Genomic DNA, 72,089 nt, shown 5'->3' on the forward strand with positions numbered 1-72,089 from the left:
CGAAAGTTCGTCAGCGAAGTTCGCTCCATGTGGGTCGCCCTTTGTGGTTTGGACACGCGTTCCCCGGTTCTCGTCTCGTTTACAGACACATTTTAGCGCATTGCAACAAGGAAGCAAAACAAAAATAGGGGGGGGGGGGGGGGCAAGGAATGAAAAGCAACGAGATGCTTTTAACTGGGCTTCTTGACTTTCCTTGCACTACACTTGGGGATGTGGAAAAGATGTTCGATGGAGTAGTGCCGCAGGAAACAAGGTGGCGCTTGGTGAGTATGTGAACCATTACGTAGGTATTTAGAGGCATTGATATCACAGAAAACATTTTTTCCGGCTACCGCTCACGCCAAATTATAACGGTTAAAGTATATTTTTCTGCACAACACGTGCTTACCATGCTCGCTAGAATCTGATGGTCCCCAATTGGAAAGCGAAATGAAAATGTCAACGATTTCACGTACCAAGGGTCCTTGCGTAGCATATTCTGGAACGTGCAAGAGCACCAGCAAAGCTCGGAATGGTATACGGAAAGACATGTAAAAATTGCGGACACACTGGAGACACGCAGACTTTTATTTCTCTGATGAACACATTATTTACTCGTTGAATTAGTTGGCAAGATAAAACTCCGGGAGCTCATGTGGTGGATCCAAACCGAAGGGAATACCTATCAACCGCTTAAAGATTGCCCCCAGAAGTGATGTGAATACCGAATAGTCGAAATCATGGAAAGATGAATCAGACAACTGTAGCGAGTTACATGACCTGGGGCATTGTTAGTTGGTGTGTTGGGTTTTTTTATCTGTTTTAGGCGACAACACCGTGAAACACAACGTACTGCTGCCCAAATACATGACGTCATCCAGAAATAACTACACAGGATGAAGACGGCAACTCAAGTTTCCCGTAAAAAGAACGCGTTTTCTAGCTTCCGACCAATGTGCTGCTCACGTCAACTTAAAGTACTGCCTTCAATCATGAAAGTGCCGATCTCCGTACTAAGCAATGCACTAAAATATTGCAAGAGAATTAGACATGGCTTGGCAATTGGGCCTCACTGGCTTGGTTACTTGTAAACACCACAAAAAGATGGTTTAAAGTACAGATCAGTTACGTCAGTGGCGTCCTAAACTAAAAGGAAGCTGGCGTCCACCCCAGACATGTGCTTTCCAGTTGTGCGCAATATGACAAGAGGCGAGTAGCAGACCGCCCCCCCCCTCCCTTCATGTTCAACAACTACTAATGCGGCGATTCCGTATCTGCACAAAGCCCCTCTAAATATAAAAGAAACGCAACGCAATAAGAAATTCAGTTTCATTCGGTGGCGAAATATCTAAAGCAACAACAAAATGGAGCGTTCGCAGAGGCCGTCTTCAAAAGCTAGAATTATGACGAGTACCTCCTAGGGCAATGCAGACGCCGCATACTGATGGAGCACAAGATGGGAACAAAGGAAAACTCTACACCGCTCAGAAAAAGTATTACATTAATTTACCGTGACGTTTAACGCCCATTTCGCTGTGTATGCACGAGGCTGTGGTTGCCGCATAATTGATACGCCAGGGGTGCCTAGGTCAGCAAGTGCTTGGTGCGCCGTGATGTCAAAGAACTCAGCGCATTGGGGTAGGACCATTCCGTGCCTTGCCGTACTCGGTGTAACCGTCCGTGGAAAAGGCTATCACAGCGGTTGAGCACATGCCGAGGGTCGGGGCCTTTAAATGCCCCTCAGCAGAGGCACCATACGCTTTTGGCTTGGACTTAGCGTGTACCTAATTAATAATTAGTGAATTAATATTAATTGTTAATTTAGTAACAAAGTATTAATAAATCATTAAATTATGCAGTAAAATTATTGTTCATTACCAACATGTGATTCGTCGTGGTTATTCATGCGAAACACAGTTAGCCGGCTTTTTACGTGACCTACATTCATACCTAGACCTAGGGTTTCAAGATAATGCTGTCTTCCTAGATTTCTCAAAAACTTTCTATCACGTCGCTCACCATATACTAGTACTGAAGCTAATTAACCTTGACATACACCCAACCGTTATTGGATGAAATAAAGATTTCCTCTCATCCAGAGTACAATACAGGTCTGTTAACAACAGTAATTTCTGTTCTAGCAAAGTAACCTCCGGTTCTCCGCAGGGCAGCGTTCTTGGCCCTTTACTTTTCTTAATCTATAATAATGACCTGCCTAACTGTGTCTTCCCACATCAGACTTTTTGCCGATGACTGCATAATATATCGAATAATTTCATGCGACAATGACAAAGATATTCTTCAAACCGATCTTAACGCTAATAACACATGGTGTTCGACATGCTTGATGACTCTTAATACAGCTAAAACGAAGTTATTGTCGTTTACTAGGCGCAACCACCATATTCCGACATCGTACGTAATATATAACAACATACTTTAACTTACAACTTCATATAAGTACCTTGGTGTTCACTTACAGTCTGATCTAACGTAGCATCATCACATCCGCCTGACGTTTGCATCAGCTAACCGCTCATTAGGCCTCCTCAAACGCAACCTTAAGCATGCTCCAGCTAAACTACGCCGACTAGCATACATCACATTAATACGCCCCAAAATCGAGTATGCGTCAGCTATCCGGGATCCTTGTCAAACATATATCACCCAAGAAATCAAATTAATGCAAAATCGCGCGGCTCGTTTTATTTTTTCTGATTTTTCACCCTATACTAGCATTTCACCACTAAAAGCTCGCTCTCAGCTTGACGACTTATCTCATCGCCGCAGAATTGCCCGCCTCTCGCTGCTGCACAAACTTTATCATCATCCGCACCTTCACCTCGTCTTCGAACCAGCGACAGCCTTCTTTCCACGCACAGACCATATCTTGAAGATAAAACGCATAAGTGGTCGCTCAGCTAAATATGCTAACTCCTTCGTTCCCCGAGCAATTGTTGCATGGAATAACCTACCATCACACACTGCTACTCAAACCAATTTCGCAACCTTTCAGGAACTTTTACGCAATAGTTACGTGTAAATATCCCTCATGTACTTTTTTAACGTTTCTTCATACGTTGTTCAGTGTATATAATGTTTGATCATTTGTCTTATCGTTCTGCGTGTAGATTGTACAAGTGTATTCAGGTCTCATTAATTGGTTAAGGTGTCAAATGACGCAGTTTCAAGCAACACCTCGTTTTACTTTTTTGACATTGTGCCTATTTAATACCCTTAATTTGGTTTCTCAAAGAGTTTTGTATTTTCTGTCTGATTTTCACTTCACTAGTGTATTTCGTATATTGTTTTACTTGTGTATTTTGCTAGGCTTCGTACTTTTGTATAACTTTTGTGTTTTTTGTAAAACGTTCCTATAACTTTTGTGTACCTTAGTTCTTTTCTTTCGTAACGCGCAAAGCTCGCATTTTTTCATGTATCCGTTCCTAAGAGCTCCCCTAAGAGCTCCCGAAGGGGTATTACAAAGGGGGAACCCCTTTGTAATACCCCTTCGGGAGCTCTTAGGGGTATTACGAAATAAAATAAAGAAATAAATAAAACGCCAGACTGACCTATCGAGGAAAAATTGGCAGTTGCCTTTTCCTGTCTCCATCTTCGACCTTTTTTTTGTCGTCTTTCCTTTCTCTCCCTCTCACGTCCTGCCTTCCCACTTTTTTCCCGTCTTTCTCTGGTGGTTTCGGTTTACGCTTGTGAAGTGTACCCACTTTGGGATATAGTTATTCGGCTTATAGTAGCAATGTACAGTTCGAATGTGGATTCTTGCATGTCCTAAATGAGTACAACTGTGACCCCAAATTGGACTCCGCACTGGGAGGCCGAGGTATGAGAACCGCATCAAAGATACAAGAACCCCATCTTTTACTTCACAACCTGAGCACCACCCCCTAAAAGAAGGGGGACATAGCGATGATCTTAGCACCTTTTTCACTCGACCATTTCCATGCAGTAAACAGTGAGAATATGAAAACAAATCTAGTACAATTTCTCGTTTTGTTGCTGGCAGTTCTTTAACTGACACCCTAGGCGTGGGCTATAAGGTGATAAAAATGGTCAGCGGAGACCTCTCGCTGGAGGTTCGTGACAAACTAGCGTATGAGATGCTCACCAGTCTCGCGAAACTTGGATATATTCCGATCACCAGCATACAACACTGATGCATGAAAAGCGCGTGCGGATAAACATAGCTGCAGTGGCCAGCTCACCTGTGCAAAATGTGCGGTACGAAGCCACCCCTGAGACCGGTTTGCAGACACACCCCATTGCAAAGTGTGAACTGAGATGGTGACCACGCAGCATAATCAGGATCATGTGCAAAATGAAGAAAGAAAGGAAAAAGAGGCCGTCACTCTAAATGTCAAAGAGATTATGTCGCTTGAGTAAGAACATAAATGGTGCTCAGTTTCCCGCTACACAGCCTTTGCTAATGGGAAGGGTCAGGGGACAATGTCACACAGGCCAACGTTACTTGCCCGGTATCTGCACAGCGAGCCATTGGCGGCAATGGTTAAATCATCTTCGCCCAGTCTAGGAGAGAGCTGGGAGACTCCAGGACCGTCGGGCTACGGCGCCTCCCATCACAAGGCGACGCCCGAAACACACAGAAACAGCCCGCAAGCGTGGGTGTCCAGCGCCTCCCAGACAGAAAGGGACACCACTTTCGAGCCGTTGGTTCCTAAGAACTGGCATAGTTCACTTGATCGCGGCAAAAAAAAAATCATCGGCCAAGACAAAGGGAAGGGAACACAAACTTCAAATCTACCCTGGCGCATGGAACACTTTCCTTTTATTAGTACAATGTTGGCGTTTTGGATAATATATTGCAATGCGAGATGGCTAATTCGAAACCTTGATGACCTTACCAAACTATTATTTGAACATAAGCCTAAGGTATTTTTGAGCCTAGGAGAAGCATTTAACCTCCAATCAAACTTCCTCCGTTTATAGGCCATCTGAAAACACGTTGACGACGGCATTGCCTCATTGGGTGGTGTGGCAGTATTTGTGCGCACAAGTCTGTCACTTATCATCTACAATTCAAAACGCCCCTTGTGACAGCGTCCATGCAAGTAATTCTAAATAACGGATTGGCTACGATTCCTTCTCTTTAGCTTCAAGTTAAATGTGTAATAATTAAAATAGGATGTTATGGCTGGGGTGTTGAAAGCTCAACAGCTTGTAGGAAGACTCTCGGAGCGATGCGATAGGTAAGGGCACAGAGCAAGGTCTCCTAACCTCAGGTGAGTGGTTAATAAATAAAGAGGAGACCACCTATTGCAAAGAATCGCACAATTCAGATTCTTCTATTGATTCAGCGCTTAGTCCGAATGGACTTCTTCCCTACTTGTAAAGGAATGTTATAAAATCTTGTTCTGTAATGACCAATTCACAGTAGCGTCTACTCTAATGCAGCAACACCCCTCTTCTCCACATGTTATTATATTGAAGCTAGCTTGGGTCAATTGGTGGTATTTTAAACAGTCAACACGCCTAATTTGTTATTTCATAAGCGAACTCGGCATAGATAACGCATTGGCATACCTCAGTATTTTATTACTGACGAAGTAGAACAGTTCATTGTGCGAGCAAATGACAATGCATGCAAAAGTGAGGAAATGAGGATTGCGAAAAGGCGCGGAAAATACTAATCAAAGCATGGAGCACTTTTCATCGATACCCAAACACGTAAAACTTTATCGAATTGAAGGAGGTAAGTCAAAGTGTAGGCCGACGCAAGGGCAAGCTGGAGAACAAGCTGGCGCTGTTTCTCTCTGGCAAAAGTTCCTGCACACACGAGCTACAAGTCTGGCATGGCTTAACAAGCTCACAATAGCAGGAAACTCATCCGTAGTCCCTGCTGAATGGCTGAGGAGGGAGCCTAGAAGACCATGCATGTACTCTTGGTGAACACTTCGAGCATGTGTATAGCTCTATGCCGAAAATTCAACCATCTTTATCTTTTCCGTAAGATCTATTACAGTTTCTCTAATCTTCGAAGAACACTTCTGTTGTGTCCGACACCTTCATTTCGCCGCGTTTTCAACTGGCTTATTTGTGAACTATCAACTAAGGCTTCTAATCAATCATTCGGGCACCCTGCAATGTAATCATGGTGATAGAGAGAAAAAAACCTTTATTCAAGGTCCTTGCTTGAGTCATGAAGAGGGGGGGGAGCGGGAGACTAGCCCAAGAGGAACCTCCCTTCCTCAGCTTGGGTCTTGGTGGCGTCGTCGGCCAGCCGGACTAGCCAGATTTGATCCTTCGTGCATTCGCCGATCAACATGTCAGAGCTTATTTGCTTATTTCATCGTTTTATGTATCAGCTCACTTAACTAGTGCTGAGTGTGAAACATATTTTACGATTATGGCGTCATCACTCCCAAAGATAGCAACCTGTCTTCAGTGTCCGCGGTCTGGCATGTGCTCTTCATTCGTAGCGTATGACGTGACTAAACACAGAAACCGGACAAACGCGTCTCACATGTCTAGGAGCTGTAGCATAACTAAAATCACAGGCCAAGTGGGCATTCACCAAGCCTAAACCACATCGAAAGACAGTTCAGGGTGAGCCAATGCAAGTATGGTCTTTTTGCTTTTCAACTGAAGCTTTTTTGGCGCACTATGCCGGGCTTTGTTGCTAATTGAGGCTGCTGCTGTGTTACCGAATAGGTGCGTGTTCACGTCACTTCTCACGCATGCGTTCTGCAGTTTTCATTACGCCACAAGCTCACAGATGAACCGGAAAAAAAAACAGTCAGCCTTACACCTGTCATTGGAGTTTTACACTTCACCCTGCACACACCTGTCTTTACACAATGCCGACATCTGCACTGGCTGGACATAATTTTCTTTTCCTTTTATTTATCATTAACCGCGAGTAGGCACAACATTGCAGACTGCTTCCGATCAAGATTTCCTAACACCAAAAAATGTTTAGCGAAGATAACTTTTATGGCCCTCGACGCGTACGCGTGTGCGCGGCGCCAACTCCATTTTTGCAATTACAGCTGTTAGGAGGGCTTCTGCTTAGATTTTCAACACCGTAAATGTATCGGCGAAACATGAATCTAAATAAAGCGCCCATATCTCAGACACACACAATTGAAAAGAAAAGGAAAACTTAATTTGCCTTTATATACATCAGAGAGCGCATGCTTTGTCTGAAAGGTAAGCGCTTCCTGGAAAGGCCCCTCATTTGACAAGGAGGTGAAAGGCGTCATTCAAGCAGTAACCAGGAAGTTTACTGGAGGACTACGTTTGCCACTGGTATATTTTGTTGTTTTAGGTTTCTTACGATGGAATCAATTTCAATATAGAGCACCTTGCGATATGACCCGAGCAGGCTGCTTTTCTGAGCGAACATCAAAAGCCATATCCCCAAAGAGGGCGTTTACTAAGGCAATAGTTCGATTCTTCCACGAACGACCGCATTGAAGAATGCTCGCTAAATGTACCAGTTGATTCACTTCATGAGGCTAATCTGCAGAATTCTCGGGTGTAGTGAACTTCAATGATCTATCAGCTTTGTTGCTGAAAGAACTTCCTTGCCTTGTCGGCGATAGGCCATGCACTTATATTCAAATTTTTCTTTCTACGGCAGCTGCGTCTGTCAAACATTAAACTTGTACCACAAGATACCGTTCAGAAATGTGGTCCTGTCTGCATGGTTCTGACGTCAAGATTATGCAATTCCGTTCATGATTGTCCCTCTGATGATATGAAGAGATAATGATTGTCTCATAGAATAATGTGGTCATGCAGACAAGTGGGAAACGACCATTCCTTGAGCAGGATTTTTACAATTCTTGCAGCAGTGCCTCGCGGATCACGACGCGAATCGACGGCAGGGCCTTTCTTACCAGAAAAAGGAAGTTCTGGCAGCCACAACCAGTATCGCTTTCCGGAGCGAAAACGGTGACCGCTCCAACGTAGTGCCAGCTGGTCACGTGTGCAGCGGGAACTGTACGGTGGTTGTTGTAAATGAAATATTCTATTATATTGAAGTAACGCCGCTTGCACATTCGGGCCATCTATAAATTAATTATTATTAATTTTTATTCTAGAAGTGCAACACGGGTCTGTGGTGTCTGAGCCACATGCCGACTGCAGGCGGCCTCGGGGTGCTTACGCTTATGTTCCTCGAACTTGGTTGGGTCGAAAAAATTTTTGCGGTGAGACATATTGGCAAGAAAGAGTTCTTTAGCATTGCATGAAGACTCTATACACAAACCAATCCACACTGAAGCGAGAAGGAGCGATCCTGTGCTAACAGAAAGCACTGACGTCACTCATACGTCTTTTTCAACATCTGTGCATTGTGCGACCTATTTTAATCAGTGTGACAGTTAAAGAAGGCTTGCAGAGCATCGCAGCCATATTTTATGACGAGTTGTTAAACATGCCCTGCTAACTGTAAATGCACTCTTAGAAGCTTCAGCTACAGACGTATGTAAATATATGCATCGGATAGCCAGGCTCTTACAGAATAGTGCACTATTCACTGAAGCTTGAATCTATCACATCAAGACAAGAGCTTTCGCGGTATTCTTCAACCTTGAATGCAGTTTTTTCACTTGTCCTGTCGCCTTTTCCTTTGTACACGACTCGATCAGGCTGTCTACACGAATGGAATCAGCGGTAACGCTCCCAAAGCCTTGCATTAGTAGCAATGCTTCTTTTTGGAGCTGTTTATTAAAGTGCGTAATTGCATGATGAGTTGAATTCGGCTGCGGATCTAGTTGTTGACGGAAAAAAATAATACAATATAGCCGTAATAATTGGATGGAATGTAGAAACGGCAGACACGGACGAAGGCAACTGTGCACAATTGCATAACGCTGTTATTTAACGGAGATTCCGTCACAATATGGGTGCCACTCGGTAACGCCCATTGAGTGCCTCAGCAGAACCCAATAACTCCCTCGTAGAAATTCGTGTCAAATTGTTGCAGTATTCATTCGGTTGCTACCATTCGATCGGCTTTTATGTGGTTGTCTTGCCGCTTTCGTCACACACTCAACTACTCGATTTACGCCAACACATAAGGTTTCGCGCAACTCCAAACACTGCTAGGTGGCCAGGTTACGTGAGTTTGTGCAGTGCATGGTATTGAGACAATTTCTTCTGCACATAAAAAAGGATGTAAAAACCGGAGGCAATCGTGGATCCGTCCTCGACATGACCAGGTGTCCGAAGTGAAGCAGAATTTCTTCAAGGAATAATTGTCGTGCACCCGCGTATACCACAGGTCTACGGGAAAAAAAACAATGAGGGTTTCTGACAACGAAAGCTTTGCAGTTTACAAAAAATTATTTTTTTAACAGCATTTTGGATGAGGGCAAGTTTTTCTTGGCCTAGCGGATGACAATTTTCTCTTTCATGAACCTTTCTCTGCCTTTCGAGGTAAACACATATGTTATAAGGCAGATCTCGTGCGAGTGCTTTGGGGAAGCCAAAAAGATGGAGAGTATACTTTAAGTTCGCGTCTGCCTCAGCCACAGCCTATGATCTCTCCGAAAAGCTTTCCGATTTAGTGAGAGAAACTGAATATGAGCAGCCAATACGAGTCCAATAAATTACTATAGAAACATGCGGTTTTCCCGTCGTTAAACTTCAGTAACAGCCAACAGTAGTATGTAGCCATTGGTGCATACATGCATGTTGAATCTTGTGTGGCAAGCCAAAGCAATGGTCGACGCCTAGTAGCCTATCGCGGAGATAATTCTTTACCCAAACACCAGAAGCAAGCACACCAAGATCAGGCTTTGTAAGATCAGCCATGCTCTAGTCTAGGCATCAGAGACCAAGGAATCAAACATTTCACTCCCAATACGCGTACTTGTCTTTTTCTCAGCGTCACGTTGTGCCTTCCGGGTTTTCTTGCTTGCATTTAGAGAAGCACTCCAGACGGAAGCAGTGCTCTTAGGATTTATTAGCATCAAGACTCTACGAAAATTTATTGCTCCTACCACGTTCCTAACAGGGAATGTGACAGTGTAGATCCAGCACCTCTGATTTCAGGGTATACACGCAACACAGAAACCCCAAGCAGCGGTTTTGCACTTCCAGTCTGCAGCAGCAGCGGTGGCGGCAACCATGCAGTGGCCAGTACAAGCCACGCGGGCACGGAGGAAGCATCGGGCCTTCCTGAAAACAATCCTAGGTGAGCCAAACTTCTGTAAGAATTCAGTTCAATAGAGCAACTAAGTGAGACGACACGGAACGCCGTCTATGGCTCAGCTATGCTTGAACTAACCAACTTGTGCGAGGGATTGAAGCTTCAAGTATCAGCTGTTGCTCTCACAATGCGGCGCTGGCTTTAACAGGAAGCTTTATCTGGGGATCTGCTACCTAGGTCATAAATGCGAGAGAAGCAACCATTTTGCTCTGCAACCACCGCAACAACGTTCGTAAACCTTGTGGCGTTTCTTTTAATCGCGTAATATTGAAATAAAAGGAATTCCATTTTCGGTATTTAAAAAAAAAACAAACTCAAGTACGAAAATTATAACTTTCTTGAGCTTTAAAAAAAGTCATGATTTTCTAAACTGCGCCTAATGTCACATCTAAAGTGCCCAAAATTGATATATTATACAACTTACTAAAATAAACTATTTTATGAGTAGATACTTTGGAAATTCTCATATAAATGATTATTTTACGCGTATATTTTAGGATTGGCGGTTTCACAATTTTTTCAAGCTGAAAACTAAAACAAAATTTTGATTCATACTATTATTAGAATTTACTTATCAATCAAATGCAATAAATTTCAACTGAATTCATGCGGAAGATAATAAGGAGCTTAGTTCCTTAGCCTTGACGGGTTCTCTTAAAACGCCACTGCTGCTGTTGTAGCCAGTTCACTTTCCCAACATATTATTCGTTATATTTATTTATTCAGTTTATTTATATTTTAATATTTTCCCATGAAGTTCATATTAAGGACATAATCCACTCTAGATACCGGCCAAGATGGAATGACCGGGACAAGACCTACAATATGAGCCGCACCACATGAGCCGCATCATAAAATTGCATTAGCCATGTGAACAACAATAAACATAGGTAACCAATTAATAGCACATTACCCACACAACAGCGAAATAAGTTCACCTGCTGATTAGCGCAGATACTTCAAAAGAGCAACAGGCAGTAAATAATACATACACTGGGCGCGCCTGTATCTGCTCCGAGCAACATGTCTGTACGCCTGAAAGATTCTGCAAGCAAACGTCTTCGAAAGGGGTCTAATCCTGATGAGTTCCGCCCACTTGTCGAAACGTTGGCTTCAGCTACAATGTTCAGCCACCTTTGTTTACCACTGCAGGCCGCCGTGTTCATGTGCATATCTTTCTTGTATTTTAGAATTCCTGACGCCACAGGCGCTGAGCCATGGAGTACTCAATGCTACCAGGCTAGTGGTGCAAGTGCAGTCTACGGTACGTGTGGTAAGATTTTTCAGCCGCTGGTATACCACGTCTCACCTTGCAGGTGACTGAGCAACCAGTCTGCAGTCGCATACGAGACATTCATAGAGCATCACCGCCGGCTCAAGGGTGCACGGTTCTGCACCTGTCAATCTGGGCTCTACATTCTGCACAGCTTCATATACAAGAAATGTAGCTGTTGTCTCATCAATTTCGGCTCACGGCTGACATGATCTGACGGTTAATCGCGGCGGCGATAACGCTACTCGCGAGCGGAACAGTCCTGTACTCCTGCTGAGGACAGTTCGCCGATTATCCGTGAACAATCCCTGACGTAGAATTAGGAGGGGTACGAAATCAATACGTGCCAGAAGACGACACACAGGGACACACAGAGCGCTGTATGTGTCCCTGTGTGTCTTCTTTTGTCCCCTTTTTTATTCGCGCTACCGTACACCCCTTGAAGATGCAGTACCAGCAAGCCCACATTGCAACCCTCAATATGTGCGGTCAGGTAGAGGATGGTGCAATGAGAGGCACAATGCAACAAGCGCCAGGAGACATTTTCTGGCTATGCGAGGGGTGTTAGTCACAGCTGCGTAGCAGGAATTTCCAGTTTGCTATCGCGTCGCCGTCCCTGAAGAATAGTACCAAGGCTCCTACAGCTTTGCCATTAGAAGCAACGTTCTTTTTTTTTTGGGGGGGGGGGGGGCTGCTTATTGTTGATTGAAGTGTTTAACTGCGCGATGACTTTAACTGCGCTTCGCTTGTCTTTACCTAGTACTTCACAGCAGTGCTAGCATGTAGTCTCAAATATTAACGCGACAGCCTTATGGGCCACGCGTCGCAGAAAATCCGCTGTCGGCGTCGGCGGAGCTGTCCGTCAGCCTAAATTCCCGTATGTATATGAGTACCTTTGTGTTCCAACAGAACTGCTTGTTGGCCTCGTTGGTGCTTGCTAAACGACGTCTTTTTTGCCACAAGTTCAAACACACAAAAGTAAGACACATAGATAGACCAAGACGCATAGATTCCAACACATGCCATCCGTCCTGTTTTCTATGTGTCTTATTTCTGTGTTTCAATTGGGGCAAAGACATATATTTTACCATAAAGTTACCTGTTTAGTTAACACGTTGCTAATTACATGCGGTAAATGCAGGTTATATTACCGCACCATTGTATCACTAAAGATGCGCATACCTTGTCTTACATTCTTTAAAAAGTTGTTCGCCGGAAATTTGAGAATGGCAGCCCAAAAACAAATGGCACGCAAAAAACACCTATAATTCATGCTTTCTATTGTTAAATCTTCTAAGACTGAACTATTAAAAGTGCGAAACAATAACACAAACCGGATAATTAGGTTTCGAAGTTTTAGGCGCGGATCTTTGCAACCTCCAGGATCGGCCCACGTCCGTCGTGCCGGGGGTGGTTTTGAGTGTTAAAATGGTTGTGAGTAAGCGTCATAATTACTTCAACGATGCTTCTTTTCTGGTACCCAGTTCATACTTGCATCTACTCTATATTCAAGGAGAATCAGTATTTTTTGCTTTCCGTGATCGGCTCCGAAGTATGCATTGTTTGACGCCTGTGTTTCCTTAACGACTTCACCTACAGGAGTGCTCAAGTGGGACTCGGATAACCCCTTTATGAAATGCGACTACGTCGTTGGCTGACGAACGTACAGGGTCCATTGAAAGTAACGCGCATTTCTTGGGAAAAATAGATTTATTAACCGGACTTATACAAATGGTTAGAGGTATTCAAAAGATTTAACCCTGCATCAATACACATGCAGCGACGTCTCTGCCACTCCTTGAAGGCACCCTGATAGTCCTCGACGGCAATGTCTCTCAGGAACTTTGCAACATGCTTTTGTATGTTTTCCACGGTCTCCCAATGCTTTCCTTTCAGCGCTCTCTTCAGTCGGGGAAACAAAAAAACAAATGGTGCACAGACGGAAGTCGGGAGTGTAAGGGGACGGGAACCACGGGAGTGCTGCTCCGGGCCAGGAAGTTGGTAACGATGAAGGACGTGTGGCTGGAGACATTGTCATGGTGGAGCTTGCTCGTGTATTTGATGTCAGCCCTCACGCGCGCGACGGGGTGTTTCGATCTCTTCAGCACCTCCAGGTGAAAGGCTGAGTTTAGTTTTTCCCTGCCGTACGAACTCGAAATGGACGATTCCTGGGGCGTCAAAGAAGACAATGAGCATTGTTTTGATGTGAGACTTGCTCATACGCGCTTTCTTGGCGCGGGGGGATGACTTTGTGTGCCACGCACTGCTCTGGCTTTTTGATTCTGGGTTGTACTGGAATATTCATTATTCTTCTCCGGCTACGACTGAGTTAAGAAAGTCCGGCTAATTTTGAATCCAATCGAACAATTCTTGACAGCTCAAAACTCGAAAGTCCTGTCTGATCTTCCAACTACACTTTCTGCACAAGCTTTGTGCAGACGTCGCGCCTTTGCAGATCCTCGATCTATATCCCATATACCGAAAACGTTCGTTGGCAGGGCGATATCCTCGCCCCATTTCCCGACCGGTTTTGCGGCGCTGCCATGGATAGTCGCGTCATGATATTACACGAGCATTACTTTCATAATGGATCCTGCATGTATCATAGCAGGTCAACGATTTCTGGGCAAGCGTTGAAGAAGAATTTATAGTACCTCGTCTGAAACGTGCCCCCTCACTTTCTCTTTGTCCTCGTCTACACGGTCTATGTCTGATGCTCGTGATAGATAAACAAAAAGCGGGAACTTCGTGAAGCATCTAATGCGCCTACTACTGGATGATGCAGGAAATATATTGTCAAGTGTTGCGCGCTCAAGAAAGCAACATGTTCATCTTAGCTTGGAACACAACGTGTTCTGTCCGCGGTTTGAAATGGAGCGTAATAACCTTCCGAAGAAGCCAACATTGCACAATCTTTAGAGTGCTCAGCTCTCTCATCGTCTAGAAGTTCTTGCGTGCATTCAAGAAAGTTTCACATAGAAAAAAGCACCGCGTACGCAAGCACTGAAATAGGGTTCCACGACCACTAAAAGCTTCTTGCCACGACCATAAAAAATGAATCGTTCCATTCTTATGAATTGGCCTTTAACAGCTGCGAATAAGCACCTGTTATGTACTTTCATGCCACATAGATGTCTCGTGCAGTCGTAGCACTATTTGCCTGCACCTGGGGTCCACCAGCAGCATCGATCACACACTGCCCAGCACAAGCTGCGCTGGCATGATAGAAGCAACAGCAAGTTTACAATACGACGCCAGGTAAGCACACATTAGGAAAGGTTTCATTGCAAAACAATTCGTACATTACAGGGAATGCTTGCCGTGGTGCAACTATGCCTGGACCCTCCAAATATTCAAGAGGAGGGGCAGCTCTGATGTCTTTGAGCATTTGGCAGGCGGAAGTGGCGTTTACTCATGGTTGCAACACAGTGACTCAATACAGACAGAGGAAAAAGCATAAGGTTTCCTGCAACATGCCTGTGTGCCTGAAGCATTCTGGAGGGAAACGTTTCCACAAAGGGACTCTCCCTCGTGAGTTGCGTCGCCATGATGAAACGTGTTCTTCAGTGACAATATTTCTTCTACCAATGTTAACTACCTCGGGCCTTGGTGTTCACGTGAATGTTTGTCTCCTGTTCTCGAATTCCTTAAAGCACCACAATTGCTGGTACTGGCAACGACTGAGCTTGTCGAGGTGGCCAACGCATTTTCAAATAAAGTCATGTACCTTTAAGGAAACATTTAGAAACTCTACTGTCAAAACTACAACCTTAATTCAGCAATAAAGACAACGCAACGATCCTCTACGATGCACCCAACTGCAAGCAATTTGTGTTACAAGACGCTCTGAAATGTATTATGTTATGGCCAATTGAACACGGCGTGCCACCCGGCTTAAGGCCAGCGAGTACTACGTCAGCTTAATCAATGGACAGCTTAATTGATGCGTCAATACAGCTACTCACGAATGCACGCTTCTGCACAAGTCGCGATGATGGTTGGAAGATTATCCGTTAGAAATTTCTGACGCTCAGTTTCCCGTGTAAGAAATTATTATTTGCATCTAAGTAGGTGGGCGAGGAAAGAGGCAGAATGGTGAGAGGCGCTAGTGAAGCAAGTGGTCCCACTGTGCTGTTCAAGATTTCGTGTCGACGTCGCAAGGAATACGCTCAGCAGTAGGACTTTTAATAATTTGTGCCATTAGTAGTGATGCTTTTTGAGGGGATGTTGGAGTGTATTAATTCATGAATTCAGGGAGACTGCGCTACTCCATACTTTAGACTGCACGTAACATATGCTCGAGAATAGCCGCAATTATTGAATGGAACAGAGAAGATACATGCATGAAGACTACGCGCGACAGGAGATGTACTTTTTATGTCAGGCATGCCATTTCTCCTCATCTGTTTGGTACCGCTGTTACTGAGTCAGAGATATCCAACTAAACCAAAAACTCTTCACATTGCTCATTTGGCCTGATTCAAGTGAATAAATCCTATTATATTTTGCCGGCACTTTGGTATCTCAGTTTCTTTCTGTATGTTACGAGTATTAAATGTTGCTCAAGAAGAGGCGCAGGAAGGCATACGCCTCCAGCATTCTATTTCACCGGAAGAGAAAGAAAATGTGCCTGCAGAAATAAATAAAAAGTTGAAAATTATCAATGGACATTTTAGCACGTCTGACCAAGTTGAACAACGTACTCGAACAACTTGATTCGGACGAGTTCATTCATCTTGAGAACCTTTAAGCAGCGCGAAGATGGCGGCAACAATCGAAAACACACACAACATGGCGAGCGCTGTCCTGTTGTGTTTGTTATTATTGTCGTCGTCTTCCTCGCGCTGCTTCAATTTTTACGCAAGTTGTATGAATTCCTCTGAAGGAAACCATCGCTAATATTTTGAGCACATGTCTGAATTATCAACAAAGTCTGAAATTATCTCGCTAATCTTTGTCACTTAAGTGGCACAGGTAATATTCGGCTCGAATATACGTTTTCTATCTGCTTCAGTTCACCTCTATTACGCAATGTGTGGCAAGGCGTAATTAATTTCAATGCTTGCATGTACTTTCCAGTGCATCAGCTTCACATCATCGTACAGCGATGGAAAAGGAACATTTTTTGACAAGTATCATCACTTGGATTCGCCATAATTCTCCGGTTTAAATCTGCAGTTGCGTTCCACTTCCCTATTGAGTACCTTCGTGGCTTGTAAATTTCTGTGCGAATTCAAGGCAGAGTCGGAGAAGGTTCGTCCGTGTGGCACCGAAATATTGCGTATCTCAAAGCAACCGATCTTTGTTGAAAAAGAAGGTGTCCACTTCCGAGTGTAGAAATAAGGTTTCGTTGAGGAATTGTCTTTCGTGCATGTATTCATTATTCCTTTGATTTACATATTTCTTTCCTCTAGTAATCATATATTGCCAAGTATTCTTCGCCTACTTCCATAGTTCATTACAACCTGAGAATGCAGTGCAAGCGGTACCAACGAAAACGCAGTGCGTCTGCAGATGACCTCTCAAATAGAACCAAGCAACCTAGATACTGCTCACAGCTTAATTAGCCTGCTCTGCTAGCAAAAATGTAAAGCTAATTGAAGAACAAAAGCTCGCTGCTGCATGTTAAACTATTACCTTTGATGGAGCGCTGATATCAGGACACTGATCAAATTTAACAGGATGACCAGGAATCATTGTACCAACAATGACACAGATATGTATGTTAGAAGAGTTGTTTTGAACTTGCATTGCCGTTTGACGTCACGGAAAGAAGCGAAGCTAATTGGATGGCGTTTACGTGGAGTTTTTGTTTGATTTCGACAGCGTACATATAACCTTTTATTCTTTGGTTGTGGCTGACCATAAGCACATCGTCGTAGGTAGGTACGTCGGTAGGCAGGCAGGATACGTACGTTCTTGTCAGGCGTCATTTTTGCAATCGCACCTCTGTCTGGAGCACAACGTCCTGGGGCACTCGCCATTAGACCTTTTTTTATTTCTAGAAAATCAACCGCCATCGCAAGGCTACTTTTAGAGCTGAAAACACATCAAGACATTTTAAAACCTATGGTGCGTGTGCCACGTGTCAGTTTCTGAACTTCTTGGCTCTTGAAAGCTGAAGCATTCGGGCGATTTGAGAATGACCAAATTCCTCAGTAATTTCGTCATTGCTTGTCATAATTGGCACAGCTTCAACAAATTTTAAGGTTTTATTGCCTGAGTACAAATGACTTTATAGTCTTACATAAACCTCGTAATAGAAACATAAATACACACTACATGTGAATGTATAACCGTAGCACTTGGCGCAGATTACGTTTTCATACGCGTTTCTCTCTCTCTAACTCCCGTTGAGTACGTTTGCAGTAACCATTAGGCATAAATTCGGGTGAAGCGGCTCCGGAAATTTGGACCTCCTGAGCTTCTTTAAGTTGCACCTAATTCTAAGTACACGGGTGTTTTTGCATATCGCCCCTACCGAAATGCGGCCGCCATGGCCTATATTGGATCTAGCGAACTCAAAATGAAAGGTGTGCCGTAAAAGAATTCTTCTGTTTAGAGCAATTCGCATAAGCAAACACTTCTTGATCCGCAATCTTTTCCATGCTTACCCACCGAAAAAAACCGTCAGTGCGTCCCTCCGTCAGTCAGTCCCTAATTGTCTTTAGTGCTGTCTCTCGTTTCAGACCTAACGAAGCCATCACACCACAGCGGTCATGGAGCTCTCAGCGCACGCCGCACTCAACAATATTCGCAGATAACTTTCAAGGTATGGACCCGTGTGTCTCTTAAACGGTCAGTAGGCGGCAAGAACACAACTCTCGAACCTACCCGCAGTCGGCACTCCTTGTCGGCATCGTAAGTCGCTTTCAAGGCAGGGTCTGCATGGTGGTGTCTCCGGCCGTGTACGTTTCATCACCGTTCGTAACGGTTCGACGTAGATAAGGCGATAAATAGCGCTAACGATCATAACGATCGGAAGGTCATCAGTACACCTGGTACCAAAACCTGTGGTACTTGGCTTACGTCATCAATGCTCCTTGTGGCACCGTCCGCACTAGTTCCTGTCACAGGAGCTCTGTCGTTTCTACTCGCCGGCTCGATTTCCATAGCAATGGAGACGCCGGGCTGTATGGATATCAGCAACTGGCGCAATGCTTAAGCATGCTTAGGTAACTCCCAGAGGAGTTCCCGCCTGACTCTTTTCTTGTCCAGGAGCATAACAACTTCCTCTTTGGCAAACGTTTCACTGATTCTCGGAGTTAACTGATTTTTCCTAAACCGATCATTATCCGAGCAATTTGAAAAATAAACCATACTCTCATTTAACCTCTACCTTATACCGAGAAAATGATCTACCGAAAAGCTTCCGCATTAGGTGAGAAAATGTTTGAGAATGACTGGTCAATACGAGTACTATTTAATAGGACAGAACATTGCGGGCTCACCATGATGAACTTTTTTAATAGCAGTATACTATTCTGTAGTGATTGGTCCGTGCATGGATATCATATTTGGTAATGTGTCATGCAGCCCCGACGTCTCACGCTGTGTGGCTTATTTCAAAGCCATTCCATTATCAGTGTGCGAAAAGACGCGAGTAAATGAAACTCAAGCATTGCAAGATCAACCAAGCTACCGTTAAGGCAGAAAGCCCCGAGAAATCAATTAAGTACTTTCAAAAGACTCGTTCGTCTTCTTCATTCACACTAGGCTGTGTTTTCTGGATTTAGTTGCTTAAACTTTCAGGATCGCTTATCAGGACAACAGTCGTGTCAGGGTTTACTCTTGCTTCCTGCGCGTTCATATCACGGAATGGTCCACCCTCGTGACTTATGGCACAGTGAGGAATTGGCACCTCTGCTTTCAGGGCATGCACACAATACTGGAAACGGAAGCGCCGGTTTCACACTGCCGGTCTACAGCAGCAGCAGCGGTTGTGGCAGCGAGGATACAGTTGCCAGCACAAGCAGCGTGGGCATGAAGGAAACATCGGGCATATTGGGAAACGAAACTAGGTGAACCAAAGATTTGCAAGAACTCCTTTCGATAGAGCAACTATCTCAGACGACAGGGAGTTCTGCCTATGGTTCAATTATGCTTACACTCACGAACTATTGAGAGGGATTGAAGTTCTGACGATTCAAATGCCGAATATCAGTTGTTGTTCATGCAGTATGGCGCTGGAGTAAACAGGAATTTTTAGCTCAGGATGTACTACCTAGGTACATGGGCAAAAAGAAATCAGTCTTCTCGACAATGCACTGCACGAACAATGGGGAAGTTTGCGGCATTTAAAATATATGTTCTATACTATAGTTGGAAAAATTGCAATGAGAAACTCAAGCAAAATAATTCCAACTTCTTAACACGAAAGTAAAAGCAATGTAATGGTTCTATCAAATAGACGAAATACCACATCTAAACTGCACAAAATATGTGTATAACATACCATTCTCAAATAGGCTATTTCGTGAGTACCTTGGAAATCATTGCACACGGTTTAACAATTTCACGCATGTACAAATGGCTGTAAAAAAAGTTGTCTCCTCTGGTTTCTCTAAGATATGCAGCTAATACAACATCAGTGAAGTTAAGTACAACTTTTAGGGATGTTAAAATTGTAAATTTTAAGCTTCTGTTCTTTTTTCACTTAGCGATATCAGAATTTTTACATGAAAAAACAAATAAAGATTATGATTTATACAGTTGCCGGAATTGAAATATTTCAATCAGAGGAAACAATTTCATTAAATGTGCGCGGAAGACAATCACAAAATATGGTCTCAGACCTACACGTGTTCTCTGAAAACAATACTGCCTCGGTCGTGGCCTGTTTATCGCCTTCCCTATTATTTATTTATTTATTTATTTACTTATATATTTACTTACTTACTTACTTACTTACTTACTTACTTACTTACTTACGTAGCTCTTATTTCTTTATTACATCATCCGGTCATGATACCAGCCAAGCTGGCATGATTTGAAAAGATTTACAAGTTAACACGAAAGGATAAACAGTACATTAGTAGAACAATAGCTAATAATGTTCATGTAGTGCTTAGTGCAGGCATTTCCAAAAAGCAACCGACCAGATGGAAAGCAAACACAGGGCGCGGGCATCTCTGCTTTATTCTCTCCCCTAAACAGTACAAAAACACGTCGTATCAACAATGACTTGACTCAACGCTTGCAAACTTCATTAACTTATCGTGAAAAACGCTGTCCACTATGGACAGAAGAGAGAAAAACATGTTATTTATATTACATCAACGTAGATTGTACTGAACACTGTAATGCATATTTTCACAACGAGAAGAAGCAGGAAACAAACTTCCTCGGCGGCATATTTCATTCACTGTGCGTGAAAACAACGAACGATATGAGGCATTTGTGCTCGCTGAGTATGGGGGAATAGGTTGTCTGCACGTCGGCTGATCGATGACTTCGGCAGGAATGGTTTAATGTTCGAATGCGAGTCGAATGTTAAATTACCTCATAGAAAGACAGCAGAAAAATTTCAATCTGCAATCTTGTTCTTCGTGTTCTACACGTAGAGATTGTGTTAGGACATTAAATGTCCTTCAGTCCACCTGTATTTGTGTCCGGAACAACGCGAATAGCATGCCTTTGGGCGATTTTCAATTATGAAGGCGAAAGCCTTGGGTGGTTCTTTGCAACGGCTCAACGTGGCTCTAGCCCACAGACAAAAGATATCATGATAAGGAATCGGTCATACCCGTAAACAAGCATTGATGGAATGGCTGATAACGAATGAAGAAACGAAAGAAAGGACTAAGGAAAGAAAGGACGAAAGTACCTTTAGGTATTGCATTAGGTTCAAGCATGTGTGGTTGAAAGGGTCGACCTACTGCGTCATACGCTTACTTCCCAGTGCGGCTCGTTACGCTTTGTAAGAATTCTGGCCTTTCTTATCGCGTAACTTAATGCAAGACCACGTGAACAGCAAGCTCTCACCTTCACCTGTAACAGAAGTGTAACATGCTGCCGAACGTTTTTACTCTTCTTAATATACAGGGCGTCCTAAAAACGTAGAGGAATTTTAGCTGATGCAGGGCGGGCTTTTCCAATGTCAAATGTCTCACATACGAGAAACATTTCAGCACTTCCCGCCTGAAAACTCCTTGTGAGCGTGGTAAATGCGCGCATATATTGTACATATATAAACATGCTATGTTTCTCCATTAAAACTCGCTGCCAGACATTTCTGCTCACCTGCATTTGCTTTAGATCGGCTGTACATGAAGTACTAGGGCAAGCATTTTTCGTATTGCTTGCAACTCTGACGTAGACGGTTCTTTTCAAGTTTAGCAACAAAGACTACCAACAGCAGCAGCGTTCAATCTATGGCAAACTAGAGCACAAATCGAGCGCCAACACTATATTCAGCTAGTTAGCGCTCAGGTTCAGCGGGTCGCCTTAGTATAACGCACGATTACTGGTCAACCTGTCCATTCGCAAAATGTGTTTTCGTTGTCGCGTACAAGAGTCGACTAATTTGAGCTCCTTTGTCCGTCTACTTACAGGAGTGCTACTGGAACCAGAGGAAGGGGACATCAAGAGCTGTCCGGTGTCTCCGGCAATGTTTCGAGCAGGCGGCATGCCTTACAAGGGCGCGACAACGAACACACGGGCGACACAGCCCACATTTGTAAAGCACGCGATCAATCATTTGTGAAGCAGTCGGAGTTTGTAGAGCGCTGCCTCATCCGTGATGCCAAAAAACACAAATGCGAAATCTGTGGTAAACTGTTCCGCCGGGCTAGTCACCTAGATACTCATAAGCGCACGCATACAAACGAGAGACCCTTCAGATGCGAAATATGCGATAAAATGTTTCGGTGTTCTCATCACCTAAATGACCATAAGCGCACGCACACAGACAAGAGACCGTACAAATGCCAAATATGTCAGAAATCGTTCCGGTCCCGTAGTAATCTAAATGGCCATATGCGCACACATACAGACGAGAAACCGTACACTTGCGAAACGTGTGGTAAATCGTTTCCGTTTTCTCGTTACCTAGCTGACCATAAACGCTTGCATACTGGCGAGAAACCCCACTCTTGCGAAACATGTGGTAAATCATTCGTGCGAATGACGGATCTGCATACCCACCACCTCACTCGCACAGACGAGAGACCCCATGTCTGCCATAAATGTAGTAAATCATTCAAAGCGAAACGCGATCTCAAGCGTCATCTCAAATCGTGTTGTAGAGAATGAGCTTTCGTTTGCGAAATATGCGATGAATCCTTTATAAACAACTCGCATCTCAGTCATCACCGCCAAAGGGTGCACCGGGATAAAACACTGTCCGAGTGATTTCGTTTCGCAGAGAAACACTTGACCGACACCTGTGCCAAAATTTCAGGTGTAACTTATCTGCAGATTGATTTGAAGACGCAATTCAACTGAATACGCGCCTCGTGACGCCTAAGGGTGTGCATTCGTAATATTCTAACTAGTGCGCAAGACATGTAAATTTCCCGCGGATTTACGTGAGGGTAAACCGTGCAGGGGAAACACATTGACATTCGTTGACAGGAGCTAGCAACCAACTGAATGAATCGTATGCAGAGACCGGCTTCTTTTAATATTTATAACAGCTGATTTTAATGCTCGTTTCTTAAAGTTAGTAGACGAGACATTGTCGCCACAAGTATCTATCGCGCTTCAGTGTCAAAGGTCCTGGACCACGCTATCTGCCTGCAGAACTATGTTCGCGAGCGTCGCTTCAAGAAGCTCTTTACAAGACAAAACCTGATGGGCTGCAAGTATTTATTTTTTGTAAGTACAAGCTTGAAATATTCGCACAAGACCCTTGACAACTTGCTTAGTTAGAGAAGTGCATTCAGCAACCGTTTTGGATTAACTATCCTTTTAGTGATTGTGTTGTGTGAATAGAAGAAAAAACCTCTCATTAGGAAGCATTTAAAAATTAAGGACTCTTTTCTTTGTCAACTGAAAAGTAATCTCTGATATTATTTGATGTTTTTGAGCCGAGATGTTTGAGATATTTTGCGACTGACAATACTTGTAGGAGCTTTTACGAAAGTGTATGGCCACATTGTATAGATAGAAAAATGTATTTTCCTAGACGTTCTTCTCAATGCAGTCAATATTTTAGTTTCCTCTTTGCCTCTTATATTTTTACCGACGATCTTTGTTGTATCCCGTAAACTAAGCTGATGACAGTACTGAGACTATAAAATTCAAATAGTTTGAAGCTTCACTATGTGATTTGTTCTCCTTCTATAAAATTTTTAGTTATTCTTTTTTCATTGTGGTAGAATCTCCGTCAGTTCTATATTGCAGATTTTATCCCCAATAACGTTAAATTTTTTTACTAGGCGTGCTCTCTACTCACAGCCATAAAATCTTAATCTGATATGACAAACGCATCCGTGCGAGCAATGACATGACAAGTAAGATTCAGGTTTTATGCATATTGGCACGCGTACTTGTATATCTCTCTATCTCTTTACTTTGAACACGTTTGGACCTCTAGGAAATGCTGAGTTACTGCTCAGAGCAGTCTCGAACTTTCTCGGCGTTTGTCTCTTTTGCCTACGCTGTAGTCGAATCTTTTGTGATCAAGTTGTACGCACGACGCGAATGGAGATGTGCATTCTAAAAGGTGTGCAAGCTCCAGCGATGATGGTGGAATCTTCAACGAATCACGTGAGAATAGCCGACGCTCATTAAGCACTAACCACGTCTTGGATGATCGACGGATGTGTCCCGCACCATCTTTCTGCCCGAGTATAACTTTTATCGGTTCAGTCTCGCCCAATAAAGAGTGTTTCGTCACCTAATGTTCTTGCTATAGTGTTACCCGTGCAAAAATGATTTTAGAGTGCCTACAAAATTCTATAGAGTTCTTATAGACGACCTTGCCTTTCTATAGATTTGGTCTTCTGGTTATTCAAAGTGTTCACACTGTCTATAGAAGAAAGTCGACAAGGTTTCTATTTCTTTTTGTCTACTCGCACTCTATCCCATTATATCTCATTGCATACTCGCATTCTACCCCATCCATTGCACCCCCCCCCCCCCCACTCTGGGTCGCTACCTGAACATCTGCAAAGTTACCCGACGCACTGCTGCTACCCCACTCAAGTCATTCGTTCAACTCGTTTCTTTTTTGTTACTCGAGCACTGACCACTCAACCAGCTTTTCTGACACGAAAAACGCATGCAGCCTACGACACCCATGGCTTTTGTTCTGCTTCTCAGAAGGTTCTCTAACCTCCCCGTCCCCGAACACCCTCCGACGTGCTTTTCCTTTCCTTTTTTTTTCTGCTGCCTTCCCAGTCTTCTACTCTCGTCCTATCGTCATAGAAATCAAGCCACAGCACTCATTTATTTTTCAGTCTCTCCCTTTAGAGCCAGCTACCACCGACCACGACCACCAGTGACATCACCCACCTAACCTGTTTGGTGATGTCACAATTGAAAAAGAATTGTCAGGTCAGGTGAAATGTCAGGGGAATAAGAATTGCAAACAAGAAGAAAACCACCTTTGTCGAAGATAGGCGCTCCTTTCGAAACGTTGGCCAGCCTTTCTGAGACATCTTATCATTGTGTACCTTTACACCAAACTCTGTATTTGTCAAATACCTTTTAGAAGTACACTCTTCGCAGTAGCCATGCCTGTTAACACTGCCTCTTGAATCAAAAGCGTTGCTTTCATGTTGAAAAACGGAATTACAAAATACGCTGAACCACTTTTTCCACACTTGAAAATTCGGTTGCAGCACGTAAGCTTTAAAGCAACTTTTTCTCAAGTATTCACATTATTTTGAGTGGTCATTGGTTGTCCATATTGTGCTAGGAATTCGGTTTTAAAGACACACAACGCCTATACATCCCCACAATATACCTGGCAAGCTCTACGTAACAAGTAATGAATAAATAACTATAGCGTCTACGGAAGCTGCAATGGGGGCGCTTCAGCCAGCATGGGACTTATGGGAAGTGCATCGATTTGCCTCGACTTCGTCCTTCTAGCTTCAAATGACTTCGTCACAGACGCACGCATCAACATGAATTTATTGCGGGCAACCTAGTGCCTTAATACCCTTGTCGCGTCTCCATTTGGCCACATCGACAAGCTGAACCACTGCAATGAGTAGCAATTGTTCGCGTTTGCAGCGTTATCTCCACTTAGAAAAGCATAGATTTCTCTAAAATTTACGATAATAGATGCATACAAAGCGGAATCAACGAATCCACAAGAACGTCTGAATCCAAAAGCACGAAGATCGGACAAACCCATGTGCTTCGCATCATTCCTATGATAGCTCAACGACTGCAGCGTCAGAGTTCCCTGTAGTATATTGTAGGAAACACTATGGAATAAACCTAGCTTGTTTCACTGTGTGTGCGAACGTACGTATGGCGATTTTGAAAACTTCTTGCATCTTTTTCCTAAGTCGAAGCTCGTGAATCAACACGCATCTCACGGCAAGACAATGCATGTCCTTTTGCAAAAAGCGGGATCCGCACCTGTATTTCTCTGGAACTATACGAACCGACTTCTGTAGACCAAGAAATTTTAGTGAAAAAAAAAAACCCTAATTCTTTTTTCTCGTGTTAGCCCAAATGGTTAACATCGGTGTAGAATGACAGAAGCCGCGAATTGCTTTCACCAAAATGTGCTAATGCGTGCATCGAATTTCCCCAGGGCGTAGAAAAAATGGTTCCTGTGTTGCTTTAACTGTAGCCTGTCTGTGTATTATGACCCTTCCTCAATTTACTCCAAGGAGTGTTGCAGTAACCAGGGAAAGCCAAGAAGACCAGTAATGGGTCTGCAACCTGTGCAGCGGTGTTTGTATCCGTTCGTCTGATTTGCAAATGCATCGTGTAACGTGCTTCGACAAGAGGACTTACAGGTGCGAGAAATGCAATGCATCGTTCGACTCGCGCGCGACGAAAATCATCCCACATGCCACAACCGCGTCTGACGCTTGCAAAGAATGTTCCAAATGTTAACCCTGCATATCGTTAAAAGACCTTATCGGTGTCGGAAGTGTGGCTCTTATTTGGGCGGGAAAGATAGCCTGTAGACGGACATTCCAGTGTGGAGCGTGGAAACTATATATACTTCGCTGCTGACTTTAATTTTAACCATGCGCCTAGTGCAGGTCTTCTTGAGCAGAAAATAGGAAGGCGGTTACGTTATGATGGATGCGCCCAGGAATTCTCTCGTCCATAGTTCCCGCAGAACTTACGGCAACGCGAACAAAGCAATCGCGGATTCCATGGCACGCCTGAATTTTAATTCGAAGCATTCTTGTTAAGTGTAGCTCAGTTTTTCCAACCATCTGCCTAACCGTTTTCGTGGGCAATGCCTCCCAGGTATAACGTGGCCTCCCAGATATAACGAAAGGACTGCTTGCCTTTCGCACGTGATGTCACAAGCGTCACTTTTCGCAGTGCGCAGTAAGTATAGGCGACGGGCCGCCGTTTTGGGAACACAAATTTTTGGGATCGTGACAGGTCGTGCCTCCAGTCTACATTTAAAGCGAAGCTTTTCATGTCTGACTGATTCGTCCGTGAGCGCCGAAAACTAACTGCAGGAAAGCTAACTTTCACATCTATGTGGAACGCTACAGTTTACATTCGCAGTACCGCACCACCCTCGACTGGCCGGGCGGTCAGTGCCTGATAACGCCGCGAAGCGACGAACGCTCAGCAAGAGTAGCGCATGCGCACAAAGTTCACTGGAAGCGCAAGCTGCCTCTGCTAGGCATGACGCCACCCGTGTCACAATTAAATGAACTTCCCTGCTTATCGGGGGCAGCAAGTGTGCGTGAACAAGGGCTCGCCTTAGGATGTGGAAAAATAAATCAAAGCGATTTTCTTGAAGAAAAATGGTTCAACGCCACGCTACCCAGACGAACTGTATATATCCTCACCGAAGCAGCGCGGCAAGTGCAAAGCATTTGCAGTTTTTTTTATTTCTAGGGAGTGGGAAGGCAGCACGGCAACTTATGGACAACAGAACAAAGTGAGCGCCCCCCGTCAGGCGATAAGAATTATGTGCTTCATTGGAACAGAGCCTGAGAGTCAGAAGAATTATCACATGTGGTAATCATACGCTAGTTAGGGCTAACCTATTTTGTACACCTCCTACACTTTCACGAGTCCTTACAGGAGCAAAAATTGCTCCCCTGCAAGCTGGGCGCTTCACTTTGACAAGAGCGTGAAATAAAAGTAAGGATAACGTCACAAGAACGATTTTTCTATTTGGAAGTCAGGGTTAGTTCGTCTAAATGATTTGGTATAAAGAGAGAAGGGGTAATCGGGGTGTCTCTACGTGCTCTATGTCGACGCCGAGGTCGGTCCAATCAAAGGAACGGTCACGGTGGCTGCCATGACGGAGGACGGACGCGTTGACATTTCTGCCTCGATCAAAACAGCGCGCACCGATGTGGCCGAGGGGGTCGCATTAGCCCTAGCAGTGGCGCATGCGGCTGCGGATTCTTCCACTACAGAAATCTGCACCGATTCCCAAAGTGGATACCGTTACTCCCTTGAAGGCGTAGCACCTAAGACGGTCACACACATTTTACAAAACATTCCTTCGCTTCCCCACCAGGTGACTATCACGTGGGTACCTGGGCATGAGTGCATCCCCGGGAACGAGCGCGTTAATGCGCATGTCCGAGGTCGTTCCCTCCGGAACCTGGACGACCACTCACCCAACCCCATGGAAAAACCAAGAGAGGGGATTACCAGATTACCACATATTACAGGGATCGTAGACGAGATCTACCTCCCCCTTACCATTCCCTTACCGCCAGACAGAGTTCAATCTGGTGCCAGATCCAGACCAAAGCATTTATTTCTCCCTGTCTGGCACATTCATTTCACCCTGCTCTCCATAATCCACAATGTACCACCTGCCGAGCTCCTCGAGCACATCTTTTCCACTGTTTGTGGAGCTGCCGCAAGCCCAGGGCGGTAGAGCCTATTCCCAACCCTTCCCTTTCCTCGTGCAAGGCCGCTCTTCTGGCCATTTGCTCGGATGACCAGCTCTGGCTGGTGCACGGTCCTTGCCTAGAGATGTCGGCCAGGGGGCTCCCGGACGTCTAGGGGCCCAACCACATTGAAATAGATCAAATAAAGTTTTATTCATCCATCCATCCTAACGTCATGTGAACGCTTTTTCTTATTGGAAGTGAGGTTTAGTTTGTTTGAATGATTTGGCGAAAAGATAAAAGGGGTTATCGGGGTGCCTCTGTTAGCATTCAAAGATTTGCAGCTTAGCGTCAAACTAGCGGCGCACTCTATCGTCTCGTTTTTACAAGATATGCAATGCCATTTTATTCTAAATCCCAAAGTGCCGAAGGCGTTATTTGTTTGCGTTCGTTCTGGGCGCTCGGTGCGCATGCGCGGTGATTCAACGTCGCGCAGTGGCGAATACATACCAGGCCGTTAAATCACCGAAACACAAGGCATAGCTGAAGAAAGGAGCAATGAATACACGCCTCTGGTGTTCAGCCTCACGGACGAAGTAGCCCCGAGGGCAAGCCGTGGCGATACCCAGGGCACCTCACCTGCCCTGGGCACCTACACAACGTGAGATTTACCGCTTGTAAAATTGTCATTGAATACTGTTACCCGCAGACACGGCCCAGAAGGAAGGACTTACCAGCTATGCATTTTCTCCACCTGAAACGGGTCTTTGTTGACAGCCAACTTGAGCTTTTACATAGGCGACTTTCTTAAATATAGACGCGTCGATGCAAGGGCGGTACGAAAATAGTGTCGATGTTCAGCGCAAATTCAGCTGTTTAGCTCTCAAGATAAGACTTGTCACAACGGGAAGCGAATGTATTTAACGAAGAATTTTTTTTCTTTTATGTATGATTACTGTGTTGCACACACCCAACTGGGTGCTAGTACTCGCTCTCCCGGGTACAATACCGGATATGACCGCCGTATTTCGATGAGAGCGCACTGTAAAAATGCTCGTGTTTACATGCTTTTAGGTGCTCGTTAAAGAAGCCCCGGCGGTAAAAATTTATGCGCAGGCCCCCTAGTGCGGCATGAGCTTTATCAGGTCACGACTCTTGCACGAAAGAGCGCCTTTGAATTTATTAGTTTTAGGCGCACTGCACACTCGCTTTGACGAACGGGTAAGTCTTTTCTGGACGACACGACAAGGTGCACAAAACACTGTAATTTGCCATGTAAAGAAAATGTTACTAAGTAGGTTAGTCCCGCAAAACACTCCATCTTTAGAAAAGTTGAGCCCGTTGGTGGAAAAGCCACAATTTAGTTTAGAACGATTGCTTGTGCGTTTGCCTGGGTGGCCTAACGGTGAGCAATGCGTATTAAAGAGAAATCTTACTGTTGCGGAAGCTGTCGTTTTGGCGCTCGGAGTAGTTTGGCCGATGAAACCACTTCTGGTTCTGTTTTTTTTAAGGGTGCTTTTACCACTAAAATGTAGATTACAGGATTATAAGTGGTTTTTAAACAACAAACTTGGGCAGTCATAAAGTAGGGGAAAGTGATGGTGTACTACGCTACCCTTTACCAATCGTAGTTGCAAGTCACGTCTTAGCTACGCTCTTGCTGAGCATTGCATCTGTCATCGGGAATTTTTCCCGCTCTTCTTACAATAAACTTCATCCTTCGAGAAATTATCGCACAGCTATTTGCGAGCAGCATAGTAGAAGCAAACTCAGCATCACTTGTTGAGAAATATTTATGTACTCCATCCTCGTTGATCCTCAATTCATTCGAATTCATCATTTCGTTGTGAATTGTTCAAATTAAGACTGGGCTACAAGACAAAAATCCGTTTTCTATATAGGGCAAGTCATTTAGGTCCAATTGCAAATATACAAAATACCATATATTCATCATAGCTCCGGTATCCATGGGTGTTTAATGTATTTAGTGTGAACACGCTACATTCACCGCGGCGATGCCAAATCACCAGAAGCGGGTACAAATAGGAATTTTTCTAATGTAACTGCTGGTTTGCATCATAATTGAAGAAAGTATCCACACAATCTCATTCTTATGTTTCAACCTGTTAAATATTTCATAAGAAATGTTCCATTAAGCAAGATATTTTATTCCAAAATTGTGGTTCGGGTTATGTTGTTGTGATAAGCGGAGCTAGCATTTTATATAGCAAACTACATATGTAGACATCATACCCGTTGTAAGTACTTTAACAGTTAAGCTGACACTGTGTGTTCGTATAAGTCAAGGTAGGTGCCGTTTCGACAATGCTGGATTATTGCTCTGCACCAGAAATTTCCCCGCGTATAGTTCGTGCTATGCCAGTCAGCGCAGTGTGTCTTTAGTGAGAATGGAAGATTGCAATAACGTGTTTACGAAACAGTAGAGCAGCCTCCGGTTCTTCCATCGAGAAAGGTTCGTCCGTTGATGAAACTTGCATGAAGGGAACGTCGTTACAAATAATTTCCTTTCGTAACACTCTGTCACCTGCCATTGCCTCATAAACATCTTATCCAACATTCACTTCTCGTCAGCCTTGGTGGAGAGCGAGTGTCTTCAAGGGATTGCGTTGGAGAGGAGAAGCGCGAATGCCATGGAGAGCTCGCCATACGTGAGACTGTGCTTTGCGGAGGTGCCACTAGCTACAGAATTATTTCGATTGTTCCTTGTCTAATTTGTACATGTGACAATGTATTTTCTTCTGTGTGATAGATAGATGGTAGAATAGCTGGTTGGGAGCTGGGATAATAGCGTAATTCTAGGTGATTCGCAGCCTAAAAAATTTTCTACCCCTGAAATTTGTCTACGTCGCTCCTTCAAGAGCAAGCACCTCCTAAGGCCTGTATCTCACAAATGCCAAGGACGTTTTCACATTTCATGACACAAAGGGAAGCGCAATGACAGAATTCTCGTTTCATAAATGCAACGTTTGAACAAAGTGAGACTTCAGCCCATGTACAGTGCATAGCAGAGGCCAAAGAAAAAGGTGGGTTGTCGCTAATTTCCTCCAACATCCAATCACTTAGTGCTCCCTCTACAGACATTGAACACGACACATTTCTGAACTAAGCAGATGTATTGGCTATTTCCGAAACGTGGCTTGATGAACCGACTAAAATCCGAGAGTTTCAGTGTGCAGCACGATGCAGACTATGCAGAACAGACATGATAAGCAACACCAAATGCTACCGAAATTCTGAGAATTCTCTACTAATGCGCAATCATTTTTAGACATCGGAAAGTCGATGGGTAAGTACGCACGCATAAGTTAGGAAAACCAATAAAACAAAAGCGAAATAAGATTGCAGCCAAAGAACGGTTGCGCGTTACTGGACAATTCTCGGAATTCCTCCAGCAGTATTCTAATTCCATATTTCGTGAAAGTTCGTGCAACATAATTTTTCGAACTGGCGATGCATGTTGCACGGCATTCTTTTTTTAAAAGATCAGCGCTGCCTGTAGCGAGTGTGAAAGAAATATTACGACAGTGACGTCATCACTGCAAAGAACTCTAAATGACCGGGACCTGGTATCTGCTCCTTATTCGCATCTTATGACATGCCTGAACAAAGAATCGGTGTACGCACGGGTCAGGTGTTCAGTAGAAGCCATAGAACGCCAATCACAAGCCACGTAGGCTTCGCGGCTACATCATGGCGCGAAACAAATTCCAATATTTCCACAAAAAAAATGAATAAAATGTGCTTGTGATTGTGCTGCCATCGTTGGTAATTAATTGGAGGCTCTGAATGCACTCAAGCTGTCCATGGGATCACATGTTCACCGAGTCAACGGGCAAAAAAAGAAAAACACGATGACAAACGCGCCCGCTGGCTACGCAAGAAGGGTAAAAGAGCTCGTTAACACCAACATCGAGAACGCATGACCGCCCTACCCTCGACCACAGCGCCCCCTCACAAACCGGGGACAAACTGCGGCCGCTTTAAGAGAGAGAGCACTGGAAATGAAAATGTCTAAATTATATATATATATATTCCATAATTATTTAACGTGCACGAATTTTCCCCTGGAAGCCATAGCACTTAAAGAAGAAAGAGTAAAACATTACAGTCACTTTAGCATACGGTAAACAATATGAAGGCGAAAGCCTACGCGCTCGCAAGACAGCCAATAAATTACTTTTACATTATCATTCGAAAGCATTGTTACTTACTATTTTTACTTGCTTCCTCTTAACTCGTTATTCTCTTGTGCTCTCTTTAGGTTGCCTAGGCACCCTCACTTATTCTACGTGGTTAAAGGCATGCTACAACGGCTGTGGCAAGTCTATGGAGAAAATTAGAATGGATAGACTGGTTGCCTGAATGATTTTTTAGCACTTTAATCGATGAATGTAGCTACATAGGCTTTTATATATTCTATTAGTAGAGAATGAGGGACACGGAAAGGCAAATTAGCCAGACAGCGCTAACCTTATACGACAGATATATGTCCAGTTGACGCAGACGTACTGATACTCCTCAAAACGTCGTAAGACACGTGTGCATTGTTCGCCAGACATGAACAAAACCGTGGAAACCACACGCAGGCCCTGTTGTGGCCACACTGCTTAATTAGAAGGGCGTCCCTTGAACGCGAAGAAAGGCACTCGAAATCTTGGTTTTTTATTATTGATGAAGAAATACTGGCGCGCGCGCTTGAATTTTGATACCATAACACCAGACTGACAAATTTTCGGCCCATGAACCGTCTAAGGCTTTCGCCGTAATAGCGGCATTTACCGTGAACGGTTTTTAACTGGGAGAGGGGTTTACACTACTTTGATCATTTGGTGGGAAGACAGCGCGGGTTATCAGGACGCCTCTTCTAGCGTTAAAATATAAGCACTTTAGCGTCGAGGTATATAGTGGCGCACGCTATCGTGTCTTTATTCTTTTTTTCAGATGAGCCCTACGGTTATCTTCTAGTTTCCAAAGAGGCAAAAGTTTTATTTGTTCCCTTTCATCGTCGGCGCTGACTGCGCATGCGCTATGATTCTGCGTGCTTCTGTCACGAAACAGACGCTAGTGCTCCAGAGGCGCCGAAACAGCCATGGCTGAAGAAAGCGACAACGGGAACACGGCTCCTGCTTTTACCTTTGACGAGGAAGCAACCCCGAGCACAAGCCAGGAATTCTTCGAGGGCACTTTGTGTACGTCCGACTATTGCGCTGCGTGAGTCTTGCCGCTTGTAACAATTCTCGATGAATACTGTCCCCCGTAGGTATGACGCAGAGGACCAGGCATTGATAGCTATAGATTTGTTCTTACTTCAAAGCAGGCCTTTGACAGAAAACTTCAGACCCCGTACTACGTGGGCGACCTTCTTAGGTTGTTTCCTGCGCCGATGCAAGGGTTATGCCAACATATCCCAACGGGAAGCATAGCTGCGGCTGTTTATCGTTAAAGACAAAATGAATGTTCCTGCCGGAAGCAATGCTTTTATCGAAGAACATGTTTGTCGCTCGTGTACGGTCATCGCACCGCACACCTGTTGTGGCGGCCCAGTGGCTACGGCTTTGCGCTGCCAGAGTTCGAGGTCACCCCTAATGTTTTCGGAGCAACGGCCTATCATCCCTCACGCTTGAATGCAAAAACCCACACGGGTCTACATGCCCGTTACAGAAATCCAGGCCTTGAAGTGTAATTTCGCTCGTGTAAGGCCTTTCGAATGCTACTGGCCGTGACTTTTCAAACGCACTTTTTTCTTATGGTCCCCTCTGAGCTAAGTAAACCTACTTCACAAAAAACATGCCCAAAGAATCGGTAGGCGGGAGCCACGGAGCTAGGGAAACCGAAGTAAGTCAGCTGTGGCCGACGTACCTTTACAAACACCCATCACCACATGGCCCGTCAGTGCCCACTGCTTCACCTGATTTACCGCGCCAGCAGCTAGCGTCGTAGCGTAAACAAACTAGTGCATGGGCATGGCCAGCACGAAACCTCATTCCACAACGCGGGCACTATAGGGACAAGCGCATACAAAACCAGAGAAGAAACTATTCCTCCGTAGTACCTAGGCAACGTCAGATATTCAAGGAGTAGAAGTCGCCAGATTTTCTCTCTCGCACCCGCCTTTAATCGCGCCTTCCCACAGACGTCGGGCGATTCCTGAAATGTCATCTTGTGCTGGGTGACTGTCTCGGCCGACGACTCGGCCGACGAGCGTTTGTCTAATGCATAACATAAAACTCTTCCGCACCGTACACGCGTGCTGTCATCACGCGGCTGTCACCTTGATTTCTCTTGCTTTTTTAGCTGAAGTGAAACTTATAGGTATACTTATGTTCCATATCAGGTTTCAAAGAGTAACCTTCGAACCTTTTTTTACGCCACGGTAAAGAAGTCGCAAGTAAGAATGATTTGCGGTATACAACTGCAGTAGCACGTCCCTTCATTTAGGTTTTTTTCTGAGGCTTGTGTCTGCACTCGCGTCTTGCTCATGCCCCTGTAACTCAACTTAATTTTTCGGAGACGCAGCTGCGTGGTCCATACGTGAAGCAAACTCATAAGAAGACATATTTTTTCACATATGCTTAACTTCAACCGACTCCGTCCTTCTCTTCTCAAGTGTTCAAGATGAGTCTTCCCTCAGAGGCAACTCTCGGTTCTCTACTATTCTGTGAAAGCCATGTTGCTTGCAGTTTTAATTATTTATTAGATAGATTCCTAATGTAATGGATCCATGGTTCGTCATTGATTGAAATCGCCGTCACAATCCTAGTACCACCACGAAGATTGCGAATCCAATCTGACGCGTAAGGAGCATCTCTTTTTATTACAGCTCTGCTTCGAGGTAAAACATTAAAAAGTCCGCGCAGCCTCATTTTCTGAGCCTCACCCTATATTATAGAACAATTAGATAACAATGTTTCGTGGAAGCCATTGGGTAATTATTGTTGCGATTCAGCTCCACAAGCTATTGACGCCACGACAAATAGAAACAGAACGCATGTAGCAAACTTCAAAGCACTAATCAGAACCATTAAAAGTTCTAAACTAAACCAGACTTAAAACGTTTCGTGAAAATCAAGGAGGCGTTTCCACTACGGTCAATGGTCGCTCCCCACTCCACGTGTTACGCCGGGTTCACCCTATGTCAGCCAGCAAGTGAGCAATTGGATAAAATGAAACATGACATGCATCACGTTCATTAACAAAATAGCAGTTTGCTTGTTCCAAATTGTGCTTTTACAAAAGCTTCTTCAGGTATTTCCCGTGTTACCTGGAAGCAAAGTGTTCGATACAAATACATATGTTTAATTCTAGGATTTGTGACGACTCCTTCGAAGACCAGTGGAACCTGTTTAACAGCCTCAATGATTCCAAGGACGTTACGGGTATGTACGGCATGGCCTTCGACCATCGCTACCACTTGCGAAGACGCTTAACAACCCTCAACGGAAAGAACATTTACGTAGGCCACGAAAGCGGTGCATTTACTGCACAAAGGGACACACTTTACGAGTGTCATCGTGCCGGTTTCCGTATGAGCAGCCCCAACGCGAATTAACAGAATAGCTGATTGGGAAAGTTCGTGCGTGAAAGCCATGCAGCGTGATAGCCATGCTTGGACGACATAACTGACAAGGACATATCTAACAAATTTGTCGTTACCCCCCCCCCAAAAAAAAAGAAACAGATATCACACTCTCCAAAACTGCATGTGCTAGAGCACCTAAGGCGGCCAATATTGGTTCGTGAATTGCCAACTTACAAAAATTTTGAGTGTTTACGAGCGTTTCTCAATGTCCTACCCACAACATAGCATCATATTTCAGATCGCCCCATATTATATCATTTTGATCATTTTAGATATATTATTAGATGTTTCCAAAACTGCGTTATCCTTTTACTGCTTCATTAGATTTGAAAGCTTGATATTGTTCATATTTTACAAATTCTTCTATATTGAATATATAAAAACATTCACAGCCAAAGAAAACTTAGTTTGGTCCAGTCCCTACATTTTAACGTTTTATTTTAAGTGCTACAGACATCAGCAAACTTAGTGCAATAGTTACGTCTTTCTCATGTATTTAGACAGAATCCACCGAGCTAAACTTTAGTTTTCCGCGCTACTAATGAGCTTAACTATAAGGAGAACGCGGCCTTTATGGTTAAGGAAGGTTAGGTTCGCGCAAAAGCTAACTCACAGAATTTTGTATATTTTCCATCGGCACCTTACTAAAGCCTGAAATATGCTTATTGCTGGAAATGTAGAGCAAAGATTTGACTCCGATTACCGACACGACGAAATTTCCAGGACGCTTTAGCTTCGCCTTTAAGAGTGGAACGCGATACCATTCAAAGATCCCTGGTTGCTTCTCGCGCTTCCCGGTAACTGCATCTTAGGTAACCGTAATGTTTACCGCGAAACGCTGGCCGCAATCGCTATGCACGAAAGCGAGCTTTCTGGTTCGAACACGGCTTCTTGCGTGGTTGGCTTATGCTCGGAGGCGAGCGCCATCTGGAAGGTTTTGCACGGAAATGGGTGCGCCACTGCCCGTGGTACAAGAGTGGTGGAAACGCTGGAAAATCGGTTTTCGCTTGAGTTCCCGCGTAAAAGAATGTTTTCTCGTATATTAAAATTACAATCTGATGCTATCATGTCTTTAGGTTGTGCGTAAGTGGTGTTTTACTAAGCTTCTGACACATTTTACTTAGATTCATTTAGTTCAGTAACACATTGGCGCTACACGGAAGGCCTGCGTGATTCGGTATGCCTGATTCGCAATGATTTTTTTGCTCACAAGACGGTCAACACCGGCGCCGGACGCAGACACCAGATCATCTGCGACACGAGGCCCGTAGTGCTATCGCGTTAAAAATGCCTAATCTCTTCCTCAGCATGGAACACTGTCGTGTTCTATTCTGGCGCCGAATATAACATATTGTATTCTGTTCTATTCTAGTATAACATTTTCGGGTAAATCCAACGTTGCATAATTTCCGTCAAGCACGTCTCTTTCGCCATATGTAATGAAGGCATATTTACAGAAAGAGCACTGCATACAGAAGCACTGAAGTCAGGTTACGCTATTACTAAACCTCAACTAAACCTCCGTGTTTTTTTTTCAGCACGAAATGGTGACGCTCGCTGAGTGACCCTTGCACAGTGACGAAGTAACACCTATGTTATTTCCTCAGGCCATACACATGTCACTGAAAGCGGAATCCCCAGTTCCCCACCTATGGTGTCCAGCAGCAGCATCAATCACGCACAGCCCAGTACAAGCCGCGCTGGCATGGAGGAAGCATCGGCCATTCCGGAAAACATTGCTAGGTGAGCCCACGTTTGGAAAAATTTCCTTGCATAATGCAAATCACAGAGGGCGCGTAATGCTGCCCGTCGTTCAACTATGCCTCCACTGTCGAAATCTTTCTGTGGAGGAGAGCTCTGATACGTGAAACGCGCACAATATCAACCGTTATTCTAAACAGGGGGTATGGTGGAGGTGGTGCTAACACGCTTCTCATGGTCAGCACTCTTGCAAGTTTGTCAAATGCGTATGTAATACGCCATATTCGTTTGCAAAGATAGTAAAGAGAAAGGGGTCCGTCTAAAGACAAAATTAAATAATGGGGTTTTACGTCCCAAACCCACTTTCTGATTATGAGGCACGCCGTAATGGAAGACTCCGGAAGTTTCCATCACGAGGGATTCTTTAACGTGCAGCTAAATTTAATTACAAGGGTGTTTTCGCATTTCGCACCCATCTAGATGCGGCCGCCATGGCCGGAATTCGATCCCGCGACTTTGTGGTCAGTAGCCTAACACTACAGCCACTGAGGAACCACGACGGGTGTCTGAAGCAATCGAGCAATGCAGTGACAGGCCATATTGCTTAAGTGACGTTCATTTCAGAGTGCAGCGATAGTTCTTAGACTTTCGATGGTTCGACTATATGCCAAATGCTCAAATATTCTACCGATTTTTTGACTTTCGCTTACCAAGGTAACCTATGAGCCTGGAGGCATGATGACTGTAAGACGCTAACGCAATGATAATGGAATAGGAAGGAATGATATTATTAGGTCGCCGGATCGAATGCTGGCCACGGCGGCCACATATCGATGGGGTGAAATGCGAGAACAACGGTGTACTCAAATTTAGGTGCATGTTAAAGAACCCAGGTGGTCCAAATTTCTGGAGTCCCCCACAACGGCGTGCCTCATAATCAGGTCGTGGTTTTGGCACGTAAATCCTCATAAACTAATTTTAATTTTAAGATATGATATTGATATAATTGTAAAGTCGTACAATGGCGACGGCATCTCGACAATTACAAGAGCATTCTTAAGTCATGATGATGGTTTAACAAGGACGACTTGACACGACGGTAAAGCAACCGCATGACAAAGCGATAATGACGACCGCACCGCCAAGGCGACATGACTATACCGTAATGACAACGAACGCATGATAGCGTCTGTGCGACGATGATGCAATGACAACGATGGCATGACAATGACGGCATAATCCCGACGCGATAACGAACGAAAAATAACGTCGATACATCAATGAGGGTGGTGTGACGGCATGACGACAATGGCATTACGACACTGAAGTGGCGACTGCGGCGGCTGCTGTGAATCGCGTCCCCACGTCACCCACGCGCTGCCTCTCGCGATCTCCCATTTAGCGAGGCAGTCGCGCCTCACTTGGCTCCGTTTGCAACGTGCCGCGCGCGACACTGTCCGCGCCAGCCAATATATCGCGAAATGAAAACACGTATAGAGTTGTGCTCAAATTAGGCATACGGAAGTACCGTAATAGTAGGTGCAATTTTTTGTAAGATAAAGAGTTCAGGTTTGTATATGTTTTTCTACTCGAGACAAGCAACCAGTGTTTTGGTCGAATTAAGGTCGACATTGATCGTGAGAAGAATTCTGCCTAAGTGTTCCTTTATATATTTCTTGATTTAAAATTTCTCTTTTCTTTATCAAAATGATAAATATTTACTTAATTTTATCGACATACTTTATGTGGTTTATTTGCCCCCTTTTACTCAAGTACAAATTGCGATATAGATACCACAAGCCAGTATAGTTAAAGACTTACAAAGTAACATCACGTGGGTTGAATCGTCGCACATATTTGGTTGAGTTGCTTCAACAAAAGTAACAGAATAAATGCCACTACACAAACCTAAATTCCAAAACAGCGCCAGGGGCGCACACATAGAAAAGAAACAACGGGACGGTGCGCTGCCTCTCAAAGGCAGATTTACTATTATGTTGCCACATAAACTCGGTCAACTGTTCGTACTGTTTATATACAAATGTATAAAATATAGCAGGTAGGACTAGCTCGAAATGTTCACTATTTTAATGAAGAAAATAAGTATCGGCCGCCAAAGCAAAAGTAATAAAGAAGAACACAGGTTATCTATGTTACAGTACAGCAGATTGCAATCAGTGTTGAAATAAATATTTGAAGAATGAGATTGAAGAAGCAGAAACATCCCTTGTGGGCACATTTCATTCACTGTGCGTTTAAACATGAACGTATTAAATTTACTAAAGCACGTGGTGTATGATGCAATAGATTATGCGCATGTCGGTTGTTTCGTGAACTGTGTGGGAGCGGTAAATCGTACGCATGTTTGTCAGTGCTAACCAACTTGCTACAAATATATCAGAGACATTAAAGTCCGGTAACTTAAGCATAATCCTGGTGCAGGAAAAGCCACAAGTTGGTTTAAGATGATTGCTTCTCGTATTGCCTGTGGCCTAAGGGCGACCAATGTATTTTAAAGACAAAACAAACTGCTGGGAAACCTGACCCTTTTCCCGCTCGGAGTAGTTTAGCCAATGAAACCACTCTTGGTATTATTTTTAAGAGTTCCTTTACAACTGAAACTTGGATTAGAGCTCCGAATCATTTCTCAAAAAGCAAATTTGCGCGGCTTTACACTACAGCGATATAGAAGTGGAAGTCACCATATGCTGCGGTACCCTTAAACTTTTGTGAACCATTACAGCAGTACGTCGCGTTCCAGCTATGCTCATGCTGTGCAGCGTATCCGTCATCGGACAATCTTAAGGCGGAAAACCTTAGATCTCTGTTTCATGGTCGCGTTGTGATTGCACAGAAAATCGGAGTGCTCGTATCACTGCTGCTTCGTTCGTCGTCGTCGTCGTCTTCTTCCACATCGCTGCCACATAGACGTCGCTAATCGTGCGAAAAAGACACAGCTAATTATTCTGGAGTTGATCAAGGCACTCGAACTCACGACCTTTCATAGGAGTCGAACCCGCGACATTTTGTGTTAATTAGGGCGAATATTACTCAGGCACAGTTAATGAAGGTAGCTTTAATTAGGGCAACTGAACCCACGACCTTTCATGGGAAAACGAAGCAATAAGAAGCAACAATGCATTCGAATAAAAATGCCGAGTAACTTTATGGCTCTCTCTTGAGCGCGCAGACTTTCACCTCCACTATCTATGGCGTATGCTAAAGTAATTACTTATCCTTAAAAATTACCCTCAGGGGTGATTTCTCTATGAGGTGCGGAGTAGGCAGCAGCGTATTTTGTTTATCGACAGCACCACTCGTCGTACTGGGCGTGAAATGCATTATGCGACTTTGGAGCAATCGCACAAAACTGTCCCCACTGTACTGTGTATGACTGAGCTACGTCTATGCATGGCGCATGAGGGTTCGTTACCGAATAGTCACGTAAAGTCTGAATCAGTTATAGTGCTGTATTGCTAGGGGTTAACGAAGACCGCTCTGCAATTTGTGGGTAGCAGAATAAAGCGAACGCCACTCGTCGGGTGGTAAGAACTACCGGCTTCATTTCAACTGAGCCAGAGAATGCCACAGCAGTCATAATTGTAGCATCTGGTAATCATGCGTTACTTAGGGCTAACTTAGTATCAATACCTCCTGCGCTTACACGAGCAACAATTTCTTCCCAGCAAGATGTGCACTGCACTTTGAGAGGAGCATGAAAGCTAGGTAGCGGTATCACCCGATAAATACCTTTTTTCGTAGTAATGAGGTTTAGTCTGGTTAAATGATTTCGCGTAAAGAGAGCACGGGGAATCGGCGCGCCTCTGCTGGCGTCCAAAAATTTGCCCGTTAGCGTCAAGCTATTGGCGGACTCAAACGTCTCGTTTTTTTTTCCAAATATGCGGTATCATTTTAATCGAAACAGCTAATCCACAAAAGTTTTATTAGTTTCCGTTCTTTGTTGGTATTGAGAGCGCAAGCGCGGTGATTCAACAACGCGCAATCGACAATACATGCCAGTTATAGGACATCGAAATATCAGGCATGGCTGAAGAATGCAGCAACGTATACACGCCTCATGTTTTTAATATGACGGACGAAGGAGCTCCAAGTACAAGCCGTGACGGTACCCAGGATGCTTCATCTACTGTGGGCGCCTACACAGCGTGAGCTTCACCGCTTGTGAGTTTCTCATTGAATATATTTAACCTTAGACACGACCACTATGGTAGGCTTAAATATCTATACATTTTCCCCACCTAAAACAGGTTTTTCTGACAGCCAGCTTGAGCTTTGAAATCGAAGCCTTTCTTAGATCAAGATGCGTCGACGCAAGGGCGCTGCGAAAATATTGCTATGTTCAGCGCAGAGTCGGCTGTTTAACGCCCACGATAACATTTTTCAGAACATGAAGCGACGGTAGTTACAGTAGAAATATGTTTCGTTTATGTATTAATATTGCACTGCACAGCCGCCATGGGATGCTATATATCTGGAAGTGCCAGGTTCAATCCCAGGTGGTGTCGCCGAAATTCGATGAAAGGGCACTGTAAATAGGCTCTTCATTGCCTGTATTTAGGTGCTCGTTACAGAATGGTTAAAATTTATGCGCAACCCCTAGTGTGGCACGTGTTTCATCAGGTTATGGGTCGTGCACGAAAAACATCAGAATTAGTTTTTACCGCAGTGAACAAATGGGTTGCTGAACCTTTAGTGATTTCCAGACAACTAGTCAAAAAGCACAACAATAGTGTCGTTTGCGAATTAAAACAAAAAGGTGTGACAAAAAAGGTACTGGCTGCGCAAATCCTTACTTTAATTAAAAATTAAGCCGGGTGCATGAAAAGCCCCAACTTGGTTTAAAACGATTGCTCTTCCGGTTGCGTGTATTGTTTAAGGGCAATAAACGCATATTAAAGAGAAAACACACATTTCCCGGTTTGAGTTATTCGGTCGATGAAGGTATTTGTTTCTGTTCTTAATCTTCTTGACGACTGAAGTTTAGATTACTGTGTTTTAAATCTTTTTTTTTACGAAGAGCAATCTGGGGCGACTTGACACTACAGCAATAAACAAGTGGGAAGTCATGGTATTCTACGGTACCCTTTACCGTTTCTGAACTAATGTAGTAACCAGTCGCATTCCACCTTTTTTCTTGCAAAGCATTGTGTCTGTCTTGGGAGATTTTTCATGCCGTTCTCACAATAAACTGTGTCATTCAAAGAATTACTTGATGGGATCCAGAGAGTGACATAGAAGAAAACTTAACATTGCTTAAAAACAATATTTATTGACTCCATTCTAGTTCATCAATATTTCATTCGAACTCATCTTTTTCGTAGGTGTTAAAATTAAGGCTTAAATTAAGGTTAAAATACGACGTATTCCTCATAGCTCCGGGATACAGAAGTCATGAATGCAATTAGCGTGAAAACGCGATATTCACCATGGTGATGCCGAATCACAGCAGGTGGGTACAAAGGAGAATTTCTCTAACATGAGCGCTGCTTAGCATACTAACTGCAGAAACAATCCGCATGTCATTTTCGTGTTTCAACGTGTTTCATTATTGACAAAAAAAGCTCTTTTATAGAGCAACCGTTTTATTGCGAATTTTCTGTCACTGTCAATTTCTTTCAATATTATATTGAATATTCGGTCACTGGGGCAAGTAGACCACGCATTTAATATAGCAAACAACATGTGGAGACATCGTACCCGTTCTAAGCACATTAACACTTAAACTGACAGTGTTCGTGCAAGTGAAGGTGTCGTTTCGACTATGGTGGGTGAGTGCTCTGCACAATACGTTGCCCTGAGTGTGCCGTTAGTTCTATGCCAGCCAGCATAGCGTGCCTTTATTGAGAGCGAAACAGTGCATGATAGCGCATTTACAAAGAAGTACTTTGCTTTTTCCGAACCTTGCTTTATTAAAACACTTTCAAACTTTTTGTCACAGTGGTAAGTGTGATCTTAATTGCAGCATTTCTGAGGACGCCGGGCGGTACCAGGGGAACACGGAACGAAGGCCAATAACCGACCAGACTTGCAAAGTCGACGGTACGTAGGCGAAGGTAATTTACGTAGACGATGGCCAGTTATAATGACAATTCATAACACACATGGCAGATAGACCCTACACGTTTACCGTGGCAGCGGTTCATTTACTGCACTTCAGGATGCAATCTGCCAGTGCCGCGAAGACCGTTTCCGACATGAGCCATCTTATCACTGCCCATAGTAAGAAGTTTGTGCAGACGAGAATACAAGCAAATTCATACATTACCTAAGCAGTTATATTTTTGAAGGAATTATCGTATTGGTCAACTGCAAAGGCACGCTCCTAGGTGGTCGTTCAGAAGACGAGACCGTACTGCCTCCCATGCCGTGATCATTTCACTCGTAATTGCAATGAGTGCATGAGGATTGGTCTACTATTTTATTTGTCAAGCAAGAATCTCGGTGGGTTCGTCGTGCTACAACTATAATTGTCGCTTGAACAGATCAAACTTGTTAAAGAAAATATATGGATACGAATGCATTGTGTGATGTGCAATGGGGGCGTCGTTTCTGAAGTTTATACCGGAGGGTCCTAACGGCGCTGTCATGTTTTCTGCACAGTGTGAATTGTTCACGTATAACAGGTTACGAGCTGCCGACGTATCCCGTTGCGGCCGACTACAGAAGTAAAAGTAGAAAACTCGAGGCAACCTAAAACAGTTTATATTGAAGCTCTTGGTTCTTTCATACCAAGCAAGCAAAGCCCCAGCCACGGCATAAACAACCTTACAAAATAAAATGAAAATTTAACGCAAGGGGACACAAAGTTGTTTGGTAATTCTTTGAGCTCTGTCAATATAAATCTTTACCAACTAACCCAACGATACCACTTCGGAAACATTCACATTATTCGTACTGACAGAGTAACATTCACAGTACGCAACGATTTCCTATGAGTGTCACTACTTAAATTGCAACGCTTTGTTAAAAAGAAAATCTACGCCTTACTACAACAGCGGCCTTCCAAACTGTATGTTCTTTTTTGTAAGGTGATTGGCGTTCTTTGGATACATCAAGCATTATTCGTTCTGCCAGTATCCGTGCAATCTCTTCCGCAGGTCTGACTGACGAACGTTGGGACTTTAACGGTGCGAGTTTTATTATTCAGAATGCCAGACACTAAAAATGAGTTCCTTAAGTTACGCCTATGCTATCAAACTGTAGTTCATTCGAAGTCAAAGATGACGAAAATCAAACCCTTAGCTCTGGTGGTTCGGAATCTGCGTTTAAAATTTTATGTGAAGTACGAAGGCGCAGAGACACGGGCATGTGGGTGTAACAATGCCATAAACATTCTTAGCCAACTCGCTTTCACCCCCCCCTCCGCACTTCATATTCTAAAGAAAGGTGTGTTCAACAATACGGCGTGTTCCGGCAGTTTTAATGCTAAATTCAGCGGCATTGGTGGTCATCCTCACGAGGGTTCTACCGTAGTTTCCGCCCTTTGAAGGCTCTCGCATTTACCTTTTTTTCAATATCACGCAATGTCAGCGCAGTTATAGGGAAGATGCGCACCTAGCTACAATCCTTGCAGCGCTGCCCATACAGTCCACACTTTTAACGTGCGCTCAGGCTTTCCGCTGCATAGTTCAGTAACTTTCCCCATGAAGCAGTACTTCTGCATTGCCTCCAAAGCTGATCTGCTGTCTACAACATGAATTTACGCATTCCGCAATCTTATTTTTTTATGTCTGTGATATTTTATTAATGGCCTACACAAGGGACATAGGGGAGTACAGCCATTTTCGCTTTCGTAATGAGCTGCTAAACATGTACAGCTTACAAATTATGCGTTCTTGGGAACTTCACGTACGCGAATTCGCAAATGGACTTCGAATTATCAGTTTCTGAAAGGGGAGTACGTCGCCGTCTTGCGCATGAATCTATCATAGGTCAATAATTTATGGGATGCATGAAACAAGAATTCAAATTCCCTCGGTAGAAATGCATCCTCTCACTTTTTCTTTGTCCGCATCTGCGTGGGGCTATGTCTATTGCTCGTAATAGATTAACAATAAGGAAGAACTTCGTGAAACATCCAATGTGCGTATTACTGGATTATACAGCAAATATATTGGGGGAAGGGTTCCAGCAACAATAACCGACATGTCGTTTTTAAGTTCGACCAGTGTGGTGTTTGACCCCCGGTATAATATAAAACATGATAATCTCCAGAAGAATCCAACAAGATTACACAGTCATGATCGTGCTCAACTTTCTCCAGGCCACGAAGTTTTTGTATGCATTCAAGACGTAGTTGCAGAAAGAAAAAGTACCCCGTACGGAAGCAATGCAGTAAGTCCCCCCCGCCCCACCCGAAAAAAGAAAGCTTCTTGCCTTGCACCATATATCAGAACTAAATGTTAATTTGCTAAGAATTCCCGTTGCACTACGGCGAATAAACACCTATAATACTATAATAAATATTGTATAACCAATAAATATAATAAGTAGTATAATAAATACCTATTCACTATAATAAAGGGATCATGAGACATCCACCCAAACGCAATTAAGCGCTTCGCAGTTGAACATAAAAACATACTTCTAAATTCTAAATTGTAGAAAATTGTAAAAATGCATTGCTTCTCTACCTTGCGGGATTCCGGAGTACTGTTACATCACAATCTAGCCTATGCTTCTGAGTTGATACATTTGACTTCACCCGTCATCTGCTAGCCGCCCGGTTAGCTCAGATGGTACAGTGGCTGCCCCGGAAAGGCGGTGGTCCTGGGTTCGAGTCCCGGACCAGGACGACTTTTTCTTCGAGTGCGAATATTTTCTTCCGAGGAACCCGTATGGGTTTCCTTTGTAGCAATTGCTACGTTTGGGTGGAAGTCTCATTATTGCTTTATTAATTACTGCTCTCCACCTTCAGGGATTCCGCAGAACTATTACGTCAATCCTTTACTATACTATTATTCCGTGCAGGTGTCGCTGACAATGGTAGCACTAGTTACCTGCACCTGGGGGCCATCAGCAGCATCGATAACGCAAGGCCCAGCACAAGCCGTGCTGGCATGGAGGATGCATCAGCCAGTTTTGAAGACGGCACCGTGTAAGTTCACATTTAGAAAATTTCCATTAAAAAGCAACTCAGTGAAGACAGGCGCGGCTACCCGTTTACGAATCATGCCTCCACTCGGTAATCTCTCCTCGGGAGGGCAAGCTCTGATGGCTGAAACACGGACTGCATCAGTAGTTTCTAGCGTTCGGCTGGCGCAGCCTGCCTTGACATACTACATGGTTGCACCAGCGGGGCCACACATGGACAGAGTGAGGAGGGAACACAAAACGGAACGCTGAGTTATGTGGCACACTTGCAGGTTTGTAAATTGCTTACTCACTTCCCGTTATGGAATATATAAAGATTGTGAAGGAAAGATGCTCATCGGAGTCAAGGCTCATAAAATGAAACGTGGTTATGTCCAAGTTCACCGAGGCAATGCAGCATGGGTACCCCGGCAGTAAGCGCAGTGGTCGAAGTTAATCTGCAGTCGACCACTATGGCGTACCTTATAATCACATCATGGTTTCGGAGCGTAACAAAATAGATTTAAAATTAAAAAAAAATATTTTTACCTCCACGAAAACGTTGCAAACGCCTGATGAGGAGAGGTATTACGTAGCACTACGTTAAGCAGCTTGAGCGTGTCGTTGAGAGGGAGTTCGTACTTTGCACGATACGTAACTATGACACGTGACACGTTAGGCGGAGTGCGCATGCGCGCATTGTACAGACAAGACATCTTGTTACAGCGCTTGTGTAACCAAACAGCAGAGCCCTGAGCAGCCCAGACGACCCCACTTTGATCGCAATTGGCCCTTCCTGTTCGCGTCCGGTGAGACAGCAAGATATATATAGTAAACCTGACGTTAATGTGCATGTCTCGATTTCACCAGTGCTCAAACATTCCATAACTATACACGGATCTAACTCAAGAAATTGCATTTTCGATTGGTCATATAATTAAGAAAGCATTGAGAAACTCGAGTAACAAAACTCCAACTTTATAAATCAGCAATGAAAACGATTCAGTCAACTTCACCAAGAAACACATGTAAAGTGCGCAAAATTCTTGTATTACGCAGCGCTATGAAATTTGCTATGCTATGTGTAGATCATGCGCCCCATTCCTGCAACACATTATATCGATTTCAAGCAAACTGGAAATTTATATAAAGAAACTTGTCTACTTGAGATTATCAGAGATCCAGCTAATAGAACTGCGATATGCTTTTCGTGTAGGTTACTTTGCAAGTTCTATGCTTTTACTGTTCTTAAACTTAGCGATTTCATAATTTTTCGCACTTGCAAATCTAAATACACATTATGATGGATGCATTCATGGATACATTTGCCGGAATTTACCTGTCTCAATCAAACAAAATTCGACTACTTGATAGTTATAATTTTTTATTAAATAATCAGATCTCGATGCCGGCCAAGCTGGCATGATTAAAAAAGACGTACAATATAACACCACACGGGTTAAAGGAAACCGCAACATTGCGTGAGTGATGTGAACAACAGTAACAATAATAAATAGAACTACACAATAGTACATTACCGTAACAATGAACGAATTAGCGCCAATGAAAGGAAGAACGAAAGGACCTTTAGGTATTGCATTACGTTGTCGCATGTGACGTTGAGGTAGTCTACCTACAGTGCCATACGGTCACTTCATACTGTGGCTCGTTAGGCCTGGCCCGTAATATCGTATAACGTTATGCATTAGCACGGGTACCACAGGCTTTCGTCTTCAGGTGTTAGAAAAGTGTAACATGCAGCCAAACTTTTTTACTCTACGTAGCATACCAATGCTTTCTAAAAAAAATCACCTATCATTAGGATAACCCATAATGCGAAAGTTGAAAGCAGCTATGTACGTGTTTTTATTTCGCGATATATGGAGGCAAATATTTCCATAAGGACACATAGCAGAGGTCAAGCGCGACGGGTTTTGTAAATGACTGATCGAAGGATCCAGTGTAATCGCTGGTGTTGCTTGGCTTACATAAAATACTACACATGTCGCTCGCGTATGCAGCACGATCGCGAAACAATTGCCAAACCAAGACAACCGAAGAAAGAAAACCAATCAAGCCGGAGCGAGAGCCGACGCGAACTGACGATAGCACAAAACGAGCGCTCTGGCAGAGACCAGATGCCAGTACGAAAGTGTAATCGTGTGGGTCAGCATAAAACCAGTTTCCCGCGCTCATATCACTGAAGGGGCAGCTATCATTGGGCTCCGCCTCTCGATCGTTCAAGGCTCGCGTCTTCTGCTGCTACGCGTTCGCTTTTTCATCTGTCGCTGTTGTGCTCGCCCGCTTGTTGCGCCACCGACGCTCTCGCTGGAGCGGGTAATTATCTGCGCCATAAAACGGAGAGGTATTTTAGTCGACGCAAAAGAGACTTTTTGATTGCCAAATGCATCACTTCCGAGGGCATGTTTCGTGACTTTTGCCTGAATACTCCTTGTGAGCGTGTTGAAGACGGAGTTGTATTTTTAATACTTTTAATACTAGTTGTTTTAACACACCACCACTGACAGATATTGCTACTCTCCTGCAGCTGTTCCATGTAGGATATACATGATGTATTAGATAATGCAAGGCTTCTGTTATGCTTGCATCTCGAACTAGGAAAGTTCTTAATTTGCAGTTTAGCATCACAAGCCACCCAAAGCACCGGTGTTCAATTTCTGCCAATCTAGAGCCAACATCGATCGCTAAATACCAATGCATCAACATAGTGCTAAAATTGAGCGAGTCGCCTCACCATTAATGCGCGGTTTAGTTTGTCGAACTCTCGATCGGTCAAAAGGTGTTTTTGTCGTCCCAAGGAAAGGGTCGACCATTTTGAGATAATTTCTTCATATACTTACAGGAATGCTACTGGAACCGGAGAAAGGGAACCGCGAGTGTCCAGCGGTGTCAGTGGAAAGGTTTCCAGCAGACGGGGCTCCTCACACGGGAACCACAACAAGCACACGGGCGATACAACCCCCACTTTCAGAGCACGTGATCGATCATCTGTTAAGATGTCGGGCCACAAATGCGAAACATGTGGTAAATTATTAAGCAGAGCTGATAGTTTAACAGCACATTACCGCACGCATACAAGCGAGAGACCCTACAAATGCGAAATATGCAAGAAATCATTCGCGCATAGGGGGAGTTTCTATAAACATCAACAGATTCACACAGGAGTGAAACCCCATGTCTGCCAAATATGTACTAAACCATTCAAAAACAAAGTGGACCTTAATTGTCATCTCATATCACATAGTTCCGACAGACCTTTCGTTTGCGACATCTGTAATCGCTCCTTTAAGTGGAAAGCAGATCTCCGAAGACACCGCAAAAGAAGTCACTAGGCTAAAATCTCGTACGAGTGCAAGCACTGTGGATTTCGGTCCGCAAAGAAAGAAAACCTAGACGCACATCTGTGTAAGAATATTAGTTGCCAATTGTGTGTAGATTCGTTTAGAGACGCAGCTCAACTGATTGCACATCACGTGGCGCTTATGGGTGGGCAATCGTAACAGTGTGACTAGTGCGCAAGTGAAGTCAATCGCCCACGTGTTTTTGCATAGGAATGTGACCATGAAGCCGTGCAGGAAAATAACGCTTACATTGTCCCACAGGGGCGAGTAACTATCCGAGCGCGTCGTGTCGACAGACGGGCTTCTTTTCACGTTTAAAACTACTGAGTGAAACGCAAAGCGTCAAGGATGGCGCTTGATTTTTCGAAATTACGTGGCAAAAACGTCGTCTCCAGCCGAATTTGGGATGTTCCAATGTCAAAGTTAACTGCAGGTCCTGACTAGAGCTAACTGTTTGCGAAACTAAGTTGTCTCGCCAACGTAGCTTTAGCAAACTAATTTCTAGACAAACCCTAATGGGCTGCAACTTTGTCTTTGTGTAACTAGAAGGCTGAATGTTCGCACAAGATCCTTGACGCCTCCTTGAGTTTTGTTCAAGCGCTTTGACAGTGTACTTTTAAACAAGCTTTAGCTAAGAATGCTTCTAATGATTCTGCAGTGCGAATAGAAGGGGGGACCTCACATGAGGAACCCTTAAAAAAAGAGGCACTGTGTTCCTTTCAACTAATAGTTATCTAACATCTGCTAATATATGAGGTCCTCAGGCATTGCTGCCTTTCAGACACAACTTTTACAATTATAGACACAGGTATGGGAAAATTTATTTCCCTTACATATTGTTCAATACACGCAATGTTTTGGTTCTCTTTATGGATCTTGTACTCATACCGAAGATTTTTTTGTTCTTTATCATGCTGATGACAACAGTGGGACTGTATTAGACACAAACCGTTTGGAGCTTAAATATACATGTTCTTCCACTGCCAGTATTTTAAATGTTTTTATATATAGCTAGAATCTCGGTCAATTTTAAGGTATAGTTGCTTATTCACTTGTAAGTCGTCTCTTTTGACTTGCGCACCACTCTAGTTACAGCTGTGCAATTTTTAAACCTGATCTGACAAACGTATCCCTGCGAGCAACTACAGGACGATTGAGATATAGGTTTTAGTTAATATTATTGACCCGCGTACTTCTATATCTTTTTCCAGTGAACGCGTCTCGCCGAATAGCAAATGTTAAGTTACCGCTCAGGGCATGAGGCACCAGCATGTATCAGGACATTCTGCAATCAAATTGCGCACAATGCAAATACAGTTGTGCATTCTGGAAGACACGCTAGCACCAATTATAACGCTGGAATCATCTACAAAAAATTGAGAAAAGCCGATACTCGCCAATCGCAAATCATTTGTTCGACGTCGACTCATGTAGCCGGCACCATCTTTCTGCCCGAATGTAACTTGTTTTGTTGGTTCCGGTTCGCCCAATAAAGTCTTTCATGAATCACGGTTCTTCTAACTCTGTTGTTCGCCGTCACTACAACTTGAGATCTCGTATACACTCTAAGAACAGTTTACACCCTTTGGCATGCCCCTTCTGCCACACAATAATCGTCATCGGCCTTGATGAGTTTCCTTTCTTTAACGCTGCGAGCCCGGTACTTTCCAGTAAGGAACGGCACGCGCGTTATCAGCGTGATAGCATTGCCGACAGGAAAGTAGCGGGCGCGGCGTTCTCAAGAAAGGAAACGCATGAAGATGACGATTATCGTTGTGTGGGAAAAGGGGCAATCCAAAGGGTGTAACTTTGCCTAAGAGTGCAGGTGCTTCGTGGAAACCGAATAAACCCTACCAGTTATGAAAATACCGTTGACGTCGTCATGGACGAGCGATCTAGCCGCAGGCTACGACTACTGCCCGAGTACGGACCTCTGCCCCAGAAGATTAGGAAGATATCGTGGACCAGACAACTGCCACAACGAGTGCCCTTGTCACCTGCACCGACGTGTGCTGCAAAAACCAATGAAGCCACCGATCATTCGCACATCAATGTTTGGAGGTCTGAAAAGCTGGCGGGAAACCTACTCAAGAACCGCTATGTTTAACAACATAAAATGTGAAAAGCTTACAGCAGTTTTACACCATTTCATCAATTGCAGTATTTCCACAAACATTTGTGAGCGTCATGTTTAAGGAGCGGGCTGAAGTTCAATGAGAACACCGTGATCTTCAGGGCAGAAATCCACTGCAAATTCAGCCATGTCGACACGCAGATGGCACAGATAGAAGCGTTTTTCCTCATCTGCGGTTTTGAAGCAACTGTTTTACGCCGGACTGATACGTAAACTGGCCAAGACCATTGCGAAATTCCTAATGGAAGCACCGGGCATCGAAAATACGGGCGCGAAATTGATGTATTACAGAGCAATCGATAATAAACTATTTTATGAGTAGATACTTTGGAAATCCTCCCATAAATGATAATTATTTTATCCGTCTATTATAATATTCACGATTGCAGAATTTTTTCATGTTCAGAACCAACACTAAAATTCTCATTCACTAAATTCATACGGATCAAAATGAAGAACTTTGTTCCTTCGCCTTGAGGGGTTCTCTTGAAACGCTACAGCGGCTGTTATGGCCAGTTCTTCACTTTGCGAACATTTCACTCATTAATTATTTTTCCATTTTATTTATATTTTACAAATTTTTCAACGAAGTTCTAACTTAACGGCATAATCCAGCCTAGACACCGGCCAAGTTGCCATGATTGGAAAAGACGTAAAATGTAAACCACACGAGTTGAGCCGCATCATAATATTGCATTAGCCATGTGAATAACAATATAGGTATACAAATAGCACATTACCCACACAATAGCGAACTATGCTCACGTAGTGCTTAGCGCAGGTATCTCAAAAGAGCAACAGGCAGCAAAGAACACATATACTGGGCGTGCGTGATCTGCTCCGAGCAACACGTCTAAGCTCCAGGATTCTACAAGCAAGCGTCTCTCTTTGAAAGGGGACTAGTCCTCATGAGTTCCGTCTCCCTGTCGGAACGTTGGCTTCAGCTACGAGCTTCAGTTACCTTTTATAACCACCGCAGGTCGCAGTGTTCATGTGCATATGCTTCTTGCATTTTAGAACTCCTGATGCCACCGGCACTGAGCCATGGACTACGCAGTACTACCAGGCTAGTGGCACAACTACAGTCTACGGTAGGTGTGGGAAGATTTTCAGCCGCTGGTATACCACGCCTCGCCTTGCAGGTGAATCAGCAATCCGTCTGCAGTCGTATACGATACATTTATAGGGCATCGCCGCTAGCTCACGGGTGCACAGTTCTGCACCTGCAAATCTGCGCTCTACATTCTGCATAGTTTCAAATGCAATAAGTGTAAGTGTTGTCTCATGAACTTAGGCTCACGGTTGAGATGATCTTACGGGTGAATTGCTGCGGCGATAATGCTACTCGCGGGCGTACGGTCCTGTACTCCTGCTGAGGACAGTTCGCGTATTATCCGTGAGCAATTCCTGACGTAGAATTAGGAGGGGTACGAAACCGATACGTGCACTCAGGTAGAGGATGGTGCAAAAAGAGGCACAATGTAGCAAGCGCCAGGAGACATATTGTGGTTATGCGAGCGGTGTTAGTCACAGCTGCGTAGCAGCCATTCCCAGTTTGCTATCGCGTTGACGTTGCTAAAAAACGCAGCCGCAAGGCTCCTACGGCTTCACCGTTGGAAGCAACGTTTTTTTTTCTTGGGGCTGCCTATTTTTGATTGAAGTGTTTAACTGCATGATAAATTCAACTGCGCTTCGCTTGTCCTTACCTAGTACTTTACAGCAGTGCTACAATGTAGTCTCAAATATTACCGCGATTGCCTTAAGGGCCACGTGCCAAAGAAAATCCGCTGTCGGCGTCGGTAGAGTTGTCCGTGAGCCTAAATTCTCGTATAGATATGGGTACCATTAAGTTGCAACAAAACTTCTTGTTGGCCTCGTTGGTGCTTGCTAAAGACGGTGTTTTTTGCTGCAAGTTAAAACACACAAAAGTAAGAAAAATAAATACACATAGACACACAGATACAAACACATGCCACCCGTATTGTGTTCTACGTGTCTTATTTCTGTGTGTTTTAACTTGCGGGAAAAAATGTATTTTACCATATACGTATCTGTGTATTTGACGCGTTGCTAGAATACATGCGGTATATGCAGGTTATATTACCGCACCATCCTATCCCTAAAGATGCTCAAACCTTGTCTTACATTCTTTATAAAGTTACCGGAACTTTGAGAATGTCAGCCCACAAACAAATGACACGCAAAAAAACACCGACAACGCATGCTTTTGTGTTAAATCTTCTAATACTGAACTATGGAAAGTGCGAAACAATAAGGCAAACCTGATAATTAGGCATTGTTCTTTTAGGCGCGGTTCTTCGCAACCTTCGGGATCGGCCCACGCAATAGGAGTGTATGATGAACAAGAGTGTATGTGTATGGGGAACAAGAGTATGACGAACAGCAAGAGTGTATGACGAATATAAATGATCAGTCATGACATGAATATCATGACATTTGTCTAATGTAGGTCATCATACAGCCACCTACGTCTTGGTGCTCTCATGGTCGTTTCGGTAACTTGGTAGGTACCTAGATCAATATAGTGTGACAACAGCGTAAGACGAAAATCAATGGTAGAGGTCATGACATGAATGTCATGATATGCATGTCATGTAGGTCATGCAACAGACGCATACGGCTTGGTATGTGCCAAACTTGGCATGGTATGACATGAGCGTACGACGAACATGAACGATAGATCATGACTTGAATGTCATGGCATCCGTGTCATGTAGGTCATGAAATCGCCGCCTACGTGTTTGTGCTCTCACGGTCGTTTCATTAACTTGGTAGGCTCGATTGCCACAGGGCGTTGGATTTGCCGGCTTTTTCAATGTCTGATAGTCTATCGATGGCCTAACCCAGATGTAGGGGATGACAGCCATATTAAGCATGAAATACATGTAGCTCACGTTGTCGGCAACCTTCATGAGACCTTGAGCCTAACTACAGAGCCATTATCCAGGAAGTCAAAAGGAGAATGGGACTTGAATGTGGCGAGAACCAAATAGACATCATTGCGAGAGCAAAATGAGGTCCTCCGGGCAAAGGGTCAAAACGCAAGACAATGCAGTCTCTGGCCTCCAACTTTTTGTACAAGACCGCACTACATATGCTAGTCACCGTCCAAAGAAGCTAAAAGAATTAATTCTTCCGATTGTACTGGTAGCGAGCAGCAGTAGTTCCCGATGAAACAGGTACACGTGCCAGGAGGCGGCCCTTATCAGCCACTACCTCGCTGATCAAATTTGGGGCGTTACGCAGAATTTGGAAGCCGCCCGTGTCCAAGGACTCGAGGTCGTCACCTAGGCTGGGGTACGGTGGCTAGCTGGAGTACTTATGGCCAAATGCCACCAAAATTGCCTGCCATTTTGAATATTTCGCACACTTACTCTTATTTCTTACTATTCCTTGCTCACAACATCACTCAAGCTGTAATTTCTTGTACGCGGAATCTTAATTTGTCATTTCTAATAGCGGCGCTCAAAGGCAAATACAGTGCACCATGCACTTTATTGTCATTTTTGGTGCTTACATAGGGTTGCCTGTGCTCTATTCAAGGCCAGCGGTCCATGAGTTATGCGGCGCTGATATTGCGCTCTTCTTTGAAAGATGGCGCAACGCTGCGTGACCAGGCCGGCAGCGTCCGGCGAGCCGCGGATGGTTGTGAGTGTTAAGATGGTTGTGAGTAAGCGTCATTACTTCAACTATGCTTCTTTTCTGGCGCCCATTTCATACTTGCATCTACTCTAGATTCCAGGAGAATCAGCATTTTTTTCTTTCCGTGATGGGCTTCTAAGCATCCATTGCTTGACGGCAGTGTTTCCTTAAGAACTGCATCTACAGCAGTCCTCAAATGGGATACGAATAATCTGTTTCTGAAATGCGAATACGTCGTTGGCTGACGCATGTACATGTCCACTATTGAACTAACGCGCATTTTGTGGGAAAAATATATTTATTGATGGGACCTATAGAAATGGTTAACATTCTTCGAAATATTCCCCCTCAATCAATACACTTGCATAGACGTGTCTGGCACGCTTGGAAGGCACCCTGAAATTCCTTGACAGCAATGTCTTTCAGGAACGCTGCAACATGCTTTTGGATGTTTTCCACAATCTCCCAATGCTTTCCTTTCAGCGTTCTCTTAAGTCGGGGGAAAAAAAGACGTCGCACGGAGCCAAGTCGAGACTGTAAGGGGACGGGGGACCACCAGGGTGTTGCTCCGGGCCAGGAACTTGGTAACGATGAAAGACGTGAGGCTGGGGGCATTGTCATGGTGGAGCTTCCCCGTGTCATTGATGTCAGCCCTCACGCGCACGACCCGGTGTTTTAATACCTTGACTACCTCCTGGTGAAACGCTCAGTTGAGCCTCTCCCTGCGGTACAAACTCAAAATGGCCGATTCCTCTGGCGTCAAAAAAAGAGAATGAGCATCGTTTCGAAGCGAGACTTGCTCATACGACTGTCGCAAAAAGCGCGCGAGATTTGATAATAAGTACCACGTGATTACGCATTATTGCGCAATGACATTATTGCCCTCAAACATTCCGCGAAAGATCGATGGGCGCTGGACGCAGACCGTCTGACCGAATAGGTAGCATGCAAAAAATTACTGGGTCTTCTAAGATCTCTCGTAAGAGGTGAGCGGCGAGAGCCTATGCTTCCTCCTCTTATCATTCGCCTCTTTCTATGTGCCTCTTCTCTTTCTCTTCTTTCTTTTAGTCATTACTGCTCGCATATAAGAATTTTTAGTCATTTGTAATCAATTGCGGTCATTAAAGGCCGTCGTTAGACATGTTGGTCACATCATTGTCATTAGTAGTCATTACAAGTAATTTCAATAATTATTAGTCATTATTGGCCATTACCAAGAATTCTTAGTCATATCTAATTAATTGTAGTCGTTACAATTGTTGTTAGACATATTGCTCATTCCGTAGTCATTACTAGTCATTAAAAGTCATTTCAGTCATTATCAGTCATCAATGCTCACTATTAAGCATTTTTAGCCATCTGTAATCAATTGTGGTCATTACGAGCCGTCGTTAGACATGTTGGTCATATCCTAGTCATCAGTAGTCACAATTCATTTCAGTCATTATTAGTCATTACTGGACATTACTAAGCATTTTTAGTCATTTCTAATCAACCGTAGTCATTACAATTCGTCGTTAGACATATTGGCCGTTTCATAGTCATTGGCAGTCATTACAAGTCATTAGTAGTAATTAGTAGTCATTAGTAACCCTACCAATCTCTATTGTAACGTTATCATTCACTAACTGTCACTACCAATAATTTCTCATTCTTTAATCTGTGTTTAATCTGTCTTCCTATGGCTTGATGACGCTTCTGCATGCGTACACTCCAGCGGACGGGTCTGCAGACACAAACTCATCCATGAGCCTAGAAAGGCTTTTGCTTTGAAAAAAAACGCTGACTGACCTCCGAGAAAAGACATCTCTCTCAGCCTAAGTCACGACCATCCGGTCACGTCTTCTTTCGATACACGCGGAAGCGTCTGGGGGCAGAAAGCTCGTCGCGCGCGTTTCGGCATACGCTGACAGCTTTGGTTACGAAAGCGTAGATTTGGTTATTACACATGTAGTTATGAAAGGTTTCGCCCTATGAGATTAGCACGCCACTATACGTACCTATTTGCAGTTTTTCTTTAATTATGGGGTTTTACGTGCCAAAACCACTTTCTGATTATGAGGCACGCCGTAGTGGAGGACTGGCAGCCTTCTAGCCTTCTAGCAGCTAGCCTTCTCCCGTAGTGAATAAGGCTAGCAGCTGGCAACCTAGTTGCCAGCTGCTAGCCTTCTCGCACTTCTTCTAGCGGCACCAACTTTAGTGGCGGGCTCACCTTGAAGCCATCCCGTAAACTGTTTACGCTGAAAGAGCGATGAAGCTTCACTTACAACTTCGTCGGAGTCTTTATGTTCCTTGGTGATCACGGAGGAAGGAAACTAAGGAGAGGCCCTGACGTCACTCTTTGTGAAGCAAAAGTGAAGCCGGAAGTTGGCGTTGCTCATGGCGATGCTCCGCCTTTTGGGCCACCCTCCTCTCTTGTTTACATCTTTCGCGAAACCGCGCTGCGCGTGGTGTCGCGCGCTCGCGCAACATCTGGCACAGCACGGTGCAGGTAACACAGCGCAACAAGACACGGTGACTAACGCAAACCCGCCCACTCGGCGCCTTTGCCACGGCCCGAAACCTACCAGAGCAACACGTGTGAGCGCTCAAAACCATAACAACGCCGCCATTGTGGCCCAAAAGGCGTGGCCATACAACAAAAAAATAAAAAAGCAGCAAAAGAATGAGAACCTACTACGTCATTTCCGCCACACTTTTTTCCTAGCGCGCGGAGGGGGTAGGGCCTCTCCTTAGTTTCCTTCCTCCGTGTTGGTGATACTGGAATACGCCATATTGACATTCTTTCTTCCTTGGCAGCCCTGAAGTAAGTCAGACCAACTCGGGCATCGGCTTCTTCCGTGTGCTTGCAACGCACCACTGCGTCACGCGACTTTCGCTTTGACCTTTGCCGGCGCCGCTACTCTCGTTCCCAGTTTAGTTGTTCGTGTAGATAAGGGAGCGACGTGGAAACCAGCCGCATTGTTAGACATGACACAGCATCCCAACAGCGTTACTTTTCTTTTTCCTTGTTGATGCGCCGTATCTGGCGCTGAGCTATGAAAGTTCTGGTCGGGAAGTCAGTGATGTCGCTTTTAGTCTAAACTTTCAGTCCCCTGGTGCGACTGGAAACATGCGACTGGACATGCGAGTCCGCCTCCGGTTCGGAGGCGGACTAGGTTGGCTCAGACGCCAACTGATGCCATTTATCGCGAGGTGGTTGACGTCAGGAAAATGGTGAATGGATCTACTGTTGTTGGCACCAAACATAATTCAACCACGTCCACGCAAATAATATGCGTAAAGGACGTGACGCTGTAGACGATATCATTCTATAAGCACAGTTTGCCGCTGGAGGACATTCTTACGAAACCTGAGTAACTTGTGAACACTCACGCGTAGTGTGGACGTCCCGCTGCTCTGAGCAGGATGGCATAGCCTGCCCACATTCAACTGGTCCCTGCCGTGTTCCAACTCGGTTGGCAGCGATGCAGAGGCCTGTGGAGGTTGCCGAGCTCTCTCGAGTCTGCTCCAGCCAAACGTTCGGCTGCTCAAAGAGGAACCGGAAGAGACACGTGGTCAGAATTCTGTCGTATCTCAGCCACACTCCGAGCTTGAAGGTGCGAGCGCCTCGGAGCACGCGGAGCTGGAGCACGGCGCTCTGAGTAAACCCGGCGATTGTACTCGAAGCGCGTGGTATCAGCCAGTGTAATACGGCGAGAAACCTCTTGAGTGTTCGAAAGTGACCAGTTCAATGTGTCACAAGTATATCAACGCCTTTTTTGCGAAGCATTGAAAAGTCGGTTAGTGCAAATATAATGTTGCGTGGTCAGAGCTACAAGTGAGGCTGAGGCGGAGAACTATTTCGGATGTTGTTTTACTGTCTTTATCAATTAGAACTTCAATCAATTAAATTTATTATTAATACCAACTAATCAATTTTAGAATTTTTTTAGACGTCGATATGATCTAGCAGTCTGATTTCAGATGTTATTAAGTGAAAGAGAACAAACGGCGTGCAACATTTTCATTATGGTAATCAGTTTTGGTAGATAGAACACCAAACGTTTTTACTTTAACTAGGTCAGCCTAGTGAAAGAAACGACACTGTTCTTTTCGACTAAAACACTAATCTCTGATAATGATTGAGGTCCTTAGGCCTTGCTGCCTTTCAGAGACTGTTTTTACGACAATATAAAGACATAGGAATGGAGCAATTTATCTCCCTCACAAACTGTTAAATACACGTAATTTTTGGGTTCGCTCTCTGGGTTCTCTCTATTCAGGTGGAACCTCTGTCAGTTTTAAAGTGCAGTTTTTTATTAACTTGGAAGTCATCTCTTTTGACGTGCGCTGCACTCTAGTTACAGCTGTGGAATTTTTTAGCCTGATGTGAAAAAATTATCCCTGCGAACAATGACAGGACGATTGAGATGTAGTTTTTAGTTATATTATTGATCCGCGTACTTCTATATATTTTTGCTGTGAACGCGTTTCACCGAATAACAAATGTTAAGTTAAAGCTCAGGGCATGATGCACCAGCGTGTATCAGAACATTCTGCAATATTCTCGTCGATTCTATCTTTTTCCTATCTTGTAGTCGAGCCTTTTGTAATCGAATTGCACGTGCAACGAGAATACACTTATGCATTCTGGAAGACACGCGAGTGGCAACGATCACGCTGTAATCCTCTACGAATATAGGGAGAATAGCCGACGGTGCTTCATCGCAAATTATTTTTTCGACGATCGACTCATGCGCCTGGCACTATCTTTCTGCCTGAATGTAACTTGTTTTGTTGGTTCCGGTTCGTCCAATAAAGTGTCTTTCATGACACGTGGTTCTTCTGACTGCGTTGTTCAATGTCACTACAACGCGACATCTCGTAGATGTGCTTCGTGGAGACCGAGTAAACCCTACCAGCAATGAAAATAACGTGAACGTTGTAATGACGAGCGAGCTAGCCGCAGGCAACGACTACCACCCGAGCACGCACCTCTGCACGAGACTAGTAGGAAGATCTTGGCCCAGACTACTGCCGCAATGAGAGTGCCCATGTCACCTGCAGCGACGTATGTTGCAAAAGCAAAGGAAGCCACCGATCAATCGCGGATCACTGTTTAGAGATCTGAAAAATTGGCCGCAATCCTACTATGAGCCGCTACGTTTACCGATTGAAACTGTGACAAGCTGCGGTTTGGCAGCTTACATTTTTTACACTATTTCACCGATTACAACATTCCCACAAACATACACGAGCGTCATGCTTAAGGAGCGGGCTGAAATTTAACGAGAACACCGTGGTATCCTGGGCAGAAATCAGCAATTAACTATGCCACATCGATCCGCACATGTCAGGGATGAAAGCGTTTTTCCTCATTTTCGGTTTTGAAGCAAGTTGTTTGCGCCGGCTCAATACGCAAACCGGCCAATACCATTACGAAACTCCTAACGGGAGCCACGGGCATCGAAAAGACGTTGCAACTGATGCGTTATCGGAGGAAACGCGAATTGCTCCGACACCACATAACGTGCGTGCCTCGACGGAGCGTAGCGGGTGAAGGGAACAACACCTACCGCCGAGCTGATACGCGAGGTGTTTCGTGAAGGGAGAGGGGGCCGCCGCGACGCCACGTCATCTTCCTTCTCGGGTGCGTAGCTGAGTTCTCGACACGTTCCTTGCCCGCCAGCGTCCTCACTTAGCCTGTTTATTTGCTATGAAGAAATTAATACATAAAAAAAGCAGAACATATATTTGCAAGGAAAACGTTCGAAGTATTGTTTCAAACCTGCAATTCCATGCTTAGAAATGGAGTGTCTTGCCCACTGAACTAAACCAGTAGCTCCAAGATAACAGGCTCGTGCACTATTCATTATGATGCTAGGCTTCTTGGAGAGAAATTTTCATTGCCAAGCCCGGCGTGAAAAAAGCTGTGACGTCAACCTCGATGCAGTTTACTCGGGGGCGTCCCCATTAGATTCTATGGTAGTAAGGCAAGGTAGTATGACGTCACGGATCAAAGTTCACCATGTTTTGGCTATCTAGCAGGCGTTGCCCATGCGTTTCAGCGCACTCCCTTCCCCGTGACGAGTTCATAACTCGAAGGTTCACTCAGTGACGTTCAAATGAACATTAATGCTTTCGCATTCACAAATCGCAAGCAGCGCTTACGTATTATCGGATATTTAAAAATCGCCATATCTAACTTGACGTAATGTAAGCGAGCTTAGCACAGATGACGCAGTGGCATAATTTAGGGCTTTTATTATTGATGCAGCAAAAACTTTGTGGGTGTCCAAGCTTCGTCTTTAGATCGAAACGCGATAGCATTCAAAGGTTCCTGACTTATGCCACGTTCAGACTACAGTCGCATCCGCTATAAGTGGCGTATTTATTGCAATTTACGCAACCGCTGGAACGACTGTTTACACAGCTAGCAACCGCCTACGTTCACATTGAGCCTTTCGATAAGATACGTTTTTTACGACTGGCCAATCACTGTTCTGGGACAGCCGCGTTTCGCCGATCAGCAAGCGGCTGTTAGCGCAGGTCGAGGCTCTTCATGCCCAAAGTCTGCAGGCGCTGGTCATAGAGTACCAGCCTCTGTCGCACTTCTTCAATTAGTTATTCATTGCTGCACAGCGAAGAAGCTTCCGCACTTAGCATCATCACTAGGCGCGGGCAATGTACACAACACAATAAGACCGGAAAACCGCACTGCACTCAGGGACACCGCGCGCCTTCGGCGCGAATCCGGGAAAACGCGAATAGCGTCGGCTGCAGCAGCAAAGAACAGCGCTTCAACGCCGGATGGCTGGGAAGGCGGTCACCGGATGAAAACGCGGAATATGTGGAGGCCGGAAGCTCCGTGACCGGAAGATGCAAACCGAAACTGCGTCGTGCGTTGGCGGCGCTGTAACAGTCGTATCTGTGCCTGTCGTAAAAGTAGCGGGTACTCCAACGTTTACGCCCAGGCTGGTTGCGATTGTTGCGTACTTTCCGCTAAATGCAGCAGTAGTGTGAACAAAGTAGTTGCGCTTTTTGCGTTTTCGCTTTCGTTCCATGCGAACCATCCGTACGTAGCGCACGTAGTCTGAACACAGCATTATTGTCACGCTTCGGGGCAACTGCAACTTATGCATCTGTAATGTTTACCGGAAAACGCTGGCGGTGAATGCTATGCACGAAGAGGTGCCTTCTGGTAGAAACGCTGCCTCTTGCGTGAGCCGATCCCGGAAGTTGCGCACAGCCACGCAATAAAAAATAAAAAATATGGGGTTCTTGTTATATTTTGGCACGTTCACTATTTCAGTTTCAGAATATTCGACATGGCAGACATGCGCTGTCGGTGTTCACGACATTTGTTTGTGGGCTAACATTCTCGAAATTCCGAAGAATAACCTTGTTAAGAATGTAAGACAAGGTATGAGCAACTTTAGTGACAGAACGGTGTGGCACTATGAGCCACATATACAGTAAGTCATACAGCAAGGCGTGGTATGTACATGTACTTTAATATTTAAAGAACGAAAGGTGGTTAACCGAGGGGCCCGCATTTTATTAATCACAAGTAGGCAACAAACGACGATACCATGGACCACATAGTGGAAATTACTTTTGCTTACTAAGTGAATTAAAAAAAAATATTATTTCTTGGAATTGAAAGTGGATGAAAAAGCAACTTGCCGCAGGTGGGGAACGACACCACGTCTTCGCATTACGCGTGCGATGCTCTATACAGTACGAGAATTTTTGCTCGCGGGGACGCCGGCGCAGGACGCCGACGCCAACAGCGCATTTTCTGCCATGCGTGAGGCCCTTACCGCTGTCGTGCTAAAATTTCTCTTTCCACAAATGAAATACAATACACGCAAAAGACGGGTCACCTGGGCGAATGAACATGGCGAAAAGACGCAAAAGAAACGAAACAATGCACGCTGCATACTTCGTCGGTACCCAAGCAAGTAAAATATTATCGAATCAGAAAGAAATGTCATACAGTAGCCGACACAATGGCATGCTGAAGAGCAAGCTGGCGAAAGTTTCAAATAGGAAGGTTTATGGCAATAGATATTTTTGTTGATTCGCGGGCAGGTCGTCGTAATGGGAACTTTGGGTGCGGTACGTTTTTCCTTGACAACCACTAATTTTCCCACCTAGATTGTATAAGCTATGTTGAACACGCTTAGCAAGCATCAACTTTGCGGCAACCAAGAAGAAGCACCGTTATTATTCATTTTCCAAGTAAGATATTGCATAAATAAAGGTATTTGCTAGACAGTGTCACGCAGCGGCAAAAGTGTTGCGAAAGTTGAGCTAAAAATTTACTTACGAGCTTTACGTAATTAAGTGTACAATGTCCCGATATGCTTGCACTGAACCTCAATGTTTATTGACAGATTTACTTAGAAAGCATTGAATGTACTAAACACGGAAATAAATACCCTTCCGTTTAGCATTTGGAGCACACATTCCTCTACGAATGCTACATACTGTCACGTATATCTTTTCCTAAAGGTAGTAGCAAAAAATAAATTAGTTGGGGCAAAGCGAGAAAAGGCACGTAGGACAATAGAAGTGAGCAAATGCACAACGCTTCACTCCTGTTATCTTACGTGCCTTTTTGCTCTTCGCCAGAAGTTATGCAGCACCAACTAGCTCACCTGCCTGTTTTCTTGAAAAAAATCAATTACTGGACTACACTTGTATCACCTAATGAGCCTCTGTGGACTTTCTGTGCGACATGCATTGCGTGTAGGCTACTACCTTTCTGAGAGACTGTTTTTCTTCTTACGCTGCAATCACCCTGTGGCGAGACTTTTCACTCTTGCTTACGCAATAAAAACAGATATAATTTACTTCATCAACTTAACGTTGTCTGAGTCCCTAGCGTGTTAAAATCGCCTCGTGATGCTGTGTATAATGTATGTTCAACTGGCACAGCTACAGAAAATACAGATAGCAGACTGAGGCGCGATGTATAACAAGCTCAAAAGCCATAGGCGTCTCAAGTTTCCTCGATTTGTTCTCAACGTTCATTCGTGTTTGCAGCGGTGGAAACATTTGTACCGCAACAATTTTCACGAAGCAATGGAAGCACCAGTAAATGGCAACTGTCCCCCTTGTTATTCAAACGCTGGCGAAAACAGGAGCGCGAATGCGCTCACGACTAGAGCACAGGGAAAATTGACTCGACTGCTGACCCGACTTGTTTCTCCTCGTGAACCTTATTTGTTGTGGCTCCATATTTGCAAAAGTTATAAAGGTATCGAACATGGTTTGTTTTCATCCATATATAACTACAGCTTGAAAACACAAATTTTTTTAGGTGCGGAGTGGGCAGCAGCGTATATTTTTTAACGACAGCTCTAGTTTTAGTGCGGGGAGTGAAACGCAATTGACGACTGCGGAGCAATCACACAAAACTGTCCTCAATGTGTGGGGTCTGATTGAGACACGACTATGCACGGCGCATGAGCGTTCGCTACCGAAGAACCACCACATGTGCAAAACAGTTGCAGTTCTGTATTGCTAAGGGTTGGCCAAGACAGTACAGGAATTTGTGGGCAACACAACAAAGCAAGCACCACTCGTCAGGTGAAAAAGAACTACCTGCTTCATGTCAAATGAGCTAGAGAATGCTGCAGCAGTCAGCAGAATCGTAGCCTCTGGTAATAAAAAAATTACGGGGTTTTACGTGCCAGGAGCGCTTTCTCATTATGAGGCACGCCGCAGTGGAGGACTCCAGAAATCTAGACCACCTGGGCTTCCTTAACGTGCACAGAAATCTAAGTACACGGGTGTTTTCGCATTTCGCACCAATTCGGCCGCCATGGCCCGGATTCGATTCCGCGACCTTGTGCTCAGCAGCCCAACACAATAGGTGTTGTAATCATACGCTAGTTAAGGCTAACGTAGTTTTCCTACGTTCTGCGCTACGCGGAGCGCTTCCACGAGCAACAATTTCTTCCCAGCAAGATGTGCTCTTCACTTTGAGGGAAGCATCAAAGAAAAGTAGCGATATCATCCGATAAATGCATTTTTTTCGTATTAAGTGAGGTTTATTTTCGGTAAATCATTTGGCGGAAAGCGAGAATGGGTAATCGGGGCGCCTCTGCTGGAATTCAAAAATTTGCACATTAGTGTCAAGCTAGTGGCGGACCCTAACGTCTATTTTTTGTCCAGATATGCGGTATCATTTTAATCGATACACCGAAGTGACAAATGTTTGATCAGTTTCCGTTCTTCTTTTGGCATCGAGTACGCATGCGCGGTGATTCAACAACGTGCAGCCGACAATACACGCCAGTTACAGGCCATCGAAAGAGCAGCCATGGATGAAGACAGTAGCAACGAATTCACGCCTCTTGACTTAAGCATGAAAGACAAAACAACACCAAGTGCAAGTCGTGACGGCACCCACGACGCTTCATCTACGTTGGGCGCATACACAACGTGAGCTTTACCGCTTGTAAATCTTTTTCGTTCAATACTGTTACCCTTAGACACGAGCCATATATTAACCTTTAACATCTGTACATTTGTTCCCACCTGAAACGGGTCTTTTTTACAGCTGGCTTGAGCTTTCAAATCGGTTGTTTTCTTAGATCAAGACGCGTCGACGCAAGGGTGATGCGAAAATATTGCCATGTTCAGCACAAAGTCAGCGGTTTAGTGCTCAGGATAAGATTTTTCAGAACATGAAGCGAACGTATACTTACAGAAGAAAATATTTTTGATTGAGGTATTCTTCTTGCAATGCACACACGCGATGGAGTGCTATAGGTTGAAGTCCCGGGAACAATTCTGGATGGCACCACCGTATTTAGATGAAAGCGCAATGTAAAAATGCTCTTGTTTACTTGCATTTAGGGGCTCCTTACAGAACCCCAATTGGTGAAAACTTTTGCGCAGTCCGCCTAAATTTGGTATGCGTTTTATCAGGTCATGGCTCTTGCACGAAAACCTCGGAATTAGTTCTAACCGTGGTGAACAATTGGTGTGCCGAACCATAAGTGTTTTCTTGACAACTCTTCAAAGTGCGCAGTAATACTGTCATTTGCCAATTAACAAAATAATGGGACAAAGTTGGCACTGACCGCTTAAAGCATTACTTTACTAAAAAGTAAGCCCCTTGCATGAAAAGCCGCTACTTGGTTTAAAACGATTGTTCTTCCCGTTGCATGTGTTCCTTAAAGGCAATAAATGCGCATTAGAGGAAAGCACACTTTTGCCGCTTGGAGTTGTGTGGCTAAAGAAGGTATGTGTTTCTGTTTTTATTGCTTTTTGACAACCTAAATTTAGATTACTTAGTTCAATTCTTTTAAATTAGCAAACTTGGGTAAGTTAGTACCCCAGCAGTAAAGAAGTGGGAAGTCATGGCATTCTACGGTACCCTTTACCATTTGTGAACGAAAACAGTTGCACGTCGCATTTCAGCTATATTCTTGCTAAGAATTGCATCAGTCTTAGGATATTTTTCAAGCGTTCTCAGAAGAACTTTTGTCCTTCGAAGAATTCTTATATAGGCTCCAGCGAGTGACATAGAAGCAAACTTTGCATCGCTTGAAAACAAACATTTGAAAACTGCATTCTAATTCATCATTATTTCATTCGAACTTGTCATTTTCTTCGTAAGTATTCAAATTAATACTTGGCTAAGAGGCAGAAACCTGCTTGTATTCCTCAGAGCTAGTCAATTAAGCCTATGATTTCAAGTAATACCTGAAATTCGATATATTCCTCATAGCTACCTGATCCATGAGTCATGACTGTAATTGCCATGAGAACGCCACATTCACCACGGCATTGCCGAAACGCATCAGGGAGCCACAAATACTAATTAATCTAACATTAGCGCTGGTTGCATCGTAATATCAGACACCATCTCCGCAGTGTCATTGTAATACTTCAACCTGTTTCATTGATGCAGAAACCCTTTCGGAGATGTTATTCCGAAATTATTGTTAGGATTCTGACACTGCAGCAAATGCCGCAAGAATTTTGCATAGCAAACTACATATGACACGTTGTAAGTACTTCAACAGGTAAACTGACAGTATTTGTGCAAGTCAAGGCGCCGTTTCGTCTAAGTTGGATGAGGGCTCTCCACCATGTATTGCCCCGAGTGTGCCGTTCATATTGGGCCAGCCAGCATTAGGGTATTTATTGAGGACGAACCATTGCGAGTAGTGCATTTACAAAACAAGGCTTTGCTCTTTCTGAACTTTGGTTTTATAAAAGATAATTTCACCTTTTTTTTGTCACAGCTTGTAACTGTCTTTCCACTACTTCATTATTTGTAGGATTTCTGACGACGCCTTGCAGTACCAGAGGAACACGCAGCACCCGCCCATGACCGAGGAGACTTGCAACATCGACGGTACGTAGGCGATTCTCACTCGCCTTTACCACAAACATGGCAGATAGCCCCTATGGTTACCGTGGTAGCGGTACATTTATAGTGTATAAAGATGCACTTTACCAGCGCCACCAAGATGGTTTCCGCATCAGCCAGCTTATAACTGTCCTTACGAAGAAATTTTTGTTTTATCATAATATATGCAGATTCATGCGTAACCTATGCAGTAGAAATTTTTGAGAGAATTTGTTCTTGAATAGGTGGGCTGGTAAAGCACGCTCCTAGATGAGGGCAGAAGCCGAGACTGCATTCTATGCAGTGATTAATTCACTCGTAAATGGAATCATCGCTTGACCATTCGTCTACAATTTTATTTGCCAAGCAGAATCTCAGTACGCTTGACCTGCTGGCATCTTGTTAATGTCAAGCTGGATGACAAAGTAAGTGCTTTGATGTGAATGCAGACTGTGATGTGCAAATTATAGTCCGGCCTTTCAGATGTCTATACCGTGGGTCGTAACGGTGCTCTACCGTTTTGGGCAGAGTTTCAGAATTGCTCACCAATAGCACGTTACGAGCAGAAGACATATCCCACTGCGGCCGAATGCAGAAGTTACAGCGCACAATTTGGGGCACACAAAAAGAGTCTATATTCGAGCTCTTCATTCTTTATACCAAGAAAGCGAAGCCACAGCCGCAGAATTAAAAACCTTAAAAATTTATAAAAATATAACGTAAGGAGAAAAATATTATTGGTTATTTTGCGCTCTGTTGCAAAAATTCTTATCTTATATGCCAACTATGCGATTTTGAAACTTAAACTTTATTCGTATTGAATTAGTAACAATCGCAGTAGCCAACGATTTCCAATGTGTGCCATTACTTGAAAATTGAAACGCTTTGTTAACTACAAAAGTTACGGCATACTGAAACACCGGCATTTTTCTGAATGCTCTTTTTTGTAAGGTGATTAGCTTTACTTGGATGCGTCAAGCATTATTCATTCTGCCCGTATCTGCGCAACGTCTTTCGCAGGCCCGGGGAATGTTGCGACTTTAACGGTACAACTAAGTTGAGAATGCCAGACAATAAAAAATGTGTTCCTTAAATTACGTCTATGCTATCTCACTGTATTTCATTCGAAGTCAAAGATGAAACTCAAATCTTTAGTTCCGGTGGTTGGGAATCCGCGTATAATGTTTTCTGTGGCGTACAAAGCCATAGACACCAAGGCATGTGGGTGTAGTAGTGCCGTCAACATTGTTAGCCCACTCCCCCCCCCCCCCCCCTTTCATATTTTAAATAAAAATGTATTGGACAATACGGCGTGTCCCTACAGTTTTTGTGCTATTTGCACTGGCGTCGATGGTCATACTGAGAAGGTTTCTGCCGTAACCTCTGCCTTTCAGGTCCTCTCGCGTTTTCCTTTTTCTTTCATTTCACGCAATTTCTGCGGACTTAGCAAAAATGTGCCACTGCCTACAATCCTTGCAGCGCTATCCACAAAGCCCACACTTTTAACGTACTTCGACGCTTTCCGTTGCACCTTTTAGTGGCGTTTCCCCGTGAAATAATATTTCCGCATTTCATTCTAGGCTAATGTAGTGGCTGCAACACGACTCTTACATACGCGCATTGAGCAAATCTTTCTGAAAGTTGTCCTGTAGTCTATTGATAGCCTACGCAGGAACACTGGCGAGGACAGCCGTTTTAGCACTCGTAAATAGGTGCTAAACATGCAGTGCTTACAGCCATTGCTTAAGAAATTCAGCTACAGGAGTAACCAAATGGGTATCGGATATTCAGTTTCTGAAAGGCGAGTAAGTCTTTGGAAGACGCACTTATCTGTAATGAAAGGACAATGAATTAAGGGCGTTCGTTGAAAAGTTAAAATACCTCGGCAGAAATGCGACCTCTCAGTATGTCGTCCTATGCGTCGGGGTATGTCTGCTGCTCGCAATAGTTCAACAATAAGCAAGAAATTCTTCAGGCATCTAATGTGCTTATTACTTCATAATACAGAATATAATAGGGCATAGGTCTTTTTTCATTTTGAGCACTGTCGTGTTCTGCCCGTGGTGAGATAAAACGTGATAAGCTTCAGAAGAATTCAACACTGCACAACCTTGATCGTGTTCCGCTTCCCCATCGCCACGAAGCTCTTGCATGCATTCTAAACATAGTTGCAGAAAGAAAAAGCACAGCGTATGGAAGCACAGCAGTAAAGTTCCCCTACCACTAAAAGCTTCTTGTCATGCACCTTAAGCACGAAATATCCATTTCTCATGAATGACTCCTGCACTACGGCAAACGAACACCTTTACTACACTTTTTTGCCATCAGGTGCCACTGAAAATGGCAGCACAGGTTGCCAGCCCCTGGGGTCCACCAGGGACATCGATAACGTAAGGCCGAGCACAAGCCGCGCTGGCATGGAGGAAGCATCAGCCAGTTTTGAAGACGGCGCCACGTAAGTTCCCTCTTAATGGAACTTTTCTAAATGTGAAGTCAGAGACGACAGGGATGGCTACCAGTGTAACAATCATGCCCCTACTCGGTAATTTCTCCTTGGGAAGGCTCGCTCTGATGGCTGAAACAGGCACTGCGTTGGCAGTTTTGAGCGTTCGGCCGGCGCGGCAGGCTTTGACACACTTCATGGTTCGAACAACGCGACCAGAGATCACACGCCACCCTGCACGCCCCATGCCGCAACCACGAAGCTATACAAGGTCGCCCGATTTTCCACGCTGCTAACGCGCCGCAATGAGCGGTAGACTTGCAGGTTTGTAGCCTGCTTACTCACTCCCCGTTATGGAATATGTAAAGATTGTGAAGGAATGATGCTTATCGCAGCCGAGGCTCATGAAATAAAACAGGGTTTTTCTGTCTTTCTGTAAAATTCCTGTAAGAATTACGCTGGCACTGAAGCAGTTGCGCGAGGGATAAATGTTGCGATAACTCAAATGACAAATATCAGCTGCTGTTCAGACAATATTGTGTCGGCGTAACAAAGAACCTTTCGCTCAGGACCTACGACCTAAGTACATTGGAAAAGAGGCATGAATGTGCTTGGCGACACACCGTGCTGGTGACATTTCAAGGAATGTGATATCATAACTGAAGCAGTTGCATTTTAAATTCGCCAAATACTTGAGAAAACATTGAGAATCTCAAGTAACAAAATTACATCTTTAAAACTCAGCAATGATAACACCGCCACGATTCAATCAACTACATCAAATAACACATTGAAGACGCTCAAAATTCACTTACTACACACCGCTATGAAATTGTCTGTTTTATGGGTAGATCATTCGCCAGTATTCGGACACATTGTATCAATTTCAAGAAAATTGCAAAAGATATAAAAGAAGTTGCCCGCTTAGGATGCTCCACGATATGTAACTAGTTTGACTGCGATATACATTTTTTTGTGTACTTAACTTTGTAAACTCTACCCCGCAGGGGCGTCTGCGTCAGCAGCCATTTGGTGTGTTGCGACACCACGTACCCGGGCACATAGGGGTTGGACCCTCCCGCGTCTAGCCGTGCGCGGCTTTGCCGTATCCAGGGAAAAGGGGATCCTGGGGGTTGAGTCGATGTAGGATGTTTGGACCTTTACGGCCCCACGGCAATGGCAACATACCTCTTTGGTCTCGGCATCATGTAGACGGCACTCCGGCACTGACCCACCCGGGGGAAATCGGTAGTTGCCTTTTCCTGTCCCCCTCTCCATTCTGCGTCTTTCTCTCTTCCTTGCAATCTTTCCTGTCTTCTCCTCTCTTCTATTT

The 72,089-nt window shown here is 44.2% G+C and overlaps 1 protein-coding gene across 1 annotated transcript; it reads left to right on the forward strand.

The window, feature by feature from the left end:
• Positions 1 to 14,583: 14,583 nt before the first annotated feature.
• On the forward strand, positions 14,584 to 24,285 carry LOC129381743 (uncharacterized). The gene is made up of 4 exons (XM_055064843.2): positions 14,584 to 14,705; positions 18,137 to 18,219; positions 19,321 to 19,468; positions 22,001 to 24,285. Exons 1-4 carry the CDS (start codon positions 14,668 to 14,670, stop codon positions 22,698 to 22,700), a joined length of 969 nt encoding a protein of 322 aa, XP_054920818.2. The 5' UTR covers positions 14,584 to 14,667; the 3' UTR covers positions 22,701 to 24,285.
• The last annotated feature ends 47,804 nt before the right edge of the window (positions 24,286 to 72,089 follow it).

The sequence above is a fragment of the Dermacentor andersoni genome, chromosome 11, assembly GCF_023375885.2.
Source record: "Dermacentor andersoni chromosome 11, qqDerAnde1_hic_scaffold, whole genome shotgun sequence".
In the NCBI taxonomy this organism is placed as follows: domain Eukaryota; kingdom Metazoa; phylum Arthropoda; class Arachnida; order Ixodida; family Ixodidae; genus Dermacentor; species Dermacentor andersoni.

Bases quoted from the DNA above. Each gene is read 5' to 3' on its own strand.
- LOC129381743 (XM_055064843.2), top strand. From the start codon at position 14,668: ATGATAGAAGCAACAGCAAGTTTACAATACGACGCCAG. The intron at 14,706-18,136 runs GTAAGCACACAT...CTCTCGTTTCAG, and splicing joins AGTTTACAATACGACGCCAG to ACCTAACGAAGCCATCACAC. The intron at 19,469-22,000 runs GTGAACCAAAGA...GTCTACTTACAG, and splicing joins ATATTGGGAAACGAAACTAG to GAGTGCTACTGGAACCAGAG.